The sequence below is a fragment of the Oryctolagus cuniculus genome, chromosome Y (assembly GCF_051225735.1).
Source record: "Oryctolagus cuniculus isolate XC-2025 breed Fujian yellow rabbit chromosome Y, ASM5122573v1, whole genome shotgun sequence".
NCBI lineage: Eukaryota > Metazoa > Chordata > Mammalia > Lagomorpha > Leporidae > Oryctolagus > Oryctolagus cuniculus.
Genome location: NC_142889.1, coordinates 29149163 through 29221251, shown reverse-complemented (window position 1 = coordinate 29221251; position 72089 = coordinate 29149163).

Sequence of the window (72089 nt, the reverse complement as noted above, 5' to 3'; positions counted from 1 at the left end):
GTCTTCATGAAAATATACAGTAAAGCACTTTCATATTTGATCTAATGATGTGAAATATTATATATATTTTGACAAAATGTCCAAATTCTTGAAAGAAAAGGGCAGATGTTAGAACACAGCAGGTTAAGCCATCATGTGGGATGCCTGCAACCCTTATCAGAATGCCAGATCATATTCAGCTATTCTGCTTCTGATCCAGTCCTTGGTAATGCACTCTGAAAGGCCACAGTTGATGAATTGTTTGAGCTCCTACTACCCCTATAGAAGACCTGGGTGGAATTTTAGGCTCCTTCTTTGGTCTGGCCCAATCCTGGTTATTTTTGGTTATTTACACATTGAGCTAGTGAGTGGGAGATTTCTACCTGGTCCTACATCTGTACCTCTCTGCCTTTTAAATAACAAAAAGAACATTTTATTGTGGTGTAACATAATTTTGAAATCAATTAATATGAGGATTCTTCAAAAAGTCCATGAAGTGCGTATTGAGAAAGGACTATTTATGACATAAAATTATATATATATACATATATATAATATTTTTAAAAGAGAAAGAGGGACAAATATCCCAGTTGCTTGTTCACTTCCCAAACACCACAACAGCTGGATTAAGCCTGGCTAAAAAAGAACTTGAATCATCACCTGTTGCTTCCAAGGGTGCACATGGTCAGGAATCTGACATTGGTATCCGAGACGAGATTTGAATGGAGGCATTTTGTTATGGGATGCAAATTTCCAAAATACTAGATTAAATTATTTCCCTTAAACTTGTATCTCATTTCTGTTTTTCATGGGGATTTTTATGTGCCATCATACTTCCTTTTATGGCCTCTAATACACATCTTAATACTAATCTTAAAATGCAAATCTAAAATGAGTTTTTTGACATTTACTTTATAGAGATAATAAAAGAAGTTGAAGCAACTGAATAAATGCATGAGAATGTCAAGATAACATATAATCAAAGGAGAGGATCATGGATAGGTGGAGTGTTTGGCTGTGCCAACATTGTTGTTGCCAAAGACACTATGAAAAAATGTTGGATTACTTTAAAGAGCCAGGAACTTTGAGATGTCAAAGACACTTGAAAAAATGATGATCCCAAAGATAATCATGGGTTTTCTTTTGGTTAAAGTAAGAAACCCATAAGAATATTTGACAGAATTATTTATTTAGAAATAACTTATATTTTAAGATTTGCTAATAAACAGACCCAGGGAAAAGTCACTGGTGATTATTTTAAATCAAAATATGAATGTATGAGGAAAAGTCAATTGACTAGAAACCAGCTATAATCCTGGACTGCCCTCTCTGAGGCAGATGCCTGGTGTGGAAGGGAGACTTATTAATGGTGATGTCATGCTCTCCATAACTGAGTATGTAATTTAAAGATACACAATCTAGGGTGAAGCACAGAGCCAGAGAAATTTATAAACCTAACAAAGGAATTTTCTCCCCACACAATCCAACCTGGACACATATTCCTAGTCTGGTGACTCCTCTCTTCCTTGCTTAGAGAAATTGGCTGCTTTGTTGAAAGCCAAAGATGAAGTGGATGGTAAATACCAGCTGGAATTAGGAGTTAAGAGACTCAATAAGGAGGCCATGCCAGGGACATACTCTAAATGGGATCCAAATAAAACCCAAGGAATAAGAAAAATTGGGACACTTTAGGGTCCTCTACCGGAAGGCAATGTCGCTGCTCACCCACCCACCCATCAACTGGCCTCAGCTGAGAGAGGTCCAGCTGCACCCTAGAGAATCTCCTCACCTTTTTACAGAGCCTGAAGGACCACCTCAGACCATATGCAGAGAAGGCATCTGAGGTCCAGGAAAGTGCAGTGGCTTTTTAAAGAGACTTATTTATTTATCTTAAAGGCAGAGTAACAGAGTTAGAGATCTTCCATATTCTGATCACTCTCCAGACAGCTGCAATAATCAAGGCTACAGCAGCCTGAAGCCAGGAATCTGGAACTGATCTAGGTCTCCTACATGGGTGCTTGGGGCAGATTCCGTTGATTCAGACACATTAGTAGGGATCTGGAAGAGAAGTGGAACAGCCAAGACTACCAAGTACTTCAATATGGGATGCTGGTGTAGTAAGTGATGGCTTTATCCATTGCACCACAGCACTGGCCACAATGTTTATATGTATTTTGTATCTCAGAGTATCCCACACATCTGGAGAAAGCCTCAATGATTGATGATAACCCCACTCAGTTGAGGTGCTCTTTAGTGTTTAGCAACTGAGGTGTGACTGAAGAAAAAGAAGGCAAAAAGATAATACAGAAGAATGCTGCCCTGTTATCTGTGGGCCCCATTCTATTGAAGATAACAGAGACAGAAGAGATGCCGGGGTGAGTGACCATGGCCTCCACCAAAGGATCACAAGGAAGGCTACTAAAAAGTTGAGAGATAATCAGGTGCTTATTGCAAACAAAGACAGTGGGAACTGAAATGCTCACCCAAATAGGTGAGGAATCAGGTAGGACTGAGTCATGCCAACTTCTTTTGAATGAAAAGAGATGTGACAGGGCTTTGGGACTCTCCAGTTGGCTCCAGACCACTAGATTCTCACCTTCTCTGAGGATCCGATGTAAATTTAGTGGGTAGCAAAGGTAAAGTTATGCTCAGTACTGGTGCCATGTTAGCAGTGTTAAATACCCTAAAGGAATATCTCTGTGATAAAACAAATAATATAAAAAGACTATCAGGAAAATGAGAGACTAACAGGTTTCTGGAGGTCTTTACCAGGGAAATAAGGGTAAAAACATGAATGCCATCCTTCTGCATACACCGGAAGCTCCTGCTCTGTTTAAGAAAGAGACATCATCTAAGTTAGGGGTCTCAATAAACTGGGACTAGGATAGCACTGAGATTCAAGTCCCTAAAACTTAAGGGTTTCAGTTCATGTCTATTTTGTGAATATACTGGTCTCTGAACAGGAAGAGATTCCTCCAAGCATCCTGAGCAGAATTAACTTGGAAGTATGAGCACAAGCTGTGTGACGAGTAGCCAGCTCCATTCCAGTAAGAGTAGAATTAAAAAAGATGGATTGGGAACGGCGCTGTGGTGTAGCCATTAAAACCACCTCTTGCAGTGCTGGAATCCCATATGGGTGCTGGTTGAGTCACATGTCTTCCACTTCCAATCCAGCTCTCTGCTATGTCCTGAGAAAGCAGTAAATGTACCCATGTGGGAGACCTGAAAGAAGCTCCTGGCTCCAGATTGGCCCAGCCCCAGCTGTTATGGCCACTTGGGGAGTGAACCAGCAGATGGAAGACTTCTCTCTCTGCCTTTCTGTAATTCCACCTTTCAAATAAATAATAAAATAAATCATTAAAAATAAAATAAAAATACAGGGGAGGCTTTTAGCATAGTGGTTAATAGGCTGCTTGGGGTACCTACAAGCTATATGGGAGTGTCTGGGTTCAAGTTCCAGCTTTGTTTCTAATTCCAGATTCCTGAGAGGCAGCAGGTAATAGCTCAAGTAGTCAGGTGCTTTCCACTCATATAGGAGACTAAGATGAGTTCCCAGCTCCTAGCTTTGCACTAGCCTAGACTGCACTATTGTATGGATTTGGAGAGTAAATCAGCAGATGGAAGATCTATCACAAATAAAAATTAATTTCAAAGGCTTTTTTAAATCCAAGAACTTGGCTGGCATTGCAGTACAGTGGGTTAAACTGCCACCTGCAATACTAGACCTCATTTAGGAGTGCTAGTTCAAGTCCCAGCTGTTCTACCTCTGATCCAGCTTCCTGCTAGTGTGCTTGGGAAAGCAGTGGTAGATGGCGCAAGTACTTGTATCCTTGCACCCATGTGAGAAGACCAAGATTGAATTCCTTACTCTTGGGTTTGGCCTGGGACAACCCCAAATGATCATGGCCAATGGGGGGAGGGGTGAAACAAAGGATGGAAGATCTCTTCCTTTCTCTGTCACTTTCTGTCTCAGATAAATAAAAAAATCTTTTAAAATAATCCATAAATTCAAGAAGAAAGATCTATCCAAGATCTTTGGAATTTCAGCAATATGGTCTTGACATACATCTTTTTGTACCTAATTCCTACACTTTTTTGGCAAATCTACCCAAGGATAGTGAGTTCTATACAATGTTGTATTTAACAAGAAAACTTTTGTTCATCCTTTTACATTCTGAATCCCAAAGGAAATTTGCTATAGAGTGGGAGGACCTAGACTCCCACCAGAAGCAATAGTACTGCTGGACTGTCTTACCCAAAGTGTTTGACAATTACTATCTTCAAAGAAATCCTAGGTTTTTCATTAAGAGAAGTAAAATACACAGAACTGGGGCTGATGCTGTGGAATAATGGGTAAAGCCACTGCCTGCAGTGCCGGCATCTCATATGGGCACCGGTTCGAGTCCCGGCTGCTCCTTTTCTGAACCAGCTCTCTGCTATGGCCTGGAAAAGAATAGAAGATGGCCCAGGTCCTTGGGCCCCTGCACCCATGTGGGAGACCCAGAAGAAGCTCTGAGCTCCCAGCCTCAAATCAGCACATTTCTGGACATTGCAGCCAATTGGGGAGTGAACCAGCAGATGGAAGATTTCTCTCTCTCTCTCTCTCCCTCTCCTTTTCTCTCTGTGTAACTCTTTCAAATAAATGAATAAATCTTTAAAAATACAAAGAACTACATTTCAGTATGTAGATAATATCCTGAAAGCCACTGATACTAAGGAAATTTCTGATGAGAACATTGCAATCATGTTAGGTTTCCTGAATTAAGTGCAAATTCATCACCAAAGTAAGTAATGAAAAAGATACCTTTTTTATATCTTCAAGCTGTCTCATATGTTGTGCTCTTTTTTTCTAATCTTATTATTAGTTTGTATATATACTTCTTTTTAAAGATTGTATTTATTTTTCTAATCTTATTATTAGTTTGTATATATACTTCTTTTTAAAGATTGTATTTATTTGAGAGGTAGAGTTACAGATAGTGAGAGGGACAGACAAAGAGAAAGGTCTTCCATCTGCTGGTTCACTCCTCAAATGGGCACAATGGCAGGTGCTGAGCCAATCCAAAGCCAGGAGCCAGGAGATTCTTCTGGGTCTCTCACACAGGTGCAGGGGCCCAAGTACTTGGGCCAACTTCTACTGCTTTCCAAGGTCATAGCAGAGAGCTGGATCAGAAGTGGAGCAACCGGGACTAGAACCTGTGCCCACATGGGATGCCAGCACCATAAGTGGAGGATTAACCTTCTGTGTCACAGCACCAGCCTCTGCCTTGTATATACATTTAAAAAATAGGTAGGAGAAAGGAAAGAAAAAGATGGTTAGTTAGGAGGCACCCATAAATATGACCTCAAGTGGGCATCATGGATGATAGACTACAGCAGCAGCAGACCTCTTCAGGGATTGAAAATGGAAGACATCATGTGCCTGCTCAGAGCACTAGATCTATGTCCTAGCATCTCCAATGTCATGATGATTCATCTTGTAATGTTGCCATTTTAGCTTCTTCCAGGCAGAAACTACAAAATAAGTGAATAAAGATAGTGAAGAAATCCCGAGTGCTATGTAAGTGAATTGAGTGCAGATTTAAAAAAAAAAAAAACTTGATGATTATCAGTTTGGCTTGGAGGCACTACATTCTGCCTGCAATGCAGTGTTCCTCAATGGAGGAGCTATTGAATAAGTGGGAGAATTCTTCCTCGCACATGTAACAGACAGTCCCCCCCAAAGATGTCCAAATCCCCCAAACCTGTTAATGTACATGGCAAAACAGAGTGCAGGGCCCATTGCTGTGGCACAGTGAGTTAACACTCTGGCCTGAAGCACTGGCATCCCATATGGGTGTCGGTTCAAGACCCAGAAGATCCAGCTCTCTGCTATAGCCTTGGAAAGCAGTACAAGATGGCCCCCAAGTCCTTGGGCCCCTGCACCCATGCGGGAGACCTTGAAGAAGCTCCTGGCTCAGTTCCGGCCATTGCAGCCAATTGGGGAGTGAACCATTGGATAGAAGAACTCTCTTGCACGCTCTCTCTCTCTCTGCCTCTCTTCTCTCTGTGTAACTCTTTCAAGTAAATAAATAAATCATAAAAAAAGAGTGCAAATGTGATTGCATGAAGTCCTTGGAGAAAGGAGGTTAGCCTGGATAAAGTAGGTGGACCAAATCCAATTATGGGTGTCATTAACGGCTTTCCCTTCTGTGACTACAGAAGGACAATGAAAGTTATCATTTTTCTACCTTCAAAAATGGTGGAGCTGTAGCAGGTAAAGCTGCTACCTGCAGTACCGGCATCCCATATGGGCACCAGTTCGAGTCCTGGCTGCTCCACTTCCAATCCAGCTCTCTGTTATGGCCTGGGAAAGCAGTAGAAAATGGCCCAAGTGCTTGGGCCCCTACATTTGTGTGGTAAGCCTAGAAGAAGCTCCTGGCTCCTGGCTTTGGATCAGTGTAATTCGGCCATTGTAGCCAATTGGGGAGTGAACCAGCAGATGGAAGGCCCCTCTCTCTCTCTGCCCCTGCCTCTCTATAAATCTGATTTTTAAGTAAACAAATAATATATTTAAAAAATAGATTAAATGCTCTCTAACAAGATAATATAGGAATCTTCTGGGAGCTGGGAAAAGCAAGGGAATAGATACTCCCCCTAGACACTCTCAGAAACTCTGAGAAGAAAGGTAGTCATGTGTGGTGGAATGAGAAGGCCATGCCAAGGTGGCCACTGGCAAGTGAGTGTCAGTTACTCAGGAATGGCTTTGAAACCCACCTGGCAATGGAGCCTGCCTGGCAACAGGCTGTGATTGGATGGCTTTGGAAACTGCCTGATAACAGGCTGTGATTGGATGAATTTGAAACTGCCTGGCAGCAGGCTGCAATTGGATGGCTTTTTAAACTGCCTGGCAACAGGCAGTGATTGGTTGGGACATAGACCACCCCTTGACCAGATTGGCTGGTCTGGGCTATATAAGATGTAGTTCCAACTGAAATAAACGAGACTGCGGGCTGCTCGCCTCAAGCCTGCTTTCACCTGACTCCCGGGGTCTGTGTGGTGACTCCATGCCTCTTGCCCCCACCACGCTGCTCCGCTCAGAAACGAATCCACTGCAACATTGTTCAGAAATCAACAGCAACAGTCATGCTCACATCGATGTTAAACACATGAGCTCTCTATTGGACTCCTACAGAACTGTAAGAAAATCAATGTGTTGCTTCAAGGTACTCAGTTTGCATAACTGGTGACAGCAGCAATGTCCTGAAACACTGCCTGATAATGAGAATCTAGTGCTGCCAGTTTCCTCAGTCACTGCCAGGTTTTCAGTATCCCTGAGGTATTGCAACACTCGCCCCTGCTGAGACTCACTACATTCATGAATAGTGACTTGTCAGAAAAATGGAGAACGGGGCCGGCTCACTAAGCTAATCCTCTGCCTGTGGTGCTGGCAACCCGGGTTCTAGTCCTGGTTGCTCCTCTTCCAGTCCAGCTCTCCGCTGTGGCCCGGGAGGGCAGTGGAGGATGGACTAAGTGCTTGGGCCCTGCACCTGCATGGGAGACCAGGAGGAAGCACCTGGCTCCTGGCTTCGGATCGGTGCAGTGCACTAGCTGTAGCAGCCATTTGGGGCATGAACCAATGGAAGGAAGACTTTTCTCTCTGTCTCTCTCTCACTGTCTAACTCTGCCTGTCCAAAAAAAAAATGGAGAATGGAATAATTAGATTCTAAGATAGAAATAACATATTTTGGTTAGCATTAATATCATCTTTGATACATTTGTAGGGCTTACTTTCTACCATAAATAAAATTGTCAGGCAAAATAAGTTCACACTATATTATTTATATCTTTCAAATGAAATCTATGTAGCAAGCAGTTTGATTTCTTTCTTTCTTTTTTTTTGACAGGCAGAGTGGACAGTGAGAGAGACAGAGAGAAAGGTCTTCCTTTGCCATTGGTTCACCCTCCAATGGCCACTGCAGCCGGCGTGCTGTGGCTGGCGCACCGCGCTGATCCGATGGCAGGAGCCAGGAGCCAGGTGCTTTTCCTGGTCTCCCATGGGGTGCAGGGCCCAAGGACTTGGGCCATCCTCCACTGCACTCCCTGGCCACAGCAGAGAGCTGGCCTGGAAGAGGGGCAACTGGGACTAGAACCCGGTGTGCCGGCGCCGCTAGGTGGAGGATTAGCCTAGTGAGCCGCGGCACCGGCCTGATTTCTAACTTTCTGAACAATATCAATTTATTTACCTGTATATCCATGCATGACTTATCACTAGCAGTAAATTTAATGGAATCTAAAAGGAAGGGATGTATATTTTTGATTCTAAAAGAATATAAAGGTAAAACATGTCACAGCAGGTAAAGCCACCACTTGGGAACACTGAATCCCATGTTGTAGTGCTGTCTTGAGTTTCAGCTGCTCTTTTTCTGATCCAGCTTTCTCATGATGCAGCTTAAGAGGCAGCAGATATGCCTAGGCCCTTGCCATCTGTGTCCAAAACCCAGATGGAATTCCAGGCTCCTACTTTTTACCTATCCCAGTCCTTAGAGTTTCAAAACATAACTCTCTCTCTGTTATTCTGCCTCTCAATTAGAGGATTTTTTTTATTTTTTAAAGATTCTTTTTATTTATTTGAAGGGCAGATTGAGGGAGAGAGAGAGAGATCGATCTTCCCTGGATCACTCCCCAAATGGCTCCAATATCCAGGGCTGGACCAGACCAAAGCCAGGAGCCAGGAGCTCCTTCCAGGTCTCCCAAGTACTTGGACCATCCTTCCTTGCTTTCCTAGGCATATTAACAAGAAGCTGGATCAGATGTGGAGCAGCTGGATCTCAAATCAGCACCCATATGGGATGCCAGAGCTGCAGACAACAGCTTTAACAACTATGCCATGTGGCCAGCCTCAAAGGAAATAATTTTTAAATGAAGTACAGATATTTATTTAAAATAACTTAATAAGAAATGTGGTACCGAAAGCTCAATTTTGTTATTGTGCAAATTCTTCATTTCATATATAAAACAAAAAATATTTATTGTATTGAATGAAACAAGGAATTACACTTTGGTAATATTAATAGTATAGGTAATATTTTTTTAGGATATGAGTCTTCAGGAACTTATTGGAAAAATGCATGTTTTCCATAAACTTACTGATGGAAATTTAATTTATGCCAGTATATTTGTATAATTTTCAAGTAGTGCAATCATATGTTAACTTACATTAATGTGATTTGAGTGGTTTTGCAAATACTCAGACTTTGAGGAGCTCTAAAGAGGCTAGAGGGGAAAGGACAGGAGGCAGGATGAACATTGCAGAACACTAGCAAAGAAAGACTCAACAACAACAACAACAAACCCAACATTTTGGGCCTTTGACTGATACTGCTGAGTGCTAGTTCTAGTTCTTTCAAGATTGTGGTTTCTTTAATTGTTCTTGTTACTGCAATACTATGCTAACTGAATGTGGAGGTAAAAAACAGCATGAGACAGAGGACCAGGACCTGAGTTCTCACCCCTGGCTACATGTTATATTTCAACTTGGAAGCCTTGGAAATATTCTGACCTGACTCCTCTGGCCAATATTGTAATTTAAATAGTCTGGGTGAAGGGCTGGCATTGTACAGTGCAGTGGATTATTTTGGCCACATAAGTAATTCTTTCCTTTTGCAATAACTGGTGTCTCTCACTTGAGATATAGAGAGAGTCAGGTGACGGATGCCCTGCATTCATCCAATAACATTGACTTTCACATTAAGTTCTTTATTTACAAGATGGATTTCTTGAGGCATTTTCTATTAAGCAATGTAATTTATGTTTTATTTTTAAAATTATAAAATGAATTAATTACACATCCTGGCAAAGTGACAGCTTTGCAAGAAGTTTCTTGATTTTATAAAAATGTTTATTTATTTATTATTTGAAAGGCGGAATTACAGAGGGACAGAGACAGAGAAAGAGGTCTTCTATCTGTTGATTTACTCTACAGATGGCCACAATGGTCAGAGCTGCACTGGTCCAAAGCCAGGGGCCAAGAGATTCTTCCAGGTCTCTCACTCAGGTGCAGTGGCCTAAGGACTTGGGCTGTCTTGTACTGCTTTCCTAGGCCATAGCAGAGAGCTGGATCAGAAGTAGAGCAGCTAGCTGGGTCTCCAACCAGTGCCAATATGGGATGCCAGCCCTGCAGGTGGTGGCTTTTCCTGCTATGCTACACTGCCAGCTTCCTTGATGTTAACATCTAATTTATTGAGATATTATGTAAGAAAATTCACAGATAGGCTGAAATGATTTCAGATGCTGATTTTTTTCTTCTGGAATCATATAGCTTTGAATATTTATTCTTTTTTTAAAAAATTTTATTTTATTTATTTGACAGGTAGAGTTACAGACAGTGAAAGAGAGAGAGAAAGGTCTTCCTTCCATTGGTTCACTCCCCAAATGGCCACAATGGCCGAAACAGCGCCGATCTGAAGCCAGGAGTTAGGAGCTTCTTCCTGGTCTCTCACACGGGTGCAGGGGCCCAAGCACTTGGGCCATCTTCTACTGCTTTCCCAGGCCACAGCAGAGAGCTGTATTGGAAGAGGAGCATCCAGGACTAGAACTGGAGCCCATATGGGATGCTGGTGTCACAGGTGGAGGATTAACCTACTGTGCCACAGCACCGGCCCTGAATATTTATTCTTAAATGCCTCAATTTGTTGCATTTGAATTAAAAGTTTTATGAATGAATGGATTAATGCTGAAAAAAACATTATATCAAAATGTCATGCTTGCATCTTTTTGGAAATAAAAATAAAATGTAATGAAAAATGATGCTGGCACTGGATGAAATCAGAAATTTTATACTTAACTGATTACCATGATAGTTCAGTAACTATATCAATAGCAAATTATCAAATTCCTAATGATTCTCCCTAAATCCTTGAAGTGTTTTGAACACATCAGGAATTATACACCTCATCCACTGTGGGAGGCAACTTTGCAATGCCTCCTCCAGCACAGAACCGTGGAGGACCTATGAGGACAGATCTGTGCTGTCTGCAGGACTGAGGGTAAAGGGGATCAGCATTTCCTGTAGGATGTTAACCCCTGATCATCCAAATGATCATCTGCTTCCATACGGTCAACTCATCCTGAACAACATGGTGGCTGAGACCAGGGTAGCAGTGAGGGCCCCAAACACCATCAAGGCCACCAGATTAGCCTCCCCTAGGCTGGCTTCTTGCCTTCAAACTACCTTCTTGACATATCTGTGGTAGAACAGCACCTGCATGGTGGGGGACTGACCTCATGATAGTTTTCCACCAGAGCTGAAGTGAGCCTTAGGTGTGTATCTACAGAGGTAGGGGGATTTGTTAAGGTAAGATAAGCTCACAACTCTTGCCACCATATATGCTGGGCAGAGATAGTCAAAAGCATGAACTTGGTCCCAACAGCAGGCCCCTCTGGAAAGAACAGCTGATTTTTTTTTCTATTATTATAGTGTTTTTCAACTTTTGCTTCTGAAACCAAGGCACTCACTATTTTACAAGTGGATTTGGTTCTAAAACAGTCTTATAAATGGTGGTGAGTAGTTGAGCTGCTTCATCATTTATGAAACCTATTTGATATATTCTGTACCTTAAGAGATTCAGCTTAAGAGAAAAATCCAGTCTGATGAAAAATTCATATGAGAGAACTTCAAAAATTTCCTAGAAAAATTTAAAAAAAGGTAAGCTTATTTTCGTGCAAAAATGTTTGAAATGCATGCATTTTTTTCATAATATGTATTTTCTGTGAATGCTCTGGAGACCTTATGTATTCAGGGCAGTCTTCCTTGCTTATTTATTAGGGCTGGACAGTTATGCAGAAGGTCATTTGGTCTTCACTCAACAAACATCCAACCAGCCCTGCTTGTTCACTAACCATCTTCTCACATCCTATATTGTCTCTTTTTTTATTTAGTTAATATAAATTTCCAAAATACAATTTATGGATTACAATGGCTTTCTCCTCCCCATAACTACCCTCCCACTCGCACCACTCCCATCTCCTGCTCCCTCTCCCATTCCATTCACATCAAGATTCATTTTCAATTATATTTATATACAGAAGATTGATTTAGTATATATTAAGTAAAGATTTCATCAGTTTGCACCCACACAGAAACACTAAGTGTAAAATCTGTTTGAGTACTAGTTATAGCATTACTTCACAATGGACAACACATTAAGGAAAGATCCCACTGAGAAGTAAGTACACAGTGACTCCTGTTGTTGACTTAACAATTTGACACTCTTGTTTATGGCGTCAGTAATCTCTCCAGGCTCTAGTCATGAGTTGCCAAGGCTATGGAAGCCTTTTGAGTTCACTGACTTTGATCTTTTTTCAACAGGGTCATAGTCAAAGTGGAAGTTCTCTCCTCCCTTCAGAGAAAGTACCTCCTTCTTTGATGACCTGATCTTGCTACTGGGATCTCACTCGCAGAGATCTTTCTTTCTTTCTTTCTTTTTTTTTTTTGCCAGAGTGTCTTGGCTTTCCATGCCTAAAATACTCTCATGAGCTCTTCAGCCAGATCCGCGTGCCTTAAGGACTGATTCTGAGGCCAGAGTGCTGTTTAGGACATCTGCCATTCTATGAGTCTGCTGTGTATCCCGCTTCCCATGATGGATCATTCTCTCCCTTTTTGATTCTATCAGTTAGTATTAGCAGACACTAGTCTTGTTTGTGTGATCCCTTTGAGTCTTAGATCTATCAGTGTGATCAATTGTGAACTGAAATTGATCACTTGGACTAGTGAGATGGCATTGGTACATGCCACCTTGATGGGATTGAATTGGAATCCCCTGGCATGTTTCTAACTCCACCATTTGGGGCAAGTCCGATTGAGCATGTTCCAAATTGTACATCTCCTCCCTCTCCTATTCCCACTCTTATATTTAACAGGGATCACTTTTCAGTTAAAATTTAAACACCTAAGAATAATTGTGTGTTAATTACAGAGTTCAACCAATAGTGCTAGAATAAAGAAAAATACTAAAATGGATACAGCATTACATTGTACATCAACAGTCGGGACAAGAGCTGATCAAGTCACTGTTTCTCATAGTGTCCATTTCACTTCAACAGGTTTCCCCTTTGGTGCTCAGTTAGTTGTCACTGATCAGGGAGAACATATGATATTTGTCCATCTGGGACTGGTTTAATTCACTCAGCATAATGTTTTCCAAATTCCTCCATCTTGTTGCAAATGACTGGATTTCATTTTTTTTTACTGCTGTATAGTATTCTATAGAGTACATGTCCCATAATTTCTTTATCCAGTTTACCGTTGATGGGCATTTGGGTTGGTTCCAGGTCTTAGCTATTGTGAATTGAGCTGCAATAAACATTAATGGGCAGACAGCTTGTGTGTTTGCCAATTGCATTTCCTTTGGGTAAATTCCAAGGAGTGGGATGGCTGGGTTGTATGGTAGGGTTATCTTCAGGTTTCTGAGGAATCTCCAGACTGACTTCCATAGTGGATTAACCAGTTTGCATTCCACCAACAGTGGGTTAGTGTCCCTTTTTCCCCCAAACCTTTCCAGTATCTATTTTTGGTAGATTTCTGAATGAGAGCCATTCTAACCAGGGTGAGGTGAAACCTCATTGTGGTTTTGATTTGCACTTCCCTGATTGCTAGTGATCTTGAACATTTTTTCATGTGTGTGTTGGCCATTTGGATTTCTATTTCTTTCTTTAAGGTTTTGTAATTTTCATTGTAGAGATCTTTAATGTCCTTGGTTAAGTTTATTGCAAGGTATTTGATAGTTTTCATAGCTATTGTGAGTGGGATTGATCTTAGAAGTTCTTCTTCAGCCATGGCATTGTCTGTGTATACAAAGGCTTTTGATTTTTGTGCATTGATTTTATATCCTGCTACTTTGCCAAACTCTTCTATGAGTTCCAATAGCCTCTTAGTAGAGTTCTTTTGATCCCCTAAATAAAGAATCATAACATCTGCAAAGAGGGATAGTTTGAGTTCTTCCTTCCCAATTTGTATCCTTTAATTTCTTTTTCTTGCCTAATAGCTCTGCCTAAAACTTCCAGAACTATATTGAATAGCAGTGGTGAGAGTGGGAATTGAACAGCTGATCTTAACTACTAGGCGAAAATGCCTGCTTCACATTATCTTCATTAGAAAGCAAATCATAGGTACACACATCTTGAAAGCTAAACTGTGAGTGGAAGTATAGGATCTAGCTATGTTCCTTCCACATATGGGGCTGAGAGTCTGCAAGACCCCAGCTCACCATTGATGCTGGGCCTGCCCACACCAGAGTTCCCTAGCCCAGGGTTGGGGACAAGTGGAGAGCAGTGGGCAAGGGCCAGGGTATTGCTGGATCAGGTGACTGTGGAAGTTCCCCTGGGCAAGGCTGATGGAACATGTGGCTTATTTATTTTTTAGGACTTATTTATTTATTTGAAAGGCAGAGTTACAGAGAAGCAGAGGCAGAGGGAGAAAGAGAGAGAGAGAGAGCAAGAGAGAGAGAGAAGTCTTTTATTCATTGGTTCACTCCCCAAGTGGCCACAACACCCAGAGCTGGGCCAATCTGAAGCCAGGAGCCTGGAGCTTCTTCCAGATCTCTCATGTGGGTGCAGGGACCCAAGGATTTGGGCCATCTTTTACTGCTTTCCCAGTCCATAGCTGAGAGCTGGGTAGGAAGTGGAGCAACAGGTCTTGAACCAGCACCCATATGGGATGCTGGCACTACAGGCAACAGCTTTAACTGCTAAGCCACAGGGCCAGCCCAGATATGTGACTCTTGAGTCTATGTACATGCTCCACTGATAACAGATTCCCATTGCCTAGTAGCTGAAGACCATGCATAGCTGCACCAACTCATTGGCCAGTACTTCACATACCTTTGACACTGGTTGGCTGGCCACAGGCTCTGCCTTCACCCACAGCACAGGACAGTGAAGCAGCTACCAGAATGAGAGAGCAGATGTCACTCAGTGTAGCTGTAGGTGGAATGGCAAACAATAACTCAGGAAGCACCTATGAAACCAGGCAGCCCACAGCCCAACAGGAAGTCAGCTCACCAGAAGTTACCAGGCAGCCAACCATGCTCAACTTTGGTGCTTCTCTCCAACAAGCAATGGAGGAAAGAATTTCTGAAAAGTCAGAAGAGAGTTTGTATTGCTGGAATGAAACTGCAGAGATAGTGCTTTTAGAGCACTTAATGACTTGCAACTGGGAGTCCTATTTTAAGAAATACCTTGAAAACAGTTCCCTATATAAGTATTTTATACATCAGAAGAGAGCCTGTTTCCCAGCTGATTTTCATCCCCACGTTTTGCTGCCTCCACATTACAGCCCCTCTGACTTTGTACCCTCTCAAATGTAAAGTTAATCATGCCCAAGCCATCTACTAAATACTAAAAATCATTCCAAGAGATATTCAAGCTTCTCACTTCTGCACCATTCAGAGGAAGAAAAGAGCCCAGTGTCTCACTCCAAATTCCAAAACATTCAAGCCATGTGTGCTGCATTGTACAGCTGATGTCTACTTTTGAACCACAGATCCTCCCCAGAAAAAGCAGCTAGCATCTCCAACACCAAGCTAACCTCTTTCAAAGAGTCCACCTGAATACTGAGACTGCAAGAAAAAATACCTGTGCAGCTGAGTCATCACACAGACTGAGATGTGAGCAAAACAGTGGCAGATGTTGATGAGAAAGTGGGTGCTGCCCTTCATAAGGTTTCTATGCCCGCCTCAGAGACAGGTGTCTGTAGGTCTCAGTCAGTCCATGTCCCCACAACAAGTCCATATTTCTATCTCTACATGCAGCTCTCAGGTGCTCAAAGAGGTTGTCATGGTTGGTGTAGCCCAGGGCATTATGTAGAGCCCAAAGCTGCCAATGATGAGAGCAAATGATACCAAGATCTCCTCCACTTTCCCTGCTCCTGTGTCTCCCCTTAAGTAGTCAAAGTCACTACTCAAATTCACTGATCCAGAATAAGAAGCCCCATATGTAGCCTCCCAGGATGTAGCAAGATCTACTTTATATCTCTACTATATATTTCTACTATATATCTCATATGATGGCCCCCATGAGAACACATAAAGGAGAAAAGCCTTTTTGATGTAGGTGGAAAGATTGTGAAAGATATTTTGTGTGTTCTGATGAACTGTCCAGACATGGTAAACCCACACAGGGGAGAAGAAATTTGCCTTCCCATGTGTGACCAGCAGTTCATAAGAAGTGACTGTTTGAACAAGCAGGCCTACCTCAATTTATCAAACAAAAAGCTGCCATACTGGCAAAATAAAATCAAGCAAGTTAAATGACATTATATGCCTCCAATCTCTGCTCCAGCATAGTGAGACAGAGGAAGCTGAAAAATTAGAACTAAATTTGGTCACAATCAGGAACCCTTTTTTATGTACTTTAATATAATTTTAGCTTATAAATAAGAATAATATTTCACGTTCTATATGAAGAACACTCATAGGGTATGCTCTTTGACTACCATGGTTGGTTGTCAATATTTTTAACTCAGTCAATATTTTAGTTCCAAAATTCTTTTGATAAACATTTTCATAACTCCATTGAATTAAATCACACTAGGAAAGAATCGGACAAATTAGAATTGACTTATCTGCCTAGCACTTAAATCTATCAAAAGAAATTGCAACCTCCCCACACAGCATGTGGCTCAAGTACACCTAGAAAGTGAGGTGGCATATAGATGAAATCCTTCCTGATTTGCTTGTTGAAAATGCAGTAGCCTTAATTAAACCAAGCAGCATTGTGGGTTGAGGAAGACAGCTCCTCTCTGCAACAGAATAAGGCAATACTCCCTAGTAAACATTGGGACCTGCCTATCCTCAAAAGGTTCTGTGCATGTGTAGTGAAACAATTTTGCTCTATTAGAAATTGATTTCTATGTTCCCAAAATTGTATTTATGAAGTGCATGAAGCTTGTATACCTTAATAAAATGCTTCTGGGAAAAATAAAACAACAGTCTTTATTAAAAGAAAAAGATATTAACTCCTGTGGGCAACACATATGAACTTATATTTAGTAAGCTTTTGCTTTAGAAGAATTTCAGACTCACAGTGCTAAAGAAAACAAAAAAAGCAAAAGATGATACAAATGTGAGCTTTTGTACAAATATCTATTTTTCTTAGATTGCATGTTTTATAAAACACAGAGATATACCGCTGACAAACACAAGTCAATTGGACTGTTGTTTTGTGATTTGAAGTCTAGGAAAACAATCCTTTATTTTTCCTACAGACATTATCAATTATGTTGTGATACCAAACTCATTCTAAGTTTAGATACCCCATGGGAAAGTTTTTTGCTCTAGTGGAAACAAAATGAATACAATCCCTAGGACCATTTGCCACAAACATCCCACTATCTATAAAATAGTATCTTTGCCATAAGTCATTATACAGAAAACATAGTTATGCTTAAAAATGTAAGCTCAGCTATTACAATTTTTTTTCAGCAAAACTATTAATTCAAAAAATTGTGCATGTTAATATTCTGAGTGAAATATTTTTCTCTACTTCCCAATAAAAATGTGATAGTTTATTATCTTGAGAATAAGAAGTGAGAGAGTGTATAAAGAAAAATACATCTTAAGAATGTATTTATAATCTACATTTTTGAGAAAAAAAACAAAGAAGAAATTTTCACTTCTTGGTTTGCCTTTTAAATTTATAGCATTATTGATTTTTAAGTATTTTCATTCATTCTCACTGGTTAACTGCAATTTACTACCTACCAGAATTAATGGCTCCCCAACCATGTATGATTTTTTTCTTCACTTCAAAGAAAAATATTTGATTGTGTTTCTTTTTTTTTTTTTTTTTTTGACAGGCAGAGTGGACAGTGAGAGAGACAGAGAGAAAGGTCTTCCTTTTCCATTGGTTCACCCTCCAATGGCTGCTTCTATAGTAAATTACAGAGGTGGTGGATTTACCAACATCTATATTTCTAATTAATATCCACATCTATAATTATATCTATGGATGATTTGACAGAAATTTGTGACCCTTGGGAATCTGATGATATAAACATACTTGGATTTGATGAGTTCAGACCAATTATCACACCTAATATTTTAATGCAAAAATCAAACAAAGATAATAAAATTGTAAAGCAGCCCTCCCTGCACAATCTTATAATAATTTTATTTATATAAGTGTGAGGTTTCAAATAAATTATTACTAATCAAAGATATTTTAAAGTACATATAATTCTATATAAAATAAATTAATAATATTAATGACTTTGAAACAAATTTTCTCTACACACAAACAATGTTCTCCAAATTGTTTTCAGCTTGCAAATTTTTTATGTAAAATAATTAATATAGGCAGGTAAATATTATGTAAGTTAAATATATATGTAAGCTTTTCAATAACTTAACTTTCAAATGTCTTCAATAAACTTTAAGCAAGGCATAGAAAAAATATAAGAAATTACTATATCTCAGCAATTTAGAATAGGAATTCAGTGTGTACTACTTGTGTATATTCAAACAGCTAGATGTTTTTTAAATTTTATTTGGGCAATGTGAATTGAAATAAAAGTGGATAATTGACTTTTAGCATCAGAATGAATTCAGTTTGTGTTAATTCACCCCATGTTTATCAATTATAAATGTGAAACAAGTAAATGAACTAAATCCTGAAGATCCCTGATCTAAAAGGACAGAGATAATAATTCCTTTATAAGGAAAATGTAAAAACATCACATTGATATTTATGACATAGTAATGTAATTAACTTGACAGCATTTATCATATACCTTACTTGGAGATTAAGCTATTTAGGTTCAAACATTATCTTATATTGCCTATTCTTGGGAATATAATTTAAATTTTCATTTTTCCTTTATTTTCTAAATGTGAGCAATAAACTATTATAATTTTTCTGACACTAGCATTTCTTTGAGAAAGCATGCTTGATTTAAAACCTAAATAAATTTTGAGTTGGAAAAGGTGAGTAGGTAAATACATTAAATTTATTTCCACATAAAAACTAGTTTGGGTTTTGTATAATTTCAGTTTGTTTTACATTTCATAGAATGCAGAACAATTCTTTGTGAACTTTTTCTATAATATAAAATTGAATACTTATGTGATCATTGAATCTGCTGCATTTCATAAAAACACATTTTGCTGTTTTTTTTTAAAGATTTTATTTATTTGAGAGGTAGAGCCACAGACAGAGGAAGAGACAGAGAGAAAGGTCTTCCATTTTCTGGTTCAATCCCCAAATAGTCACCATGGCTGATCCAAAGCCGAGGACTTCCTCTAAGTATCCCATGGGAGTGCAGGGGCCCAAGACCTTGCCATCTTCTACTGCTTTCTCTGGTCATAGGTTGGATCAAAAGAGGAGCAATTAGGACAAAAACCAGCATCCTATGAGATGCTGGCACTGCAAGTGGAGGCTTAGCCTAGTAGACCACAGTGCTGGCACCCATATATTGTTCTTAGTAAGTCTATTATAAACATTTTAGAATGAATAAATGAAAGCATTTTGAAATGGAAGGCATGGATTTGTGAATGAATGAAGAAAACAACAAAGGCACACTGAAGTAAAATATAAATTAAATGCTCTGTGTGCTCTTAAGATTATGTATTATGTCAATAGTGTAATAACTAGAATTTTAATTCATTTTGTAAATATAATATCAATGTTTTATCAGTTATTTTATGTTAAAGAAGTACAAGCATCTTTCAAGAAGGTTGTAGAAAGTGGAATTAGGGGATGAATATTTAGCTTCATGGTTAAGATGCCCAAGTCCCACATTAGAGTACCTAGGTTTCATTTCTTTCTTCAGCTCCTGAATATTGCTTCTGTTAATGCAGATGTTGGGAGACAGTTGTGATTATTCAAGTAATTGAGGCTCTGCCATCCATGTGGGAGACATGAATTAAGTTCCAAGCTCTCAGATTTAGCCCTTACAATACTAAGTCTATTGTGGGCATTTGAGAACCTAGCTTTCAGATGGAAGCTCTGCTCTGTTTCTAACTTTCAAATAAATGAATGAATAATTTATTTTGGTGAAAATAAATTCTGTTGTGGATGCAGCTTCATACTACTACCTCTATTATTTTTATGAATAACTTTCAGATAAGGACATATAATTCAATTCAAATAAGGAAATAAAATTTATAAATAATTCAAAACCTCACATATTTTGGAGTTTAAAAATACCATTTTGAATAAATGTATTATCAGCATAAATTAAGAGTTAATATACTATAGATGTTGGTATCAAAGTAATGCTGGCTTCATGGAAAGTGTTTGGCAGAGTTACATCCTGTTTGATATTTTGTAATAGTTTGCAGAGTATTGGAGTTACTTCCTCTTTGAATGTTTGGTAGAATGTAGTAGTGAAGCCATTCAGGACTTTTCTTTGTTAGAAAATTTTTGATTACTGCTACAACACCATTACTTGTTTTGGGTCTGTTTTAATTGTCTTTATCTTCTGGTTTTAATCTCAGTAGGTTATATGAATTCAGGAATGTATTCATCACATCAAGGTTTTCCAGTACATTAGCATATAGTTCTTCATAGTAGTTTCTTACGATCCTTTGTGTTTCAGCAGTGTTGGTTGCAATGTCTCCTCCTTCATCTTTAATTTTCTTTATTTGGTTTTCTTTTTTTCTTTGTTAGTCTGCCTAAGGTATTTCTATTTTGTTTATCCTCTATGTTTTATCAATCTTTTATATTATTTTCATAGTTTTAATTTCATTTATCTCTGCTCTGATTCTTATTGTTTTTCACCTCCTGATTTTAGTTTGTTTTCTTGTTTTTCTAAGTCTTCAAGATGCATCATTAGATCCTTAATTTGAAACATTTCCTTTTTTAAGCATTTAATGCTGCAAACTTCCCTCTTAATACTGCTTTTGCTGTATTCAACAGGTTTTGATATATAGTATTTTCATTTATTTCAAGAAGGTTTTTTATTTTCTTTTTAATTTTTTCAGCTACCTGTTGGTCATTCAATGGCATGTTGTTTGATTTCTAAGTAGTTATGAGTGTTCTATTGTTTTTATTATTGATTTCTAGTTTTATTCCTTTATAGTCTGAGAAGATACATGGTATGATTTCACTCTTTTTAAATTGGTTATATCAAAACAAAACACAATACATGAAATCTACAGACCTATACCCTTAATAAACCTAAATGCAAAAGATTCTCAACAAAATAAATCAAATAAAAAATCACATCAAAAGGATGATACATCATGATCAACTGGGATTTATCCCAGAAACACAAGGGTGGTTCAACATTCACAAAACAATAAACATTCTCACATCAATAGAATGAAGAACAAAAAGTGTATGGTCATCTCAATAGATGTAGATAAAGCATTTGGTAAGATTCAACACCTCTTCGTGATAAAGACCCTCCATAAATGATGCATAGAAGGAACGTTCCTTAATATTATAAAAGCAATGTATGGCAAATCAACAGCCAGTATCATACAGAATGGGGAAAACCTGAACCTATTCCCCCTCAGATCTATAATGAGACAAGGGTGTCCTCTTTCACTATTCTTTTTTAGCGTAGTACTGGAAGTTTTAGCAAGATCAGTTATGGAGTAGAAAGAAATAAAGTACATCAAAATGAGGAAAATGTGGTCAAATTTTCCATGTTTGAAGATGACATGATGTTGTAGATGGAAAAACCTAAACATTCCACCAAAGAACTGTTTGAATTGAGAAATCAAGTCAATAAAGTTACAGATTACTAAATAAACATTAAAAAAACCTCCATAGGTTTATTTTTGTATGCTAATGATGAACTCACAGAAAGGGAAATCAAGACAGAAGTCCCATTCACAACATCCACAAAAAATCGAATGTTTAGGAATAAATTTGAACAAAGAAGTGAAAGATCTTTATGATGAAAATTATCAAACATTAATGAAAAAATCATCAAGGACACAAAAAATGGAAAGATGTTCCTTGTTCATGGATCAGAAGAAACACTATCAAAATGTCTACGCTACCTAAGGCAATCAGCAAATTCAATTGAATCCCTATCAAAAAATCCAATGATATTAATTACAGAACTAGACAAAGCAATCAAAATTTATATGGAATCACAAAAGACCCAAAATAGCCAAAGCAAAGCTTAACAAGAAAAATCAAGCTGAAGGCATCACAATCTATGACTTCAAAGCATGCTACAGAGCTATAGTAGTTAAAACAGCATTGTGCTGGCATAAAAACTGATACATTGATCAATGGAACAGAATAGAGAGCCCAGCCCAGAAATTAATTCACATACATACAGACAACTGACTGTTGACAAAAGTGCTCAGACCATATGTTGGAGTAAGGATAATCCCTTGAAGAAATGATATTGGCAAAACTGGAGATATATGTAGAATAGTGATATTATATCCACTCCTCTCACTGCACACAAAAATCAATTCAACGTGGATCAAAGACCTAAATTCAAGACCTGAAACTAGGAAGTTGCTTGGAAAATGTAAGGTAAACCCTCCAAGACATTGGTGTAGGGTATAGTTTCTTGGCAAGATACCCAAAATACAGGCAAAAGAAGCAAAACTAAATAAATGGGATTATACTAAACTTAGAAGCTTTTGCACAGCAAGGGAAATGATCAAGACTGAAGAGACACCCAATATAATGGAAAAAATATTTGCAAACCCCTGTCCGACAAAGGATTAATATACTGAATATATCCACAACTTAAAAAATTAAACAACAGCAACAACAAAAAACAACCAAACCAGTTGTGAAATGAGCAAAGGACTTCAGCAGACAGTTCTCAAAAGAAGAAATGCACATGGCTAACAAATGTATGAAAAATGCGTAGTATCACTTGCCTTCAGGGAAATGGAAATCAAAAGCACCTCATCCATGTAGAAGGGCTAAAATCCAAAACAATGAGAGTACCAAATGCTGGTGAGGATGTGTACAAAGGAGAACACTTATACACTGTTGGTGGAAATGTAAATTAGTGAAGCCACTGTGGAAAACATTGTTGAGATTTCTTTATTTAGTGCATGTGTTTCCAAAGCAAGCACCACTGTGGAGATTTCTTAAAAACAAACAACAGCAAAAACTAGAAACAGACTTGCCATAAGATCCAACAATCTGATGACTGAGTATATACCTAAATTGTATTTTTTCATTGATACTACACATTTAGATGGAAAGATGAAAATACCATGTTATAGGCAAACATAATTTTGAGTCTAAGATAATGATATACTAAGAGAATAACTCTTTAAGTATAAAAGTACATATTTCTTTATAAATAATTTTTTACTTCAATGTATCACAAATAAGTAAAACAGTTTTCTAATTACCAAAGTGATTATATTCCAGTAACAAATCTCTGATACTTGACCTAAAGTTATAGTTTTGTGGTCTGGCATTGTGATGTGCTGAATTAACCTGGCTTGAGTTCTGGTTCCTTCATGTCCAATATGGATCCTTAGTAATGTGGTCCAGGCCCTTTGGTCTTTGCAATCCACATGGGAGACCAGAATGGAGTTCCTAGCTTCTTGCTTTTGTCTGGCCCAGACCTGGCTGATGCTCATGCCGCTATTTGTGTAGTGAACCCAGTGGGTGAAAAGTCTCTCTCTCTGTCTCTCTCTCTCTTTTTTCTCACTCTCCCCTTTTACCTCTGCATCTTCCTCTGTTTCTCTCTCTTTGAGAAGCAAATCTTTTTTGTTTTTTGTTTTTTTTTGTTTGTTTGTTTTTGGCAAAACCAATTTTAGAAATCACTTTCACAAAAAAAAACAAGAACAAATGTTTTGGCAAATAAAGCATATGGTTTCTGGTAAACAACTAAGTATATAAAAAGTTTTTAACATCATTAATAATCACAAAGACTCAAATTAAGTCCACAATGTGAAATTACTGTACATTTATTCAAATAGCTAAAGAAGAGGACAAGGAGGAAGAAGGAGAGGGAAGTATGCGAACAGTAAAAAGACCAATGATTCTCAATAGGTGAGGGTTGGAGGAATTAATAGGAAGAGAACAATTCGTAGGGCAGAGAAACTATTCTGTGTGATGATCAAATTGTGGGGCATGTCCACCCAAATGTGGACTATCCCAGTGCAGTCTATCAGTTATATCTAGTGTATCACATGGTACAGGATATGTGTCTGGAAGGAAGAGATATAAGGGAATAATTTTCTTTAGTTTTGTTATAAGCACAAAATTGCTCAAAAAATAAAGTCTGCTAAGTAAAATAGGAGAATATATTTGTAAATTATTTATTTGGTAATGGGCTTAAATGGAATTCATGATATAAAACAATTTAAAATGAACAAAGATTTGAATACTTTTTCAAAGAAGATATACACATGGCAAATAAATATATGAAAAGTTGCTCAACACATTAGCCACCAACAAATGAAGATCAAAACCAGAGTAAAGTACCACTTCATACACACACACACACACACACACACACACACACAAAGTGTTGGTGAGGAGGGATAGAAATTGGAGCCCTCATGCAGTACTGGTGGGACTGTAAAATGCTGTATACATTTTGGAAAACAGTCTGACAGTTCTCTAAAAGTTAAATATAGATTTAGCATATCCAGCAGTTCTATTCTTACATAAAAAACCAATAGACACTAAAATAAATCTACTCAGCTGCTTGCATTCAAATTTTTGTTAACCAGTGAATGAACAAAACTGATATCCATACAGTGGAGTATTTCAAGTCAAAAGAAATGAAGTACTGATATATGATATAACATGAGAATGTGGCAGATACAGTAAGTGAAAGAAACCATTCACAAAGAACTACATTATATGTGTCCATTTACATGAAGTGTCCAAAAGAAAACAATCCATATAGATATAATATAATTATATATTCTGTGGTAGGTGGTTCGGAGGAAATATATTTTTATTTGCAATGAGAGAGAGAGAGAATAAAAAAAAAACTTGGACTGGGCCAGTGCCGCAGCTCACTAGGCTAATCCTCTGCCTTGCGGCACTGGCACACCAGGTTCTAGTCCCGGTCGGGGCACCGGATTCTGTCCTGGTTGCCCCTCTTCCAGGCCAGCTCTCTGCTGTAGCCAGGGAGTGCAGTGGAGGATGGCCCAAGTGCTTGGGCCCTGAACCCCATGGGAGACCAGGATAAGCACCTGGCTCCTGCCATTGGATCAGCGTGGTGCGCCGGCTGCAGCACACCGGCCATAGTGTGCCTGCCACAGCGGCCATTGGAGGGTGAACCAACTGCAAAAGGAATACCTTTCTCTCTGTCTCTCTCACTGTCCACTCTGTCAAAAAAAATAAAAACAAAAAAAGCTTGGACTGCAGTCAAAGGGGTTCTAGAGGCATAAGAAAGACAATGGTTACAGTAAAGGGTATGGAAACACCTGAGGGAAGATGGAACCTCAAACAAAGGGCAGAGAAATACCCAAAGGCTCTCATGAACCAGAAACACCTGTAACCACATCACTCCAGGTAGCAACAAAATCACTCTGGACAAGGGATGCAGACACTTGAGAGGAGATCAGGCCTGGTGCAGAGGAGCTTCAGAATATGGAAATTGCCATGGGATGCAGGTACAAGGAAGACATTTAAAGAAAAATTTGGCAGAGACACAGGACTGGAGACTTACAAAGCTGGCACATGCTGCAGGTGCAAGGACTAGACATTGAAAGTTGACATGGATGACAGAGATTTTACAAACTACAACTTATGAGGGAAAACATGAAGACTGAAGTGGCTGCAGGAACATGTACATTTATTTCTCACCTATCTGTCAATATATGGGGCAGCCAGGGCCTGAAAATAAAGAGTTTGGAAATGCACAAGGGAATAAAGGGAATGAAGACAAATCAGTGCTTGGAGAGAATTTACACACTTAGGTTAAAATTTTATAATATTGAAGACAATCATTTTGGCTTCTTAAACATGAAAAAGCTGGAAGAAAACATAACAGCAGAAATCAATGAAATGCTGGTAGTAACAGGAGTGCCCCAGAAGGAAATAAAGAAGGATAAAATGGATGTTAAAACATGCAGCTTAATTCACAATAGCTAAGACCTGGAACCAACCCATAAAGAAATTATGGGATATGTACTCTATAGAATACTATACAGCAGTCAAAAACAATGAAATCCAGTCATTTGCAATAAGATGGAGGAATCTGGAAAACATCATGCTGAGTGAATTAAGCCAGTCCCAAAGGGACAAATATCATATGTTCTCCCTAATTGGTGACAACTAACTAAGCACCAAAGGGGAAACCTGTTGAAGTGAAATGGACACTATGAGAAACAGTGACTTGACCAGCTCTTGTCCTGACTGTTGATGTACAATGTAATACTGTATCCATTTTAGTAGTTTTTTGTTCTAGTACTATTGGTTGAACTCTGTAATTAACACACAATTATTCTTAGGTGTTTAAATTTTAACTGAAAAGTGATCCCTGTTAGGAATTTGGAAAACATTATGCTGAGTGAAATAAGCCAGTCCCAAAGGAACAAATATCATATGTTCTCCCTGATCTGTGACAACTAACCGAGCACCAAAAAGGAAACCTGTTAAAGTGAAATGAACACTATGAGAAACGGTGACTTGATCAGCCCTGGCCCTGACTGTTGATGAACAACTTAATACATTATCCCTCTTAGTATTTTTTTGTCTGTTCTACTTAATACTTTTGGTTGAATACTGTAATCAATACACAGTTATTCTTAAGTGTTGAAACTTAACTGAAAAGTGATTGCTGTCAAATATAAGAGCAGAATAAGAGAGGGAGGAGATGTGCAATTTGGGACATGCTCAAGCTGACTTGCCCCAAATGGTTGAGTTATAAACATACCAGGGGATTCGAATTCAATCCCATCAAGGTGGCATGTACCAATGCCATCTCACTAGTCCAAGTGATCAATTTCTGCTCACAATTGATCATAATGATAGGACTAAGAGCCAAAGGGATCACATAAACAAGAATAGTGTCTGCTAATACTAGCTGATAGAATCAAACAGGGAGAGAACAATCCAACATGGGAAGTGAGATACACAGCAGACCCATAGAATGGTAGATGTCCTAAACAGCACTCTGGCCTCAGAATCGGCCCTTAAGGCACGCGGATCTGGCTGAAAAGCCCATAAGAGTATTTTAGGCATGGAAAGCCAAAACACTCTGGAAAAAAAAATGACCTAAATGAAAGATCTCCGTAAGTGAGATCCCAGTGGCAAGAACAGGTCATCAAAGAAGGAGGTACCTTTCTCTGAAAGGAGGAGAGAACTTCCACTCTGACTATGACCTTGTCTAAATATGATCAGAGTTGGTGAACTCAAAAGGCTTCCATAGTCTTGGCAACTCATGACAAGAGCCTAGGGTGATTACTGATGCCATAAACAAGAATGTCAATTTGTTAAGTCAACAACAGGAGTCACTGTGCACTTACTCCTCATGTAGGATCTCTGTCCTTAATGTGCTGTACATTCTGATTTGATGCTATAACTAGTACTCAAAAACAGTATTTTTCACTTTGTGTTTCTATGTGGGTGCAAACTGTTGAAATCTTTACTTAATATATGCTAAGCTGATCTTCTGTATATAAATATAATTGAAAATGAATCTTGATGTGAATGGAAGGGGAGAGAGAGTGGGAAAGGGGAGCGTTGCAGGTGGGAGGAAAGTTATGTTTGGGGGGGGAGACATTGTACTCCATAAGCTGTACTTTGGAAATTTATATTCATTAAATAAAAGTTTTAAAAAAAGACAACTAATATTCCATTAGTAAAAGTGATTGAGGACAAGGGAAAGTAACACAAATTTCAAGAAATTGAAACAACCATTCTCTACAAAGCTTATAGACTTCTCCAGAGACCAAGAGGATTTTGTAGAATTCTTAGAAATAAAACTTGGCTACATAGATCAAAGTCCATCTCATTTTGAAAACTATTTTCTCCAAATACAAATACACCATAAAATAGAAAAAATAGGCAAATAATTTGAGCTAATTTTTGTAAAACCAAGCAAGCCAAAGAAGGAAACTCCACAAGGAAAATAAAATAAAAAAGGAAAATAAAAAAATAAAAAAGAATTGTTTCAAGTCCAATTTTAAAGTTCTCACACTCATTCCAAGTAGAAATCAAATGAATTTTAAAGTTCATTTTTGGAAGGCAGTATGACTGAGATTATGAAAATTGGAGCAGGATATTAAAAAAATTAAACTAAAAGAATCTGTCATAAACCTATAATTATTCTAAACAAAATACCTTTATATGAATTAAACCACATATAAAACCCTACTAGATCAGTGTGAACCAAGATACACTACAAATGTGGGTATTTTTTTTTTTTTTACAGGCAGAGTGGACAGCGAGAGAGACAGAGAGAAAGGTCTTCCTTTGCCGTTGGTTCACCCTCCAATGGCCACCGTGGCAGGCACGCTATGGCCGGTGTGCTGCAGCCGGCGTTCCATGCTGATCCGATGGCAGGATCCAGGTGCTTCTCCTGGTCTCCCATGGGGTTCAGGGCCCAAGCACTTGGGCCATCCTCCACTGCACTCCCGGGCCATAGCAGAAAGCTGGCCTGGAAGAGGGGCAACCGGGACAGAATCCGGCGCCCCAACCGGGACTAGAACTGGGTGTGCCAGCGCCGCTAGGCGGAGGATTAGCCTAGTGAGCCGCGGCACCGGCCAGGGTATTTTTAATATTCTCAAGCAAATCATATACATAAATGAAAAATGCAAGAAACTGTATGATAATTTACATAAAATGTAATAAAAATATTTAATAAAATGTAGGATCCAGCCATAATAAAATCAATTGTCAGAAAAATGATTAAAAATGATTTTCTTACATATATCAAAATTATCTGAAAACACCTACAAAAAACTACTTAATGCAGGATCACAGAAATATATTTCCCTGGAATCTCACACAGACAATGCTATCTCCTCTGATTTTCTCCTGGAGATGTGCCAGGGAAACAATTACAAATGTGTGAGTACCAAGTGTAAGCCTCAACTTCTAAGCAGTACATCTGTCAGCATATGTGGCTGACACTATTACATACAGAGATAATTCAGCATAATCAAAAAGCAAAAAACAAACTGATAAGTTAATTTAGTGAGGCCTCTGGGTAGAAGATAATTAACTGGATTTGACTGCTAATAAACAAACAGAAAATACTGATGTACCAAAGACAAAGAAAAACATATTTACAAGAGAAATGAATCAAAAATGATAAAATTACATAATATCTTAAACATTTTCCACATATTTTTAGAAAAGACCCAACAGAGAAATGTCCTGAGAATAACAAAGAAAAACGAAGGCCCAGGAGTCAATAAACAATCAGTAAATTAACTCACCAGAAGTGGGCTACCACAAGCTGTGGATCACAGGATCCCAGCAGGAACACGAAGGTGTCTGCCACCACTGCTGCTGGGAGAGCCAGGGCCATGGACCGTGAGCATTCAGACTCGAGCCCCAGCCAGGACTTTCAGTCTGTAAACTTGGTACAATCACAAGCGAGCACATCCCCTGCTATGGAGGATACCGATTGGCTACATCTGTGGGAGTTCACTGGCTTTGCAAACTGTCCAATCAGGCATGCTGGTGGCAAGATTGTGTAATCCCACAGGATCTTCACATCACAGTCATATCCAGGCTGCAGAGATGATCTGCTCAGATTATTCATCCTTTGCTGCTCTGGGACGAGGAAGCCAAACACCTGAGAAGCTGAAAAATGGTGAGTCTGTGGGGCTGGGTGTAGCAAGAAAGGGGAGATGGAGCTGGCTGAACTGCTGGACCTGGCTGTAGGGTGATGTGGACTTCCTCATGGTCAGCTCTGGAATTGGGGGACGCTTGTCTGATATTGGGGCAGCTCTCTTTTTGTCTCCTGCACCTGTTTGGTGAGATCTAGCCCCTGCCCCTCCTCCAGGCCTCCAGACAACCTGTCCTGCCCTGTATACAGCAACTTCAGCTTGGCCCTGGATCCCTCAGCAACTTTGTGTCCACTGCCGTCTAGCTGATTTTACTGCCTGGAGCACCAAGTACAATTTTGTTCAGAAACAGTGAGAGTATAGCCCATTGCCCTGTTTCTGATGTTAGCCTTCCATCTGGTGCTTACCCATAGTAGCAAGCATGGTGTTACCTACAGGGCCACATGTATGTAATTTATCATGGTGAGGAAGTTTCCTTCAATCCAAATTTTGTATCAGGAATGTTAGACTTTGTCAAATGTTTTTTTTTTTTCTGTATTCATTCATATGATTGTGAGTCTTTTGACTGTTACAGAATTTATTGATGTTCATTGGTTCTTTAGTGTAAGATAAACTTGCATTTCTGTGATAGCTTATGCAGTTATTCTCTGTTATTCATACAATTATGTTTATATGTTGTATTTGTTTTCTGTGGCTGCTGGAACAGAGTCTGATGGCTTATAATAGGAAATTTGTTCTTACAGTTCTAGAGGTCAAAAGTCCAAAATCAGTATCACTGTGAAAATCAAGGCTATCCAAGGTTCTAGTGCAGCCACCATTCTCTGGTGCTTCTGACTTCTGGTGGCGTCTGGCATTACTGGGCTCTTGGTCACAGCTCCACAACCTTCAGGGCCAAGATCTGCACAAATCTTTCTTCTCTGGATTCACAATCCTTTCTCTTCTGTTTTCATTGAGTCTACCTCTTGAGTTTACTCCATAGCAAACAATGGTGGGTTTTAGGGAACACATGAATCCAAGATGATCTGTACAGCCTACAGCCTTTTTTAAAATTTTATTTTTTAAGATTTATTTTATTTATTTGAAATTCAGAATTGCTAGAGAGAGAGAGAAAGAGAGAGAGAGAGAGAATCTCACATCTGCTAATTCACTCTCCAAATGGCCCACAATGGATGGGGCTGGGCAAGGCCAAAACCAAGAGCCAGGAGATTGTTCCCGGTCTCCCACATGGGTGCAGGGATCCAAGCATTTGGACTGTACTCCACTGACTTCCTAGACACATTAACAGGAGGCTGAATCAGAGGTGGAACAGCTGGAACTTGAACCATTGCCCATATGGGATGCTGGTGTCACAGGTGGTGGCTTTACCCACTTGCCATGATTCTGGCCCCTAAAACCTTTTATTTAATCACATATGCAGACATCTCTTTTCCTCAGTAATATAACATTTACAAACTGCAGGTATTAGGACCTGATAACTTTGCAGTCCATTGTAAGCATACACCTCATATGGTTGAATTTAGTTTGCCAGCATTATTTGAGGATTGTTTCCATATTCATGAGAGAAAGTTCTCTGTAGTTTTTTTCAAAGATTTATTTGTTTCAGAGTGATCGGAATGGAGGAAGGAAATCTTTTTAGTCACTCAACAAATGCCTGCAATAGCTGGTGTTGGGCCAGGCCAAAGCCAAGAGCCAGAAATTCCATCTGGATTTCCCATATGGAAGGCAGGAACACAAGCACTTGGGCTATCATCTACTGTCTCCCAGATGCATTAATCTGAAACTGGATCAGAAGTACAGAGTAGTCAGGGCTTTAACCAGGCACTCGAATACAGTATGTGGTCATACCAAGTGGGAGCTTAACTTAGTGCATCACCATATTTCCTGGAGCTGTAGCTTTCTTTTTCATGTATCTGTTTATAACTGTGGTATCTGTATGATATTGACCTCAAAAAATGAGTCCATAAATATTTTTTATACTTTGGGAGAGATTACAAGATATTGGTATTATTTTTTAAATGCTTGGTAGAATTCACTAAGGAAAATATATGGGTCTGGACTTTGAGTAATTTTTTAAATTATCGAAACAGTTTATTGTTATTTTATTGTTATTATTTTAGGATACTAACATTTTTAGTTTCTTAAGTAAGTGTGATAGTTTATACTTTTCTTTTTTTTTTTATTTTATTTATTTATTTTTTTTATTTTTTTTATTTTTTTTTATCTTTTATTTAATGAATATAAATTTCCAATGTACGTCTCATGGGTTACAATGGCTTTCCCCCCCATACCGTCCCTCCCACCCACCACCCTCCCCTTTCCCACTCCCTCTCCCCTTCCATTCACATCAAGATTCATTTTCGATTATCTTAGTATACAGAAGATCAGCTTAGTATACCTTAAGTAAGGATTTCAACAGTTTGTTCCCACACAGAAACATAAAGTGAAAAATAATAGATGATTTTTTTTTAAATGATGATGAAATCAGATCAGACCTATTGTCATGTTTAATCCCAGTGAGAGTCAAGTTGGGAATTGATAGTTTCTTTTCTTTTTTTTTTTTTTTAACAGAAGATCAGTTTAGTGTACATTAAGTAAAGATTTCAACAGTTTGCACCCCCATAGAAACACAAAGTGAAATATACTGTTTGAGTAATCGTTATAGCATTAAGCCTCAGTGTACAGCACATTAAGGACAGAGATCCTACATGAGGAGTAAGTGCACAGTGACTCCTGTTGTTGACTTTACAAATTGACACTCCTGTTTATGGCATCAGTAATCTCCCTATGCACCAGTCATGAGTTTCCAAGGCTATGGAAGCCCCTTGAGTTCTCCGACTCTTATCTTGTTTAGACAAGGTCATAGTCAAAGTGGAGGTTCTCTCCTCCCTTCAGAGAAAAGCACCTCCCTCTTTGAAGACCTGTTCTTTCCACTGGGATCTCACTCACAGAGATCTTTTTGCCAGAGTGTCTTGGCTTTCCATGCCTGAAATACTCTCATGGGCTTTTCAGCCAGATCCGAGTGCCTTTAGGGCTGATTCTGAGGCCAGAGTGCTATTTAGAACATCTGCCATTCTATGAGTCTGCTGAGTATCTCACTTCCCATGTTGGATCACTCTCCCCTTTATTTATTCTATCGGTTAGTGTTAGCAGATACTAGACTTGTTTATGTGCTCCCTTTGACTCTTAGTCCTTTCATTATGATCAATTGTGAACTGAAATTGATCACTTGGAATAGTGAGATGGCATTGGCACATGCCACCTTGATGGGATTGAATTAGAATCCCCTAGTATGTTTCCAACTCTACCAATTGGGGCAAGTCAGCCCGAGCATGCCCCAAATTATACATCTCTTCCCTCTCTTATTCCCACTTTTATGTTTAACAGGGATCACATTTCAGTTAATTTTCAACACTTAAGAATAACTGTGTGATAATTACAGAATTAAACCAGTCATATTAAGTAGAACAGACAAAAAAAAAATACTATGAGGGATAATGTATTAAGTTGTCCATTAGCAGTCAGGGCTATGCTGATCAAGTCACCATTTCTCATAGTGTCCATTTCACTTCAGGAGGTTTCCTTTTTGGTGTTCAGTCAGTTGTCACCGATCAGGGAGAACATATGGTATTTGTCCCTTTGGGACTGGCTTACTTCACTCAGCATGATGTGTTCCAGATTCCTCCATTTTGTTGCAAATGGCTGGATTTCGTTGTTTCTTACTGCGGTATAGTATTCTAAAGAATACATATCCCATAATTTCTTTATCCAGTCTACCATTGATGGGCATTTAGGTTGGTTCCAGGTCTTGGCTATTGTGAATTGTGCTGCAATAAACATTAGTGTGCAGACCGCTTTTTTCTTTATCAATTTAAACTCCTTTGGGTAAATTCCAAGGAGTGGGATGGCTGGGTCGAACGGTAGGGTTATATTCAGGTTTCTGAGGAATCTCCAGACTGATTTCCATAGTGGCTTAACCAGTTTGCATTCCCACCAACAGTGGGTTAGTGTCCCTTTTTCCCCACATCCTCGCCAGCATCTGTTGTTGGTAGATTTCTGTATGTGAGCCATTCTAACCGGGGTGAGGTGAAACCTCATTGTGCTTTTGATTTGCATTTCCCTGATTGCTAGTGACCTTGAACATTTTTTCATGTGCCTGTTGGCCATTTGGATTTCCTCTTTTGAAAAATGTCTATTGAAGTCCTTGGCCCATCTCTTAAGTGGGTTGTTGGTTTTGTTTTTGTGGAGTTTCTTGATCTCTTTGTAGATTCTGGTTATTAACCCTTTATCTGTTGCATAGTTTGCAAATATTTTTTCCCATTCTGTCGGTTGTCTCTTCACTCTCCTGACTGTTTCTTTTGCAGTAAAGAAACTTCTCAATTTGATGCAATCCCAATAGTTGATTTTGGCTTTGACTGTCTGTGCCTCCCGGGTCTTTTCCAGAAATTCTTTGCCTGTGCCAATATCTTGAAGGGTTTCTCCAATGTTCTCTAATAACTTAATGGTGTCAGGACGTAGATTTAGGTCTTTAATCCACGTTGAGTGGATTTTTGTGTAAGGTGTAAGGTAGGGGTCTTGCTTCATGCTTCTGCACGTGGAAATCCAGTTTTCCCAGCACCATTTATTGAATAGACTGTCCTTGCTCCAGGAATTAGTTTTAGATCCTTGATCAAATATAAGTTGGCTGTAGATGTTTGGGTTGATTTCTGGTGTTTCAATTCTGTTCCATTGGTCTATCCATCTGTTTCTGTACCAGTACCATGCTGTTTTGATTACAACTGCCCTGTAGTATGTCCTGAAGTCTGGTATTGTGATGCCTCCGGCTTTGTTTTTGTTGTACAAGATTGCTTTAGCTATTCGAGGTCTCTTGTGCCTCCATATGAATTTCAGCATCATTTTTTCTAGATCTGCGAAGAATGTCTTTGGTATCTTGATTGGGATTGCATTGAATCTATAAATTGCTTTTGGGAGAATGGACATTTTGATGATGTTGATTCTTCCAATCCATGAGCATGGAAGATTTTTCCATTTTTTGGTATCCTCTTCTATTTCTTTCTTTAAGGTTTTGTAATTTTCATCGTAGAGATCTTTAACGTCCTTGGTTAAGTTTATTCCAAGGTATTTGATTGTTTTTGTAGCTATTGTGAATGGGATTGATCTTAGCAGTTCTTTCTCAGTCATGGCATTACTTGTGTATACAAAGGCTGTTGATTTTTGTGCATTGATTTTATATCCTGCCACTTTGCCAAACTCCTCTATGAGTTCCAATAGTCTCTTAGTAGAGTTCTTTGGATCCTCTAAGTACAGAATCATATCGTCTGCAAAGAGGGATAGTTTGACTTCTTCCTTCTTGATTTGTATTCCTTTGATTTCTTTTTCTTGTCTGATGGCTCTGGCTAAAACTTCCAGAACTATGTTAAATAGCAGTGGTGAGAGTGGGCATCCCTGCCTGGTGCCAGATTTCAGTGGAAATGCTTCCAACTTTTCCCCATTCAATAGGATGCTGGCTGTGGGTTTTTTATAAATTGCTTTGATTATATTGAGGAATGTTCCTTCTATACCCAATTTGCTTAGAGTTTTCATCATGAAAGGGTGTTGAATTTTATCAAATGCTTTCTCTGCATCAATTGAGATAATCATATGGTTTTTCTTCTGCAGTCTGTTAATGTGGTGAATCACATTGATTGATTTGCGAATGTTGAACCATCCCTGCATACCAGGGATGAATCCCACTTGGTCTGGGTGGATGATTTTCCTGATGTGTTGTTGTATTCTGTTGGCCAGAATTTTATTGAGGATTTTTGCATCTATGTTCATCAGGGATATTGGTCTGTAATTTTCTTTCAGTGCTGCATCTTTCTCTGGCTTAGGGATTAAGGTGATGCTGGCTTCATAGAAAGAATTTGGGAGGATTCCCTCTTCTTCGATTGTTCTGAATAGTTTGAGAAGAAATGGGATTAGTTCTTCTTTAAATGTCTGGTAGAATTCAGCAGTGAATCCATCTGGTCCTGGGCTTTTCTTTGTTGGGAGGGCCTTTATTACTGTTTCAATTTCTGTTTCAGTTATGGGTCTATTTAGGTTTTCGATGTCTTCATGGTTCAATTTTGGTAGATTGCATGTGTCCAGGAATCTATCCATTTCTGATAGGTTTTCCTGTTTGCTGGCATACAGGTCCCTGTAGTAATTTCTGATGATTCTTTTTATTTCTGTGGTGTCTGTTGTTACGTTTCCTTTTTCATCTCTGATTTTATTGATTTGGGTCTTTTCTCTTCTTTTTTTAGTTAGTTGGGCCAATGGGGTGTCAATTTTGTTTATTTTTTCAAAAAACCAGCTTCTCGCTTGGCTGATTTTTTGTAATGTTTTTTTGGATTCAATCCTGTTAATTTCTTCTCTGGTTTTAATTATTTCTCTTCTCCTACTAGATTTGGGTTTGGTTTGCTGCAGTTTTTCTAGGTCCTTGAGGTGTGCTGAAAGCTCATTTATTTGGTACCTTTCCAATTTCTTGATATAGGCACCTATTGCTATAAATTTGCCTCTCAATACTGCTTTTGCTGTATCCCATAAGTTTTGATATGTTGTGTTGTTGTCTTCATTTACTTCCAGAAAGTTTTTGATTTCTCTTTTGATTTCTTGAATGACCCAGTGTTCATTCAGGAGCATGTTGTTCAGTCTCCATGTGTTTGCATACTTTCTGGGGTTTCCTGAGTTGCTAATTTCCAGCTTCATCCCGCTGTGGTCTGAGAAGCTGCATGGTATGATTCTAATTCTTTTAAATTTGCTGAGATTTGCTTTATGTCCTAGTATGTGATCAATCCTAGAGAAGGTTCCATGCGCTGCTGAGAAGAATGTGAAGTCTGTAGATGTAGGGTTGAAAGTTCTGTAGATATCTGTTAGATCCATTTGGGCAATAGTGTCAATTAAATCTGCTGTTTCCTTGTTGATCTTCTGTCCGGATGATCTGTCTATTTCTGAGAGTGGAGTATTGAAGTCCCCCAGTACTATTGTATTGGAATCTAAATCTCCCTTTAAGTCCCTTAACATATCTTTTAAATAGACCGGTGCCCTGTAATTAGGTGCATATACATTTATAATAGTTACATCTACCTGTTGAATTGAACCCTTAATCATTATATAGTGTCCCTCTTTGTCTCTCTTAACAGTTTTTGTATTAAAGTTTATTTTGTCTGATATTAATATGGCTACACCTGCTTTTTTTTGGTTTCTGTTGGCATGGAATATCTTTTTCCAACCTTTCACTTTCAGTCTGCATGCCTCTTTGTTAGAGAGATGTGTTTCTTGTAGGCAACAAATAGTTGGGTTGTGTTCTGTGAGCCAGTCAGCTAAACGGTGTCTTTTAACTGAAGAATTCAGACCATTAATGTTCAATGTGACAATTGATACGTAGTGACTTTGCCCTGCCATTTTCCCGGAAATATTTTCTAGTATATGCTTTGAGCTTCCCATGCTCTTTTACTGGTAGGTGTTCTTCCTTTCCCTTCTTTCATATTGATGGCCGTGTTTCTGTGTTTCTGAGTGTAGCACATCTTTAAGTATCTTTTGCAGGGCCGGACGAGTGGCCACAAAGTCTTTCAATTTCTGTTTGCTATGAAAGGTCTTTATTTCACCTTCATTCACAAATGAGAGCTTGGCAGGATATAATATTCTGGGCTGGCAATTTTTCTCTCTTAGCACCTGTGCTATGTCTTGCCATTCCCTCCTAGCTTGTAGGGTTTCTGATGAGAAGTCAGCTGTGAGTCTGATTGGAGATCCTCTGAGAGTAATCTGACGTTTCTCTCTTGCACATTTTAGGATCTTTTCTTTATGTTTCACTGTGGTAAGTTTAATTACCACGTGTCGTGGTGAGGATCTCTTTTGGTCATGTTTATTGGGGGTTCTATGAGCTTCCTGTACTAGGATATCTCTGTCCTTCTCCAAACCTGGAAAGTTCTCTGCTAGTATCTCACTAAAAAGGCCTTCCAATCCTTTCTCTCTCTCCATGCCTTCAGGAACTCCTAGAACTCGAATGTTGGTTTTTTTAATAGTATCCTGTAGATTCCCAACAATATTTTTCAGGTTTCTAATTTCCTCTTCTTTTCTTTGGTTTGACTGTATGTTTTCCTGTGCTCTATCTTCTAAGTCCGATATTCTCTCTTCTGCTTCACCCATTCTGTTTTTAAGGCTTTCTAATGTGTTTGTCATTTGATCTATTGAGCTCTTCATTTCATTTTGATTTCTCTTGACTATTACACTTTCCTGTTCTACTAGTTTCTGAGTTTCATTTTGACTCTTCCTTAAAATTTCATTTTCACGAGAAAGATTTTCAATCTTGTCCATTAAGGATTTCTGTAGTTCAAGGATTTGCTTTTGAAAACTTCTAAATGTTCTTATCATAAATTTTTTGAAATCCGTATCTTGCATTTCTTCTATCTCATCATCTTCATACTCTTGGCTTGGGGTGTTTTGCTTATTTGGAGGCATCATAGTGTCATCGTTGATCTTGCTCCCTCTATTTCTGTGTTTGTTACTCGGCATAGTTAATTCTTCTTGCGTCACTGTGCGCTTTTTTTTTTCTTTTTTTTTTTTTTTATACTGTGTCCGTGTTAAGTGGACTGCCTGCTGTTGGAGGAGCCTTGGAGGCTTGAGATGGGTGGGGCCTGAGAGCTCTGCCTGGTTCTTCCAGGTTAAGGGTGTGCAAAGGTGACACCCTCAGGTTATGCGTGGTAAATCTCTCTCTTTTTATTTATTTATTTATTTTATTTATTCAGGGGGTAAGTAACACTGCAGGGCAGGGCTGTGCAGAATTGATGGAATTTAGCTTCCAGTCTTTGGCTCCTCTGGACTCCCACTGGGTTGCCTAGGCTACTGAATTGTAGTGACTCAGTTCCTTAACTCTCCCCCACTGATATGTAAATCCAAAGAGGAGGCCTGCTCTTTGTCTCTTGGGAATTCTTCAAGTCTTGCAGGCTTGTAACCTTTGCAAGGTTAGGGGGAAGAGAAACCCCGAAGCTTTTTTTTTTCCTTCTTTCCGGTAGTGAGTTTGCTGCACTTTCCGGCCCCCCTCTAGATTCTGACCCCCGTTTCCCCACCAATGTCTCGGGTTATTGAGCTCACCTCCCCTTCCAGCGCCGATGTGTGGACTCGGAGCCCTGAGCGTCTCAAGTCTCCCCGCTGTTTTCTGTGTGGCGTGCACTGTCCTTGGAGCACTGTCGCGCAGACCCTGGGGCTTCTGCGGCTGGGTCCCGCGACTTTGCTTCCGTGCGGTGGGCGACCTTGTTCTCCCAGTAGGTCGTCCGATTCACGCCTGCTCCATTCAGAAGGGTTTCCCCTGCAATTTTTGTTTGGTTCTATTTTCTGCGGCTACCGTAACTCCCCTTTTATTAAACTAAATTTTCCCGGACTATCGGTGCGCGCCCTCACTATTCCGCCATCTTCAACATCTCTAGTTTATACTTTTCTAGCAATATATGTATTTCATCTAAATTGTCTAATCTGTTGACTTACAATGGTTCACAGTATTTGTTTATAATAAGTTTAACAAAAGATTTTATTTATTTATTTGAATGGCAGAGTTACAGAGAGAGAAAAGGAGAGAGAGAGAAAGAGACCCTCCATCTGCTGGTTCATTCCCCAAGTGGCTAGAATGACTAGGGCTGGGCACCAGGCCAAACCCTGGAGCCAGGAGCTTCTTCCAGGTTTCCCACATGGGAAACCTCTGCTGCTTTCCCTGGGGGCATTAGTAGGCAGCTGGATCAGAATTGGAACAGTTGGTGCCTCTATGGAATGCCAACAATGCAGATGGTGTCTTAATCTACTTACCACAGTGCTGGACCCTGTTTATAACTTTTTAAACTTCTGTAAGACTAGTGTAACATGCCCTTTACATTTCTTCATTAGTGATGTGTCTGTTTTTGTCTGCATTATTCTACCAAAAACCTTTCCATCTTATTGACCTTTACAAATAACCACCTTTTGATTTCTCTGCTTTTCTCTATTGTTTGGTACTTCGTATTTAAATAGGCTTTTGGCAAATTAAATTATTTCTGGATGGACAGCTATATCATATAACTAACTGTGAAAGGCAAAGAATGCCCAAGAAATGAAATTCAAGTCCCTGAAGGCTGTATCAAAAAAAAAAAAAAAAAGAAATGAGCAGATACTTCTAATGGGTGAGGGCATTGTGATAGAGCAGGCTAAGCTGTTGACTATGATGCCAGGTTCCAATATGGGTGCTGAATCAAGTCTCAGCTGCTCTGCTTCCAATTTAGCTACCTGCTAATGTATCTGGGATAGCTGTGGAAGATGGCCCAAGTATTTGAGAGCCCTGCTACCCATGTGGGAGACCTGGATATAGCTCCTGACTTTGGCCTGGCCTGAACTTGGCCATCTGTTAGTGAATCAGCAGATGGAAGATAACTCTCTTTCTCTCTCCCCCTCTCCCTTGCCCTCTCTCATTCCACTGCCTCCATCTTCTATAAACTGACTTTCAAATCAAATAAGTAAAACTTAGGAAATAGTAATGGGAACATGAATAATTTCAGTAAACTATTTTTACTGCATTTGTACATTAAAAAGTATAATGTTCTGTACTTTAATATATGTAGCTTATTGTGGGTACCTCAACTAACTCTTCAAAAATAGTGAAATCATGTCATTCACAGATTGGCAATAAATGCATTAATATATTTCTAAAATAAGAAATAGAAAAAAAAGGTGGCAGAACTGAAGGATTGTGGGCCCAGGAAAAGGGAATAGGAGGATGATAGAAACTGATAAGGCCATATTAGCCATTTTCTGCAAATTTATCTATCAGTTCAGGGCATGCAGCCCATTGATATGTTAAAATGATTTTGTATTTGAAAATAAATGTTCAAATTTCATAATTAAAAGTTTATATTGCTCTTTCATAGAACATGAATGTAAGTCCTGAGATTTACTAATATTTAATAAATTTTATCAGATTCACACCATTTCAGTTTGCTTAATGACAAATATCATTGAATTATAGATGACTGACAAGAATTACAAAGCCATATAAGTTCATAATTTTATAGAACAATAAAAGTTGAAATGAACTGAAACTGTCCATATCAGCTAACAGACAGGTTTTTATTTGTCTAATATCTGCATTCCAGAACATCTTCCCCCCTTTCCAGGGGGTGTGACAGTAGCCCAAGCTTCTCCTAGTAGGAGAGTAACAGGCTTTGTATTAAGATAATTTCTTATATTCACTCAGTCTCCTGCATCCCTTTACTAATGATGTCTGGATGGATCCTTGGTCACTTAAGGACTTTAGGTTATGAACCGATCCAAATTTTTCCTATACTGAATCTATTTAAAATGTCTCCCATGTTTTTCTTTCCTGAAAACATTCATTAGTCAGTTGATTCTGCCTTTTTCAATATTCACATAGGATAAACCTGGTGTTTCTACTATGTAAGTCACTAAAATTTCAAATCAATCATATTAGCTTCTATCCATGAAAATAAAAGAACAAATGTGCCATTGAAAAGGATCCTTTTACCTATAAGAATGTTCTTAATCTCCTCATTTTTTGTAAATGATGAATATGCAAGAAATGTGTAACTAATGTAGATGGGCATTCACAGGTGAATTATTTTCACAAAATAAGTTAAGATGAATAAAATCAGGAAGCAATTCAGGGTCTCCCATGTCAATGGCACTACTAAGCACTGTTTATGTGTAGGGGATGGGGATTGGAGAAGATTGGCCATTTATAATTCACACTTTATCTTATAAAACTGCAATGGATGAACTCCTTGAATGTTTTCATGAGCATGTTTACTCATAATCATGACAGAAGATAATTTTATATATATAAATTACTAAGCATATGTGCAAAATCTAGTGAAATCATCAGTAAGTATATCATTTACACAACAAAATTGTAAAATTATTTATTTATTTGAAGACAGAATTATGGAGACAGAGGAAGAGATAGAGAAATCTTTCATCCACGGATTCACTCCTCAAATGGCTTCAATGGCCAGGCTGGGGCTTACCTAATCTAGGAGTGTGGGACTCCATCTGGATCTCCCACTTGCATGAAAGTAGCCAACTACTTGAATCATCTTCTGCTGATTTCCCAGGTGCACTAGCAGTGAGCAGGATGGGAAGAGGAGCTAGCAGTGTCCATATGGGATGTTGGCATTGTTAACTCACTGCACCACAACACTGGCTCCCTGCAGAACTTTCATCGACAAACAGCATCAACAGAAGCATCCATTATTATTGTTTAAAAAAATCACTAAAATTTATTTTACACAATTGTTCCTGTCCATGTCTTTAATCTTATCATACAACAAATCTAAGCTGTATTTAAACATACTACAATGTTAAATTCAAATTTTGGTGTGTTCTTTTGAAAACATCTTACAGTGTGTCACTTTACTCAATGTTGAAATAAAGTTAGTTTTACCATACAGAATAAATATTTCTAAATGCAAAGTGCAAGATGCAAAAGATTTAGTGTTTGTCTCTGGGACAAATTACTCACCACTCCTTTAATTTAGAATAGACAATCTTTGTGGATTTTCATCAAAATAAAAATCATGATACGGGAGAAGATGGCGGAATAGGAAGGGAGTACACTGATAGTCCAGGGAGAGACAGTTTAATAAAAGTGGAGATACTGCAGATTCAAGGAAGAGTAGGGGAGGAAACAGCAGAAGAAACTCTTCCAGAATGCGTGATTCACAGTGGACCTGCCTGGAGAGCATGGGAGCCCACAGTTCGGGACACCAGCGGCAGACTCAACACACCAGCGCTGGAACGCAAGGTGAGCCAAACCTCAATAGCCCGAGACACCGGCAGGCAAGCGGAGAGAGGAGACTAGAGGGAACGACCCCAGGGGGGAAAATTCACCAGGCGAACTGGGAGAGAGAGAGAGAGAGAGAGAGAGAGAGAGAGAGAGAGAGAAAAGGTGACTGGTATGGACACGGGCTTCTCTCTCTCCGCTCACCTCTCAAGGGCGAACAAGACAAAAAGCAGGCTCCATCTTGGACATACATCATAAGCAGAGCGACCTCAGGTCTGCACCGGCCCTGAGCCTAGCAGAAAAACCTGACTCTGGCCGGGGCGAATTAACAGGAGATTAGGATCTAGTAAATTTGTGGTGCTACTGAACTGAGACTGTGAAAAAAGAGACGGTGGGGGAGAGAACTCACGGAATTCACGTGAGTACTCTCCAGAGACACTACAATTCTGTAACTTTGGCAACCCAGTGGGAGACTGAAGGAGAATCTGAGCCCACCCTGAGGGAAGAACAGATTCCCTGTGTGGTCCTTGGGAAAGAGCTTCCGATCTCTGGCTCCTGTGGGTATATCATTTGCCTGTTAACTACCTCCAACTTCATTCAGCTGTGTGGAATTACTTCCCTTTTGAATCAAAAAAAGAAAGAGAGAGAGAGAGGGAGATCTACCACGCCTAACCTGGGAGTGTCACCTTTGGCACACCAAACAGAGCTCTCAGGCCACACCCATCTCAAGCCTCTAAGGCTCCATCAAAAACAGTCCACTTAATCTAGAGTCTTAGTATAACAAGAAAAAGCACCACAGTGAAGAAACCAAATATCTCCAATATGCCAAATAACAAACGCAAAAACCGAGGTAATAAAAACAAGGAAGTCACCATGACGCCCTCAAATGAAAAAGACACCCCAATTCAAGATTATGAAGATGATGAGTTAGAAGAAATGCAAGAAACAGATCTCAAAAAATTGATAAGAACATTAAGAAGTTCTCAAAAACAAATTCTTGAACTACAGAAATCCTTAATGGACAAGATAGAAAATCTCTCTCATGAAAATGAAATATTAACGAGGAATCAAAATGAAATGAAACAACTAGTACAACAGGAAACTGTGATAGTGACGAGAAATCATAATGAAGTGAAGAATTCAATAGATCAAAAGAAAAACAAAATAGAGAGCCTTACAAACAGAATGGGTGAAGCAGAAGAGAGAATATCAGACTTAGAAGACAGAGAACAGGAAAGGATACAGTCAAACCAAAGAAAAGAAGAGGAAATTAGAAATCTAAAACATATTGTTGGGAATCTGCAGGATACTATTAAAAAAACCAACATTCAGGTTCTAGGAGTTCCTGAAGGCATGGAGAGGGAGAAAGGATTAGAAGGCCTTTTTAGTGAGATATTTGCAGAAAATTTCCCAGGTTTGGAGAAGGACAGAGAAATCCTAGTACAGGAAGCTCACAGAACCCCTAATAAACATGACAAAAAGAGATCCTCACCACGACACGTTGTAATTAAACTCTCCACTGTGAAACATAAAGAAAAGATCCTAAAAGGTGCAAGAGAGAAACGTCAGATTACTCTCAGAGGATCTCCAATCAGACTCACAGCTGACTTCTCATCAGAAACCCTACAAGCTAGGAGGGAATGGCGAGATATAGCCCAGGTACTAAGAGAGAACAACTGCCAGCCCAGAATATTATATCCTGCAAAGCTATCATTTGTGAATGAAGGTGAAATAAAGACTTTTCATAGCAAACAGAAATTGAAAGAATTTGTCGCCACTCATCCAGCCCTGCAAAAGATGCTTAAAGATGTGTTACACACAGAAACACAGAAACACGGTCATCAATATGAAAGAAGGTAAAGGAAGGAAACCTCACAGCAAAAGAACACAGGGAATTCAAAGCATATATTAGAACTTATCTTTGGCACATGGCAGGGCAAAGCTACTACTTATCATTAGTCACATTGAACGTGAATGGCCTGAACTGTCCAGTTAAAAGACACAGATTGGCTGATTAGGTTAAAGAACAAAACCCATCTATTTCCTGCTTACAAGAAACGCATCTTTCCAACAAAGATCCATACAGACTGAAAGTGAAAGGCTGGAAAAAGATATACCATGCCAACAGAAATGAAAAAAGAGCGGTGTAGCCATCTTAATATCAGACAACATAAACTTTACCACAAAAACTGTTAAGAGAGACAAAGAGGGACACTATATAATGATTAGGGATCAATACAACAAGAAGATATAACAATTCTCAAATATATGCACCTAACTACAGGGCACTGGTTTATCTCAAAGATTTGTTAATGGACTTAAAGGGAGACTTAGACCCCAATACAATAGTACTGGGGGACTTCAATACTCCACTCTCAGAAATAGACAGATCAACAGGACAGACGATCAACAAGGATACAGTAGATTTAAATGACACTATAGCCCTAATGGATCTAACAGATATCTACAGAACTTTCAATCCTACAGCTAAAGATTTTATATTCTTCTCAGCAGTACATGGAACCTTCTCTAGGATTGACCACATACTAGGCCATAAAGCAAGTCTCAGCAAATTCAAAAGAATTAGAATCATACCATGCAGCTTCTCAGACCATAAAGGAATGAAGTTGGAAATTAGTAACTCAGGAACCCCTAGAGCATACGCAAACACATGGAGATTGAACAACATGCTCCTGAATGAACAATGGATCATAGAAGAAATTAAACGAGAAATCAAAAATTTTCTGGAAGTAAATGAGGATAACAGCACAACATACCAAAACTTATGGGACGCAGCAGAAGCAGTGTTAAGAGGTAAGTTTATATCAATAGGTGCCTACATCAAGAAATTGGAAAGGCACCAAACAGATGAGCTTTCAATTCACCTCAAGGATCTAGAAAACCTACAGCAAACCAGACCCAAATCTAGTAGGAGAAGAGAAATCATTAAAATCAGAGAAGAAATCAAAAGGATTGAATCCAAAAAAAATTACAAAAAATCAGCCAAACGAGGAGCTGGTTTTTTGAAAAAATAAACAAAATTGACACCCCATTGGCCCAACTGACTAAAAAAAGAAAAGAACCAAATCAATAAAATCAGAAATGAAAAAGGAAACGTAACAACAGACACCACAGAAATAAAAAGAATCATCAGAAATTACTACAAGGACTTGTATGCCAACAAACAGGGAAACCTATCAGAAATGGATAGATTCCTGGACACATGCAATCTACCTAAATTGAACCAGGAAGACATCGAAAACCTAAACAGACCCATAACTGAGACAGAAATTGAAACAGTAATAAAGGCCCTCCCAACAAAGAAAAGCCCAGGACCAGATGGATCCACTCCTGAATTCTACCAGACATTTAAAGAAGAACTAACTCCAATTCTTCTCAAACTATTCAGAACAATCGAAGAAGAGGGAATCTTCCCAAATTCTCTCTGTGAAGCCAGCATCACCTTAATTCCTAAGCCGGGAAAAGATGCAGCACTGAAAGAGAATTACAGACCAATATCCCTGATGAACATAGAGGCAAAAATCCTCAATAAAATTCTTGCCAATAGAATGCAACAGCACTTCAGAAAGATCATCCACCCAGACCAACTGGGATTTATCCCTGGTATGCAGGGATGGTTTAATGTGTGCAAGACAATGAATGTGATACACCACATTAACAGACTGCAGAAGAAAAACCATATGATTATCTCAGTAGATGCCGAGAAAGCATTTGATAAAATACAACACCCGTTCATGATGAAAGCTCTAAGCAAACTTGGTTTGGAAGGAACATTCCTCAATACAATCAAAGCAATCTATGAAAAACCCACAGCCAACATCCTATTGAATGGGGAAAAGTTGGAAGCATTTCCACTGAGATCTGGTACCAGACAGGGATGCCCACCCTCACCACTGCTATTCAATATAGTTCTGGAAGTTCTAGCCAGAGCTATTAGGCAAGAAAAAGACATTAAAGGGATACAAATTGGGAAGGAAGAACTCAAACTATCCCTCTTTGCAGATGATATGATTCTTTATTTAGGGGACCCAAAGAACTCTACTAAGAGACTATTGGAACTCATAGAAGAGTTTGGCAAAGTAGCAGGGTATAAAATCAATGCACAAAAATCAACAGCCTTTGCATACACAGACAATGCCATGGCTGAGGAAGAACTTCTAAGATCAATCCCATTCACAATAGCTACAAAAACAATCAAATACCTTGGAATAAACTTAACCAAGGATGTTAAAGATCTCTACGATGAAAATTACAAAACCTTAAAGAAAGAAATAGAAGAGGATACTAAGAAATGGAAAAATCTTCCATGGTCATGGATTAGAAGAATCAATATCATCAAAATGTGTATTCTCCCAAAAGCAATTTATAGATTCAATGCGATACCAATCAAGATACCGTAGACCTTCTTCTCAGATCTAGAAAACATGATGCTGAAATTTATATGGTGGCAAAGGAGACCTCGAATAGTGAAAGCAATTTGGTACAACAAAAACGAAGCTGGAGGCATCACAATACCAGATTTCAGGACATACTACAGGGCAGTTGTAATCAAAACAGCATGGTACTGGTACAGAAACAGATGGATAGACCAATGGAACAGAATTGAAACACCAGAAATCAATCCAAACATCTACAGCCAACTCATATTTGATCAAGGGTCCAAAGCCAATCCCTGGAGCAAGGACAGTCTATTCAATAAATGGTGCTAGGAAAATTGGATTTCCACATGCAGAATCATGAAGCAAGACCTCTAACATTCACTTTACACAAAAATCCACTCAACATGGATTAAAGACTTAAATCTACAACCTGACACCATCAAATTATTAGAGAGCATTGGAAAAACCCTGCAAGATATAGGTACCGGCAATGACTTCTTGGAAAACACCCCAGAAGCACAGGCAGTCAAAGCCAAAATTAACATTTGGGATTGCATCAAATTGAGAAGTTTCTGTACTGCAAAAGAAACAGTCAGGAAAGTGAAGAGACAACCGACAGAATGGGAAAATATATTTGCAAACTATGCAACACATAAAGGGTTGATAACCAGATTCTACAAAGAAATCAAGAAACTCCACAAGACCAAAATAAACAACCCACTTAAGAGATGGGCCAAGGACCTCAATAGACATTTTTCAAAAGAGGAAATCCAAATGGCCAACAGACACATGAAAAAATATTCAAGATCACTAGCAATCAGGGAAATGCAAATCAAAACCACAATGAGGTTCCACCTCACCCCAGTTAGAATGGCTCACATTCAGAAATCCACCAACAATAGATGCTGGAGAGGATGTGGGGAAAAAGGAACACTAACCCACTGTTGGTGGGAATGCAAACTGGTTAACCCACTATGGAAGTCAGTCTGGAGATTCCTCCGAAACCTAAAGATAACCCTACCATTCAACCCAGCCATCACACTGCTTGGAATTTATCCAAAGGAAATGAAATTGGCAAACAAAAAAGCTGTCTGCACATTAATGTTTATTGTAGCTCAATTCACAATAGCTATGACCTGTAACCAACCCAAATGCCCATCAACGGTAGACTGGATAAAGAAATTATGGGCCGGCGCCATGGCTCACTAGGCTAATCCTCCGCCTAGTGGCGCCGGCACACCGGGTTCTAGTCCCGGTCAGGGCGCCGGATTCTGTCCCGGTTGCCCCTCTTCCAGGCCAGCCCTCTTCTGTGGCCAGGGAGTGCAGTGGAGGATGGCCCAGGTGCTTGGGCCCTGCACCCCATGGGGAGACCTTGAAAAGCACCTGGCTCCTATGCTCCTGCCATCGGATCAGCGCGGTGCGCCGGCCGCAGCGCGCCGGCCGCGGCGGCCATTGGAGGGTGAACCAACGGCAAAAGGAAGACCTTTCTCTCTGTCTCTCTCTCTCTCTCACTATCCACTCTGCCTGTCAAAAAAAATAAATAAATAAATAAAAAAAAAGAAATTATGGGACATGTACTCTATAGAATACTATACAGCAGTCAAAAACAACGAAACCCAGTCATTTGCAACAAGATGGAGGAATTTGGAAAACATCATGCTGAGTGAATTAAACCAGTCCCAGATGGACAAATATCATATGTTCTCCCTGATTGGCGACAACTAGCTGAGCACCAAAGGGGAAACTTCTTGAAGTGAAATGGACACTGTGAGAAACAGTGACTTGATCAGCTCTTGTCCTGACGGTTGATGTACAATGTAATACTTTATCCACTTTAGTATTTTTTTTTTGTTTTAGTACCTTTGGTTGAACTCTGTTATTAACACGCAATTATTCTTGGTGTTTAAATTTTAACTGAAAAGTGATCCCTGTTAGGAATTTGGAAAACATTATGTTGAGTGAAATAAGCCAATCCCAAAGGGACAAATACCACTTGTTCTCCTTGATAGGTGACAACTAACCGAGCACCAAAAAGGAAACCTGTTAAAGTGAAATGAACACTATGAGAAATGGTGACTTGATCAGCCCTCACCCTGACTGTTGATGAGCAGCTTAATATGTTATCCCTTTTAGTATTTTTTTTGTTTGTTCTACTTAATACTTTTGGTTGAATACTGTAATCAATACACAATTCTTCTTAAGTGCTGAAACTTAACTGAAAAGTGATTGCTGTTAAATATAAGAGTGGGAACAAGAGAGGGAAGAGATGTGCAATTCGGGACATGCTCAAGCTGACTTACCTCAAACAGTAGAGTTAGAAACATACCAGGGGATTTGAATTCAATCCCATTGAGGTGGCATGTACCAATGCCATCTCACTAGTCCAACTGATCAATTTCTGTTCACAATTGATCGTAATGATAGGACTGAGAACCAAAGGGATTACATAAACAAGAATAGTGTCTGCAAATACTAGCTGATAGAATCAAAAAGGGAGAGAATGGTCCAACATGGGAAGTGAGATACACAGCAGACCCATAGAATGGCAGATGTCCTAACAGCACTCTGACCTCATAATCAGCTCTTAAGGCATGCGGATCTGGCTGAAATGTCCATGAGAGTATTTCAGGCATGGAAAGCCAAGATACTCGGGGGAAAAAAAAAAACCTAAATGAAAGATCTCTGTGAGTGAGATCCCAGTGGAAAGAATGGGTCATCAAAGAAGGAGGTACCTTTCTCTGAAGGGAGGAGAGAACTTCCACTTTGACCATGGCCTTGTCTAAATATGATCAGAGTCAGTGAACTCAGGGGGCTTCCATAGCCTTGGCAGCTCATGACAAGAGCCTAGGGTGATTACTGAGGCCATAAACAAGAGTGTCAATTGGTTAAGTCAACAACAGGAGTCACTGTGCACTTACTCCTCATGTAGGATCTTTGTCCTTAGTGTGCTGTACATTGAGATTTAATGCTATAACTAGTACTCAAACAGTATTTTTCACTTTATGTTTCTGTGTGGGAGAAAACTGTAGAAATCTTTACTTAATGTATGCTAAACTGATCTTCTGTATATAAAGAGAATTGAAAATGAATCTTGACATGAATGAAAGGGGAGAGAGTGGATAAGGGGAGGGTTGCGGGTTGGAAGGACGTTATGGGGGGGAAGTCATTGTAATCAATATTCTGTACTTTGGAAATTTATATTCATTAAACAAAAGTTAAAAAAATCACAAAATAAAAATTGTTAGCTCTGATCTATCTTGAATTTATTATTTATTTTGTATTTATTATATAATCATTTTCTCTAGTATTACTTTTGTAAACATGTTTCAACAATGACCTTAATATAGTTTTATAAATACAATTCTAAAATAAAAATTATTTTTATATAATATCTTTTTTACAAAGTGACAGTAACATTGGTAAATGAGGAAATTCATAGATAATGATATTTTGCATTTTTTAGGCTATGATTCTTTTATATATAAAGAAAACTGAAAAGTACATTTCTCTCTGAACATAACGTATTGTCACTACCACACAGTAATGGAATTACCTCAGACAGACTTTAAATTTTAATTCTTGGATCACAAACATTAACTCAAATGTCTGTTGTTTCACTTTCTAAATGCTACAGAATTTGTGATCACCTTTATTATCTAACTTTGCTGTGCTTCTCACCAATAAATGGTCACTGTCTGGACAAGTACATGTCCTCACAAACCCTACAATGGAATAGAATTTTTAAGCCCAATCTTATTGAGGAAGCAGACACAAAATAAATAGGAAATGAATCTTTTTAAAATTTCATTTTAAGAGCTTTGGATATGAAAGATACAAGTTGAATATATAAATATGTTTTTTCCAGATATTGAAAAATACCTGAAATCATATACACTAGAATTCTGGACCCCTCAAGTAAGTCTGGGCAAAGATTTTCACCTATGTTATGTCATTCCCAACAGAGGCATTTGACAGGTCCACAGCATGAAGAGAGAAGCAAAAGAATACATTTTGATGCAATTTTTCCCATTGTGTTGTGATTCTTGTTTAAAATTGTTTCTCCCATCTGTTTTATTAATTGATCAAAACCAGAAGAGCCATAAAAATTTAATGATACACATTTGTTTTGAGCAATAGTTTATAAACATTTTCAAGCATTTTAGAGGATATCAGAAAATTACTTTTTGGTGGACAATTAGCGTATAGAAAATAAGTAGTAGAAGATAGAAAAATTTAGATACATGTATATTTAAGTCTGTCTGTCTGCCTGCCTGTCTGTCTATCTATCTATCTATCTATCTATCTATCTATCTATCTATCTTAGGAAAGGGATTTCACTCCCCAAATCTATCTGTCTGTCTGTCTATTTATCTATCTATCTATCTATCTTAGGAAAGGGATTTCACTCCCCAAATCCCTGCAATGGCCAGCTCTAGGCCAGTCCAAAACCAGGAGCTCAGACTTCACTCAGGGTTCCTGTGTAGGAGGGAGGGACTCAAGCACCTGTATCATCACTTGATGCCTCCTAGGTTGCCCATCACCAAGAAAATAGAATCAGGAGTGGACCTGGGACTCAAACCTACACACTCTGATGTGGGTGTTCCAAGAGGTGTCTTTTTTATTTTATTTATTTATTTATTTATTTATTTATTTATTTTTGACAGGCAGAGTGGACAGTGAGAGAGACAGAGAGAAAGGTCTTCCTTTGTCATTGGTCCACCCTCCAATGGCCGCCGGCGCCAGCGCACTGCAGCCGGCGCACCACGCTGATCCAATGGCAGGAGCCAGGTGCTTATCCTGGTCTCCCTTGGGGTGCAGGGCCCAAGCACTTGGGCCATCCTCCACTGCACTCCCTGGCCACAGCAGAGAGCTGGCCTGGAAGAGGGGCAACTGGGACAGAATCTGGTGCCCTGACCGGGACTAGAACCCAGTGTGCCGGCACCGCAAGGCGGAAGAATAGCCTAGTGAGCCACGGCACTGGCCCCAAGAGGTGTCTTAACCATTAGACCAAATTCTCACCCTATGCCTATTTTAAATATACCCGACTGAATAATTGACTAATTTTTATTATCTATGGCTAATTTTTTAGGATTTATACTATTAAATATATATGCTTTAATATTTAACATTTTGCCTGAAAACAAGCTACCTGTAATTAGCAATCCAGAATAACAGATAAATATTTTTTCTCATTTTCATAGAGCATTTCTAGAAAAAGATCCTGTTTGATAACAACACTTTAAAAATTTCATTCAGCTTTAACTATAGAATTAAAATTGCATGAACATCAAGCAAGAAATGTATTTTTAAAAATCATACTAAAAACATGATCAAACAGCCCCAACCAATTAGAAAAATAATTCTGTATAAATAAAAACCATGTAAAGATGAACAGCAAAAATAAAATTACATGCCTTTTTAAATAGCAAGAATCATCATTTCTGTTAAAATAAAGCTATGGAGTAGAATAGGCATTTGGCATAGGGGTTAAGATGCTGCTTGGGAACTTTGAGTCCCATATCAGAGTGCTTGTGGTTAGTCCCAGGTCCATTTCTGATTTTAGCTTCTTGGTAATGTAAGCTGCATGTGGTGGTCCAGTAGTTGAGTCACTGTGACCCTGAGGGAGATCTGGCTCCTAGCTTTGGCCCATGCTGGTCCTGGCTCTTAGAGTCTTTTGGGATCTGAACCAGCAGATAGGAGTCTCTCTCTCTCTCTCTCTCTCTCTCTCTCTCTCTCTCTCTCTCTCTCTCCTCTCACTGTCTCCTTTATCTCTTCTTCCCTGCCTTTCAAATAAATTTAAAAATAAATTTAAAGATATATTAACAAAGGAACCAGTAAATAAGCCAATAAAAACCTCAGTCAAAAATTTCAATATTAGAAAATAAGAGAATAAAACAAGAAAGAGAAAATAATGAGAAATGTCTTGTTAAAACAAGAACAAATGCATCCCAGGGCAGGCACTGTGGCATAGCAGGTAAAGCTGCCACCTGCAGTGCTGACATCCCATATAGGTGCCATTTCAAGTTCCAGCTGCTCCACTTCTGATCCCGCTCTCTGCTATGGCATGGGAATGCAGAAGATGGTCCAAGTTCTTGAGCCTCTGAAACCATGTGGGAGACCTGGAAGAAGTTCCTGGCTCCTGGCTTCAGATAGGCACAGCTCCAGCCATTGCAATCAATTGGGGAGTGGGCCATCAGGTGGAAGACCTCTCTCTCTCTCTCTCTCTCTCTCTCTCTCTCTCTCTCTCTCTCTCTCTCTCTCCTTCTCTCTCTGTGTAACTTTGACTTTCATTTACATAAATAAATAAATACACCCCTCATGCTCAGGAGGTGATATAGAAAGAAACAGAGAGGAACAAACCTTAAGTAAATCTAACTAAGGAAAGTACAAATTACTAAGTTAGCAATGGGAATATATTGGTAGATACTGAAATTTAAAATATATTAGTGGTGTATGTATGAAAAGACTCCAGTTTTACTAAAAAAATGAATGTGTGGGGCCAGAACAATGGCATAGCAGGAAAAGCCACTGCCTGTCATGCCAGCATTTCATATGGTTGCCAGTTTGAGTCCCCATGGCTATACTTCCAATTCAGCTCCTGCTAATGGTCTCAGAAAGCAGTGGAAGATGACCCCAACTGTCAGGTCCCTATCTTCATGTGGAAGATTCATATACAGGTTCTGGCTCCAAGCTTCAGAATGGCACACCTCCAGTCATTGTAGCTATTTGGAGAAGGGAACTAGTGAATGGAGGAGTCTCTCTCACTCTAACTCTGCATTTCAAATGAAAGCAGATATTTTTTTAAAGAAAAGCATGTACAGATGTAGGAATAATTCAAGAATGATTTTGTGATTTCTTTTTTTTTCTGTTTTCTGTTTTCCTAATAGTCATCATTAGAATGTTTATAGTGCAAATAATTGTTAAAGAAACAAAATATTAAAAGGAAAACATGAGCTGAAACAACTCAATAAAAAAAAACAAAATTATTAAAATGGGCAAAAAACCTGGAGAGACATTTTTCACAAGACAGAAATGTCCAGGTATATGAAAACATGTTCAACATCACAAATCATTAGGATCATTAGGAAAATACAAATTAAACTATAGGGAGAAATCTCAAGCCTACTAAAATAGTTAATTACAGAACACAAAAGATAATGTTGGTGAAGATGTGAAAAAGGGGTATCTTTTTATCTCCTTGGCAAAAATGTAAAAGTACATGTCTGTTATGAAAAATCCTCAAAAATATTAAAAAGAGATCAACCATATAATGCAACCAGAACATCCAAAGCACAAAATTGTTGAACTCTTTACTTAGTGTAGAGTTGGTCTTCTGTGTATAAAGTTAAGTGAAAATGAATCTTAGTGGAGAATGGAACAGGGAATGGGAGAGAGACAAGGAAGAGAGTTGGGAGAATGGGTGGAAGGGTGGGTATGGTGGGAAAAAAAAAGAATCACTATATTCCTATATTCCTAGAGCTGTATATGAAATGCATCAAGTTTGTATTCCTTAAATAAAAGGTTGTCAAAGTAGGAGAAGAGAAATAATTAAAATCAGAGAAGAAATCAACAGGATTGAATCAAAAAAAATTACAAACAATCAGCCAAATGAGGAGCTGGTTTTTTGAAAAAACAAACAAAATTGACACCCCACTGAGCCTACTAACTAAAAAAAGAAAAGGACCCCCCAAAAAATAAAATCAGAAATAGAAAAGGAAAAGTAACAACAGAAACCACAGAAATGAAAAGAATCATCAGAAATTAGTACAAGGACATGTATGCCAGCAAACAGGAAAATCTATCAGAAATGGATAGATTCCTGGACACATGCAACCTACCTAAATTGAACCAGGAAGACATAGAAAACCTAAACAGACCCATAACTGAGACAGAAATTGAAACAGTAATAAAGGCCCTCCCAACAAAGAAAAGCCCAGGACCAGATGGATCCACTCCTGAATTCTACCAGTCATTTAAAGAACTAATTCCAATTCTTCTCAAACTACTCAGAACAATTGAAAAAGAGGGAATCCTCCCAAATTCTTTCTATGAAGACAGTGTCACCTTAATTCCTAAGCCGGAAAAAGATGCAGCATTGAAAGAGAATTACAGACTAATATCCCTGATGAACATAGATGCAAAAATCCTCAATAAAATACTGGCCAATAGAATGCAACAGCACATCAGAAAAATCATCCACCCAGACCAACTGGGATTTATCCCTGGTATGCAGGGATGGTTTAATGTGTGCAAGACAATCAATGTGATACACCATATTAACAGACTGCAGAAGAAAAACCATATGATTATCTCAATAGACACTGAGAAAGCATTTGATAAAACACAATACCCTTTCATGATGAAAACTGTAAGCAAACTGGGTATGGAAGGAACATTCCTCAATACAATCAAAACAATCTATAAAAAACCCACGGCAACATCCTATTGAATGGGGAAAGTTGGAAGCATTTCCACTGAGATCTGGTACCAGACAGGGATGCCCACTCTCACCACTGCTATTCAATATAGTTCTGGAAGTTTTAGCCAGAGCCAACAGGCAAGAAAAAGAAATTAAAGGGATACAAATTGGGAAGGAAGAACTCAAACTATCCCTCTTTGCAGACGATATGATTCTTTAGGGGACCCAAAGAACTCTACTAAGAGACTATTGGAACTCATAGAAGAGTTTGGCAAAGTAGCAGGATATAAAATCAATGCACAAAAATCAACAGCCTTTGTATACACAGGCAATGCCACAGCTGAGAAGGAACTTCTAAGATCGATCCCATTCACAATAGCTACAAAAACAATCAAATCCCTTGGAATAAATTTAACCAAGGACGTTAAAGATCTCTACAATGAAAATTACAAAACCTTAAAGAAAGAAATAGAAGAGGATACCAAAAAATGGAAAAATCTTCCATGGTCATGTATTGGAAGAATCAATATCAAAATGTCCATTCTCCCAAAAGCAATTTTTAGATTCAATGTAATATCAACCTAAACCAAAGAAATTCTTCTCAGATCTGGAAAAAATGATGCTGAAATTCATATGGAGACATAAGAGACCTCGAATAGCTAAAGCAATCTTGTACAACAAAAACAAAGCCGGAAGCATCACAATACCAGATTTCAGGATACTACAGGGCAGTTGTAATCAAACAGCATGGTACTGGTACAGAAACAGATGGATAGACCAAGGGAACAGAATAGAAACACCAGAAATCAATCCAAACATCTACAGCCAACTTATATTTGATTAAGGATCCAAAACCAATCCCTGGAGTAAGGACAGTCTATTCAATAAATGGTGCTAGGAAAATTGGATTTCCACATGCAGAAGTATGAAGCAAGACCCCTAACTTTCACCTTACACAAAAATCCACTCAACATGGATTGAAGACCTAAATCTACAACCCGACACCATCAAATTATTAGAGAGCATTGGAAAAACCCTGCAAGATATGGGTACCAGCAAAGACTTCTTGGAAATGATCCTGGAAGCACAGGCAGTCAAAGCCAAAATTAACATTTGGGATTGCATCAAATTGAGAAGTTTCTGTACTGCAAAAGAAACAGTCAGGAAAGTGAAGAGACAACCGACAGAATGGACAAAAATATTTGCACTATGCAACAGATAGAGGATTAATAACCAGAATCTAAAAATAGATCAAGAAACTCCACAACATCAAAACAAACAACCCAATTAAGAGATGGGCCAAGGACCTCAATAGACATTTTTCAAAAGATGAAACTCAAATGGCCAACAGACACATGAAAAAATATTCAAGATCACTAGCAATCAGGGGAATGCAAATCAAAACCACAATGAGGTTTCACCTCACCCCGGTTAGAATGGCTCTCATTCAGAAATCTACCAACAATAGATGCTGGAGAGGATGTGGGGAAAAAGGGACACTAACCCACTGTTGGTGGGAATGCAAACTGGTCAAGCCACTATGGAAGTCAGTCTGGAGATTCCTCAGAAGCCTGAAGATAACCCTACCATTCAACCCAGCCATCACACTCCTTGGAATTTACCCAAAGGAAATGAAATTGGCAAACAAAAAAGCTGTCTGCACCTTAATGTTTATTGCAGCTTAATTCACAATAGCTATGACCTGGAACCAACCCAAATGCCCATCAACAGTAGACTGGATAAAGAAATTATGGGACATGTACTCTATAGAATACTATACAGCAGTCAAAAACAATAAAATCCAGTCATTTGCTACAAAATGGAAGAATCTGGAGCAATCATGCTGAGTGAAATAAGCCAGTCCCAGATGGTTAAATATCATATGTTCTCCCTGATCGGTGACAACTAACCAAGCACCAAAAAGGAAACCTGTTGAAATGAAATGGGCACTATGAGAAATAGTGATTTATTGGCCCTTGTGCCGACTATTGATGTTCAATTTAATACTTTATCACTTTTAGTATTTTTTGATCTACTTAATACTATTGATTGGATTCTGTAATTCACACACAATTATTCTTAGGTGTTTAAATTTAACTGAAAAGTGATCCCTGTTAAATATTAGAGTGGGAATTAGAGAGGGAGGAGCTATACAATTTGGGACATGCTCAAGCTGACTTGCCCCAAACAGTAGAGTTAGAAATGTGCCAGGGGATTCTAATTCAATCCCATCAAGGTGGCATGTACCAATGCCATCTCACTAGTCCCAGTGATCAATTTCTGTTCACAATTGATCACACTCACAGGTCTAAGAGTCAAAGGGATCACACAAACAAGACTAGTGTCTGTGAATACTAACTGATAGAATAAAAAAGGAGAGAACAATCCAATATGGGAAGCAGGATTCACAGCACTCATAGAATGGCAGATGTCCTCAACAGCACTCTGGCCTCAGAATCGGCCCTTAAGGCAATCAATTCTGGCTGAAGAACCCATGAGATTATTATAGGCATTGAAAGTCAAGACATTCTGGAAAAAAAAAAAAAACTAAATGAAAGATCTCTGCAAGTGTGATCCCAGTAGAAAGAATGGGCATCAAAGAAGGAGGTACCTTTCTATGAAGGGAGAAGTGAACCTCCATTTTGACTTTGAATTTGAGCTTGTCTAAATAAGAACAAAGTCAGCAAACTCAAAAGGCTTCCATAGCATTGGCAACTCATGACATGAGCCTAGGGAAATTACTGACGCCATAAACAAGAGTGTCAATTTGTTAAGTCAACAACAGGAGTCACTGTGCACTTACTCCCCATGTAGGATCTCTGCCCTTAATGTGTTGTTTAATGTGAATTAATGCTATAACTAGTACTCAAACAGATTTTACACTTTATGTTCTGTTTGAGTGCAAACTGTTGAAATCTTTACTTAATATATACTAAACTGATCTTCTTTATGTAAAGATAATTGAAAATGAATCTTGATGTGAACGGAATGGGATAGGGAGCAAGAATTGGGAGGGTTGTGGCTTGGAGGGAAGTTATGGGGGGAAAAGCCATTGCAATACATAAGCTGTACTTTGGAAATTTATATTTGCTAAATAAAAGTTAAAAAATACTTTTTCGGTATTATTAAGCCATAATGGCTGTACTGGCACTATAACACCAATTTTACCAAATTTTTTCAAGATTACATTTAATTAAGATGTCACAATGATGTGTTACTAATAGAACAATGTATTTTCTTTCAGATCATTTCAGCAATTCCTTCAGCAAAGGTAATGCCTTCTGTAAAATTCTAGAATCTCAAGGAGAAATCTAATGGGATTATAGATGAGACATTATTTGTTAACGTATTTTCAAAAAAGAGCCTTTTTTTAAAATGAAAAAAAATTACTGTGCAATTAGGATTTGTGGTGCCCCAGGTTAATCAGCTCTAAACATACTTTGGAAAATAGAAGTTGACTGTAAGTGAGGAGAACTGTGTTCCCACTGTGGTTACGTGTGGCTGGAAGAAGCACAGTGGCTGTTGATCAGCAGGAGGGAGTTGACAAGGCCAGCACCACAGTGCAGCAGGTTAAGCCACCAACCATGATGCTAATATCCAGTATAAGTGCTGGTTTGACTCCTAGATGCTCTACTTCTCATGCAGCTCCCTGCAAATATGCTTAAGAAAACAGCAGAAGATGGCCCAGTGCCTGGGCCCCTGACATTCGCATAGGAGACCCAGATGGATTTCAAGGCACTTGTCTACCACTTGGCCCAGCCCAAGCCATTGTAGCCATGTGGGCAATAAATCAATAAATGGAAGATATCTTTCTCTCTCTCTCTCATTCTGTTTCTCCTTTCCACACTCTCAGTAATCTCTGTAGCCCAGTCTTTCAAATAAGTAAATAATTCTTAAAAATAAAAAAGTTTCTGATTTCTACAATTTTGACTGAATTTAGTTGAGAAAATGAAATGGAGATTAATACATACCATTTTATCTTAATATTAAACTTAAAAGTAAAATAAAGGATGGCATCCTACATCTTTATCAGGATTTCCAGAAGGGCCCTCTGAACCACATGTGATAATACAACTCTAAAAATAAAAGTAGTAAAAAATTAATTTTGGCCAGCGCCATGGCCCAATAGGCTAATCCTCCGTCTTGCGGCACTGGCACACCAGGTTCTAGTCCTGGTCGGGATGCCAGATTCTGTCCCGGTTGCCCCTCTTCCAGGCCAGCTCTCTGCTGTGGCCCGGGAGTGCAGTGGAGGATGGCCCAAGTCCTTGGGCCCTGCACCCACATGGGAGACCAGGAGAAGCACTTGGCTCCTGCCTTCGGATCAGCGCTGTGCGCCTGCCGCAGCGCACCGGTGTGCAGTGGCCATTGGAAGGTGAACCAATGGCAAAAGGAAGACCTTTCTCTCTGTCTCTCTCTCTCACTGTCCACTCTGTCAAAATAATAATAATAATAATTTTACTCCTACCAACACAATGATACAGTTATAGACATAAATGAAACATATCAAAGAAAATTAAATCAGTAATGTTTGGAATATTATGTAGTATCTCTCAGATCATATGTTCAGCAGAAAATTTTAGCTGCACAAATACAGATATCTTAGAAGTATACACTGGGTACATTCTAAGCATTTAAATACAAATACTCTGCCAAAAAGAAGATATTCATAAGCCACAGTCCACAGGACAGAGGTCCCAAACAGGATTGTCATTTCTTGCTACATGAGGATGGGCCTACAAAAATAAGTTGTAATGGCTGAACCTTATATAAATGGGTTTCCATGTTTCCTTGATGTTGCTCATTGGTACACTGGTTACACCAGGTTCACAAGGAGGCCCTTTAGGTCTTACATCACCTTAAAATTGGGAAGAAATTGTATTCAAAAATCAGTGAAAACAAAAATACTAAAGCCTCAATTCTCTGGAATTATATTGTCTAGTTTTCATATGACTAGCTCATGCCTCCCAAGTCTGTGAGTTTGGGAAAGTTATTTAACCTTTTTCTTGTACAGTTTCTGTTTTTTAAAGGTTTATTTATTTATTTGAAAGTCAGAGTTACACAGAGGAGAGGCAGAGAGAGAGAGAGAGAGGTCTTCCATCCGATGATTCACTCTCCAGATGGCTGCAACAGCCAGAGCTGCATTGAGCCACAGCCAGGAGCCAGGAGCTTCCTCCAAGTCTCCCACATGGGTGCAGGGGCCCAAAGACTTGGGCTATCTTGTACTGCTTTCCCAGGGTATAGCAGAGAGCTGGATCAGAAGTGGAGCAGCCGGGTCTCGAACCACCATTCATATGGGATGCTGGCACTGCAGGCTAGTGCCTTAACCTTCTGCATCACAGCGCTGGCCCCTGCACAGTTTCTTAATCTGAAAAAAAAAGTTGAAATAATCATGGTGCTTACCTCACTAGCCCACTATGGTTGTGAAGATGATTAATGAATATGAAAAACCCCAAAGTGTTCTGGCACAGAGAAAATGCTCACCCAGTAGAGATCAGAATAATCACCATCAACTTGCTCTTCATCACTGACATCAAAAACTGCCTTTTTTATTCACTAATCTCTTGCAAACTCAACAAATATTATGATGACAGTGTGGTAACTTTTGTTAACCTAATTGCTTTTTATTTTTTGGAAATTATTTTCTAATGCTTATTAAATGACTACAAAAATAAAATAGTACTATGTCACTATTTTATTGGTATTCAATAATTTGCTAATTTATTAAAAAACTTTGTTATTCTCATTCAATATTTGGTAATTCATTCTATTCTGTTCTTTTAAAATATTTCATGGATGTATAACCTTTTATTTCTGATAATATCATGAGGTTATGATCTTCTATGAAACTATTTCTGAACTTCAAAGTTGGTATATAATCCATTATGAGAGTTTTCATCATGGCATGAAATAAAAATCTGCTATTTCAGGAAGCAATGGCACATAATTCATGGTATTGGAAGGCATTCTCATAAAGGAACCAAAGGATAACACTTTAGGCACTGAAGAAACTTCGAAAAATATTGCATGCATTTCTGTAAAAATTATTTAACACAGCTTATTCACATTGATATTGTTTATTTTCTTATTGCTACATAATGAAATTTAATTATAAAATCTTATTTGATCCCCATGTAAACCTTGAGGTCTCCTTACAAAAAAGGAATCTTTAAAACAAACAAGAATAAGAGCTACACACTGTTTATGACATCTCATTCTCATATTTCTTTTTTTTTTCTCCCAAAGAAAACTTTTATTTAGGGACTACAAACTTTATTCATTACATAAATACAACTTTAGGAATATAATGATGCTTCCCCTCGTACCCAACCTCCCACACTCCCACTATTCCCCCTCCTCCTCTTCCCATTCCCAGTCCCATTCTCCACTAAGATGCATTTTCAATTAATTTTATACACAGAAGACCAACTCTGTACTAAGTAAACAGTTCAACAATGTCACAAAAAACTGTTCCTCAACAGTGCAGACAAGGACTGTTCAAAGTCATTGCATCTTGTAGTTAATTTCACTTCTTTTTTTACAGAAACTTAATTAGCTTTAAAGAAGCATCCAAGAATGATACAACTTTTATGAGCACTTAAGCATAATTATAATACAACTATTTGAGGACAGAAGTCCTGCATGGGAAATTAGTGCAGAGTGAACCCTGTTGTTAATTTAACAATTAACACTCTTATGTATGATGTTAGTGATCACCAGAGGCTCTTGACCTGAGCTGCCTAGGCTATGTAAGCCTTTTGAATACACAAACTCCCATCAATATTTAGACAAGGTCATAAACAAAGTGGAAGTTCTCTCCTCCCTTCAAAGAAAAGTACATCCTTTGATGATCATTTCTTTTCACTGGGGTCTCACTCACTGAGGTCCTTCATGTAAGAATTTTTTTTTCCTGAGTGTCTAAATCTTTCCACATCTGAAATGCTCTTATGGGGTTTTCAGCCATAGCAGACTGCCTTACTGGCTGAATCTGAGGTCAGAGTGCTATTTAAATTGATTATCATTTTATGAGTCTGCTGTGTGGACTGCTTCCCATGTTGGAACAGTCACTGCTTTTGATTCTATCCGTTATTATTACCAGATACTTAATTCTATCCATATGATCACTTTAACACTTAAGGTGGTATTTTTACCACCCAGCGTAAGGGAATTTGGGGTTCCAAGGCAAGTTTTTAAACTGTACCCTTAGAAATAATTCCTTAGGAATGAGTTCAGAGCTATACAACTTTAGTTACAAACTTCATATACTTTATAAATACAACTTAGGAATATAATGATTTTTCCAACCATATACCCTTCCCCACCTGTACTCTCACCCTCATCCTTTTCCCTCTCTTATTTGCACTCATTTCTTTTTTCTTTTTTTTAACTTTTATTTAATAAATTTCCAAAGTACAGCTTTTGGATTATAGTGGCTTTTTCCCCCCATAACCTCCCTCCCACTCTCAACCAACCCATCTCCTGCTCCCTCTCCCATCCCATTCACATCAAGATTCATTTTCAATTATCTTTATATGCAGAAGACCAATTTAGCATATATTAAGTAAAGATTTCAACAGTTTTCACCCACACAGAAACACAAAGTGTAAAGTACTATTTGAGTGCTAGTTATACTGTTAATTCACATAGTACAACACATTAAGGACAGAGATCCTACATGAGGAGTAAGTGCACAGTGACTCCTGTTGCTGATTTAACAATTGACACTTTTGTTTATGGCATCAGTAATCACCCTAGGCTCTTGTCATGAGTTGACAAGGCTATGGAAGCCTTTTGAGTTCGCCAACTCTGATCTTATTTAGACAAGGCCATAGTCAAAGTGGAAGTTCTCTCCTCCTTTCAGAGAAAGGTGTCTCCTTCTTTGATGGACCATTCTTTCCGCTGGGATCTCCCTCACAGAGATCTTTCATTTAGGTCATTTTTTTGCCACAATGTCTTGCCTTTTCATGCCTGAAATACTCTCATGGGCATTTTAACTAGATCCGAATGCCTTAAGGGCTGATTCTGAGGCTAGACACACTCTTATTTCTTACTGAGCTCTACTTTCAATTGACTTAACACACATATGTTTAACTCTATATTAAGTAAAAGGTTCAAAAATAGTATGAAGAAAAACTGTTTCTCAACAATCAAGACAAGGGCTTCTCGAGACATTGCTTCTCAAATTGTCAATTTCACTTCTACAGATTTCTTTTTAGATGCTGTGTTAGTTATCACAGGTCAGGGAGAAATTATTGTATTTGTTCCTTTGGGATTGGCTTATTTTCTAAGTATGATGTTTTCCATATGCATCCATTTTGTTGCAGATGACTGGATTTCATGTTTTTTTTTACTGCTGAGTAGTATTCCATGGTGTACATATCTCATAATTTCTTTATCCAGTCTTCTGCTGACAGCATTTGTATTTATTCCATGTCTTAGCTATTGTGAATTGAGCTGCAATAAACATGGGAGTGCAGATAACTCTTTCATATGCTGATTTAATTTCTTTTTGGTAAATTTTCAAAAGTGAGATGGCTGGGGCATATGCTAGATCTATATTCAGATTGCTGAAAAATCTCCATACTGTCTTCCATAGTGGCTTTTCCAGTTTACATTTCTACCAACAGTGGATTAGTGTTGCTTTTGCCCCACGTCCTTTCCAGCATTTGCTTTTCATTGATTTCTGTATGAAATGGGGGTGAGGTGAAACTTCATTTTGGTTTTGACTTGCATTTCCCTGTTGGCTAGTAATCCTGAGCATTTGTTCATGTGTCTGTTGGCCATTTTGATTTCCTCTTTTGAAAAATGTCTGTTTAAGTCCTTTGCTCATTTCTTCACATCATTGTTTGCTTTGGTGTCTTTGAATTACTTGATCTCTATATATTCTGGTTATTAATCCTTTATCAATTGCATAGTTTGTTAATAGTTTCCCCCATTCTGTCAGTTCACTTTCACTTTCCTGAGTGTTTCTTTTGCAGTACAGAAGCTTTTTGAACGGATGTAATTCCATTTGTGAATTTTGGCTTTGATTGCCTTTGACTCTGGGATTTTTTCCAAGAACCCTTTGCCTGTGCTAATGTATTGCAGGTCTTCCTCAATGTTCTCTAATAATTTGATGATAACAGGTTGTAAATTTAGGTCTTTAATCCATGTTGAGTGGATTTTTGTGTAAGGTGTAATGTAGTGATCCTGTTTCATACTTCTGCATCTGGAAATCCATTTTCCTCAGCACCATTTGTTTAAGAGACTTTGTTCCAGGAATTGGTTTTAGCTTCTTTGTCAAATATGAGTTCCTTGTAGATGCTCAGGTTGATTTCTGGCATTTCTTTCTGTTCCATTGGCCTATCTTTCTGTTTTTGTGCCAGTACCATGTTTTTTTGGTTGTAACTGCCCTGGAGTATGTCTTGAAATCTGGTATTGTGATGCCTCTGGCTTTGATTTTGTTGTATAAGATTGTTTTCACTATTCAAGGTCTCCTGTGTTTCCAAATGAATTTCAGCACCATTTTTCCTATAGCTGAGAAGAATGTCCTTGGTATTCTGATTAGCATCACATTGAATCTGAGTTAGCTTTTTTTCTCTTAAGACTTGGAATATATCTCGCCATTCTCTCCTAGCCTGCAGGGTTTCTGGTGAGAAGTCTGATGTGAATCTAATAGAAAATCTTCTGAAAGTAATTTTGTGTTTCTCTTGTACACATTTTAGAATCTTTATGTTTTACTCTGGAGAGTTTGAGTACAGTGTCTTGGTGATATCTTTTCTGGTCACTTCTATTAGGAGTTCTATGTGTTTCCTGTGCTTGAATGTCCATTTCTTTCTCCAAGTTATGGAAGTTTTCTGTTATTATTTTACTAAACGGTTCTTCTAATCCTTTCTCTCTTTCCATGCCTTCGGGAACTCCTAGAATCCATAGGTTGCATCATTTGATTGTATCTTTAGATTCCCAACACTGTTTTTTAGTTTTCTAATTTCTTCTTCTTTTAATTGTGACCAAAAATTTGCTATGATTTGTCTTCTAATTCAGATATTCTTTCTTCTGCTACACCGATTCTTCTGTTAAGGCTTTCCACTTCATTTTTCATTTGTTCTATTGAACCTTTCATTTCTAAGATTTCATTTTGCTTTCTCTTTAAGATCTCAATTTCATGGGAGAAATTTTCTTTAGTGTAATATAAGGATTTCATTATTTTGTGCATTTGCTTCTGATTACTTCTAAATAGCCATCTGATCAATTTTTGAATTGCATTTCTGGCATTTCTTCTTTTATTTTTTCCAAAGAAACATTTTATTTAATAAGTACAAATTTCATAAGAATAACTTAGGAATATAATGATTTTTCCCACCATACTCACCCTCTCACACCCACTCCCACTCCACCTCTTTCATTCCCATTCAGAGTCCCATTCTCCATTATGATTCATTTTCAATTAACTTTATACACAGAAGACCAACTCTATACTAAGAAAAGATTTAAATAATTTGTACACACACACACACACACACTAAAAAACTATTTGAGAACAAGTTTTATAGTTAATTTTTATAACACAACTCATTGAGGAAAGAAGTCCTGCATGGGAAGTTAGTGCACAGTGACTCCTCTTGTTAATTTAACAATTAACATTCTTATGTATGACTTCAGTGATCACCTGAGACTATTGACACGAGCTTCCAAGGCTATGGAAGACTTTTCATTGCACAATCTTTGTTGGTATTTAGACAAGGCCCTAAACAAATTGGAAGTTCTCTCCTCTCTTCAGGGAAAGGTACCTCCTTCTTTGATGACCCCTTCTTTCCACTGGGGTCTCACAGAGACTCTTCATGCAGGAGTTTTTTTCTGGCATTTCTTCAATTTCTTCTTCATCTCCATAATCTAGTATTGAACTGTTGTATGATTTTGGGGACATCATGTTGTGTTCCTTATTCTTATTTTTAAATTTTTTTTTTGCTGTGACAGCCTTGTACTATGCCTCTGGATTAGTGAGTGTCTATTTTTCAGTGAATACCTAGAGATATAGGATTGGTGTGGCCAGGGAGCTCTGTTCAGTGCTCCAGGGTGGATGCAGTGTCTAAGGTGACACCCAGGTTGTGTGGTAAATATTTTTCTAATCAGAGGGGAAATTTATTCTGTTGGCATAGACCCAGCTTACCTCCACAAGGACTACATAAAGGATCTTTGCAGTCCTCGGTGTAAGCTCACTTCCCCAGCAATATTCCTCACCAGTGAACCAGGAAGCCCTGAGAGTGTGGAGCCTCCCATAGTGACTGCCCAAAGGTCCAGGCACATACTGAGCCTTTCCATGTAGTCTCTGTGTTTTCACAGTCCCAGAACACAAGCTTCCCACAGTCACAAGCTCCCAGCCCCCTGTCAGTTCTCCTTGCCAGACTCAGGAGTCTCCACTCAGCTGGTTGCTGGGCTCAGACATGAGCTGGCTCAGCTGTTACATATGTCCAAAATGACACCTGATCTCTATTGGTTTGTTACAGGATGCTGTTGCAGGGTGACCAGGGAGAGAGAGAAGTGCTCCCTCCTTTTTTTCTCCTCTAGTTTGGCAGGTACATTATCTCTCACAGATATCCAAGCCAGAATCCCTCCAGGCTCTACCTGCAGCTTTATTGCCAGTGGCTTGGGCTGCTACAGTCTGGTCTTGCCTCCCTCTCCAAAGCTGCTGTGGAGGCTCTTGACTGCTGGGGTCCTGAGTCATGTGTGTCCATGCCCTCCACGTTGGTCCATTGTGTTCCTCTAATTTGTGTGGAGTTTTCTCTGCTGTTTTCTCCTTAGATCTTCCCTGAGACTGCACTTTCTCCACTTAATTTTAAACTATCTTCTCCTGGACTAGAGAAGTAAGCTGCCTCACTACTCCATTATCTTAATTTCTCCCTCATTCTTACATTTCCAAAAACCTAACCTAGCTTTAGAATCTGGACAGTGAAGCTTTGACAGAGGGGTTGATGATATTCTCTGGCACTCACTTGGAGGACAGCTAATCCCAAGGCTAGGAATGTTCAGACAAAATTTGGGATTTGGTAATGCCATCTGTGTCATAAAGTAAAAGAAATAACATGCCTGGACACACCCAGTCTTTAGTACACTTGCATGTTTAAAAGATTATTAATGGCCTCAGCTTCGATGTCTCAGCCCAGTCTCTCATCAGCCCATGGCTGCCTCTCCTGAAGCCTTTGTCCCTGTTATGTTGCTGACAGACCAGAATTTCCTGAGGAACATCGTCAAGAGCTCTGGTCAATAAACACAGGAGCAGGAAAATATCAGACAATGAGCTTCAGCCAGTGGTGTCCAGTGGCACATGGACAACTTTTAACTCGGTTACTGTCAGGTAAATCATATCCATGTTTGACAGGGACTGACAATGGCATGGACTTCAGGGAGTTCAGTTGTGTGTGGAAGTGCATCACACCTGGCAGAATGTCTTCTGCATCTTAAACAGGGAAACTTCATGATGATCAACAACAACCAGAAGCAAACACTCCTAGCTTTGGGCTAATGGCTCTCTAACACATTTCATGATATCCTCACTTGAATTGTTAACAAAACATTACAAGGCAGATAGCACTGCTACTTCATCCAGAGGTGCATTTTCCTTCACTGGTTGATGGATATATTCTAATGCTTCTATATGGATCAGGAGGGGAGGAACCAGGTGTCTTATGGCCAGTACATTTTCATGGCCTTCAGAATTTGGTAACATCAGCCTTTCATGAATAGCAACACAATTACACAAGAAAGACTGAAATGCCAAGGATCTTGCCAGAGTGCAGATACTAGATATTATATAACTAATAACTGGAGACCTGTTTGTTAATATGTGGATAGGTGATTTTAAAATTACCATTATAATGCAAAAATCACAGTTATAAAGGAATCATGATAAAAGCATTGAGTTTGATAATTATTTAATTGTATCATTGCACATATTGCATTGGAAGTAGCATGTGAGTATCTGTACTCAGATAAAAACAAGAGAGCATAACAATAATAAATATATATTCACCCAACACATCAACAGCAGGGTGTGTATATATATATATATATATATATATATATATATATATATATATATACAGAGAGAGAGAGAGAGAGAGAGGGAGAGAGAGAGAACATATTATTAGAGAACATATTATTAGACCAGTACTACAATAGTGGGGGCTTCAATTCTGCACTCTCATCAATGGACAGATCATCTAGACAGAAAATCACTGAAGATACATCATAGTTGAGGCATACTATTGAGTAAATGGACCTAACAATTACAGAACATTTCATCTAATAGGTACAAAATACACTTTCTTCTCATCAGCACACAGAGGATTTCATATATTAGGCCTCAAATTGAGACTCTATAAACTTTAAAAGATTCTAGTAACCCCATGCAGCTTCTCAACCATAAAGGAATAAAACTAGAAATCAACAAGAACAATAGAACATTTACAAATACATGGAACTTAAACAACATGCTACTGAATAACTGGATTCATTGAATGAATTATGAAGAAAATTTAAAAAGTCCTTGAAATAAATGAAAATGAAAATACAACATATGAAAATCTGTGGATACAGCAATCACAATACTGAAATGAAAGTTCACAACATTAGTGCTTACATTAAAAATTAGAAAAATCGCACATGAATGACTTATACATGCATCTAAACTTAGGAATACAAATGCAAAATTAGCAGGAGGTGAGAAATGACAAAATCAGAGTAGAGATAAGTGATATTGAAACTGAAAAAAAAACTATGAAAGACTGACAAAATTGAAAGCTAGTTTTTACAAAGATAAACATAATAGACAAACTTTTAGACAAAGTAAAACAGGGAAAATTAAATTAAATAAAATTAGAAATGGAAAGGAGATAACTGTTTCCACACAAATACAGAGGATCATAGGAAAATACATGAAAAAGTGCATGCCAACATTTTTTAAATTTATATATTTTAGTGAAGTTACACAAGTTATATATTTCATATATTTTCTTTGTACTAGTTTAGGAACAGATTGGCACCTCCCACCCCTGCCCTCCCTACCACCTACACATCAACTCTTGCTCCCCCTTCTTCTTGGATTTCCATTGTTAATTTTTATCATGATCTTTTTTCAGTACACTTAATGATTAGATAGTTAGCCCTACCATAAGTAATAGAGCTAAACAACTAGTATAAAAGAGAAAACAAAACAAAACTCTGTTCCTCAATGAAAGAGATAAGGGCTATAAACAATCATTGTTTCTCAAGATGTCTATTTCACTCTGATATGTATTTTAGGTATTCTGTTACTTACCAACAAATTTTAAGATCTCAAAAAATAGATGAATTTCTGAATACATATATTATAGCAATGACAATTGATAGTTTGGTTTCTGAAAGTTTTTTTTTTAATTTATTTGAAAGAATGTCAGAGTGAGGAAGAGATAACAGAAAAGATCAATGATTTGCTGGTCCACTCCTCCAATGACCTCAATGGCACATGCTGAGCTTGGACAAATCCAGTAGACTGGAAATATTTGGGGTCCCCCACATGGGTGGCAGGGGCCCAACTACTTGGGCCATCATCCACTCACTTCCCAGGTGCATAATCAGAGAGCTGGATTGAAAGCAAAATAATCACAACTTGAACAGTCACTCAGATATGTAGCAACAGTGTCATAGGCAGTGCTTTAATCTGCTGTACCACAATCCTGGCCCCTATACTTCGATTTTAAGCAAGCAAGAAGCATCATCAGATTTAAATTTTTGAAAATATATCAGAGTAGTTGAAGGTATGACCAAGGTTTTGGGAAGAAGGATAGCAAGTAACACATTTCAAAGGTTACAGCAGGATTCCTGGTGGTATGTGATGGTAATCTGACCTTGGGTAAAAATGTAGGAAAAGGGGTAGGTGCTGAGGCATAGTGGGTAAAGCCTCTGCCTGCAGTGCCAGCATCCCATATGGGTACCAGTTCCAGTCCCAGCTGCTCCACTTCCTACCCAGCTCTCTGCTATGGCCTGAGAAAGCAGTAGAAGATGGCCCAAGACCTTGGGCCCCTGCACCTGTGTGGGAGACCCAGCAGAAGCTCCTGGCTCCTGCCTTTGGATCAACACAGCTCCAGCCATTGTGAACAACTGGGGAATGAACCAGCAGATGGAAGACCTCTCTCTCTCTGCCTCTCCTCTCTCTGTGTAACTCTGACTTTCAAGAAAAATAAATAAATCTTTTAAAAAAAAGTAGAAGCAGAATTAACAAAAAAGATCAGGAATGCCATTCGCTATTAGAACAATATCCTGTGACTTATATAAAATTTTTGGCTGAAAGTTGCATTACACAACAATCCTCATTCAACTTAAATATAAAGGATATTTCTGAGATAGACAACACTATATTATATCAGCTCTTGATATGCAGATATTACTAGAATTATAGGTTATGTAAAAAGGCCTGATAGTCATACAACAATCTTACTTTTACAATGCATTTTCAAGTTGTTCAACTAGCAGCATACGATTTTTAGAGTAAAATTGCTCATAATCTTATCAGGTTATTTCAGATGCCTACATGATATCATCATGGCCATTTTTAAAAATTATTTTGGTTTTGGCCTTTAAAAATTCTTGTACTGGAGCTGGCACTGTGGCATAGCATGCTAAGCCTCTGCCTGCACCACAAGCATCCCACATGGGTACCGGTTCATGTCCTGGATGTTCCTCTTCCAGTACAGCTCTCTACTATGGCCTGGGAAAGCATTAGAGGATGGCCCAAGTGCTTGGGCTCCTGCACCAAAGTGGGAGACTGGGAAGAAGCTCCTGAGCTTCAGATTAGCTCAGCTCTGGCCGTTGTGCACATTTGGGGAGTGAACCAGTGAATGGAAGACCTTTCTCTCTATCTCTGCCTCTCTCTGTCTGTAACCCTACCTCTCAAATAAATAAATAAAATCTTTTAAAAATAAAAATATGCTTGTACCATATACTAAACATATAGAAGAGTTAATCATTTTTATATGGACAAATAATTCTTAAGAAATAATTTCTTGTCAAATAATAATTTTTAATCACTCTTCAAAATAAATCCCTTTACAAGTCAAAAGATTATCTTTTATTTTACTTTTTATATTTTAAATTTGTATTTGGGGTTTAAAGATAGCTATTTGTTTATTTTCATCTATTTGGAAAGAAGAGCAAGACAGAGAAAAGTGATCCAGACACAGATAATCCATCTTCTGGTTCTTGCTCCAAATTATCAGGTTTCGATGAACTATCAGGTTTCGATGAAGCCACAGCCCAAGGGCTCAAGGTCCAGGAACTCCATCTGTGTCTCCTATGTGGGTGACAGAAGCCCAACAGTTGAGCCATCATCTGCTGCTTTCCAGGAAGCATTAATTGAAAGCTGGATAAGAAGTGGAGATGTCAGGACACAAGCCATCACTCAAATATCAATGTGGATAACCCAAGTGGTGGCTTAACCCATTTTACTACACTTTCCCCTAACTTATATTCTTGCAATATATCACTTTACCTTTATAAGTTATAGGTTGATTGAAGTAAATTGTCCTTCATTTGTAAGATACATGTTACTTAAGTCACAGAATTTTGTTGTGAGGATTAACAAGAATTTAACATTTTCTTACTGTTTATATTGCCTTTAGTAATTGCAAAGTAAGTCCTGAAAAATCTATGAAAATCATCATTTCCTGGGATTTTCTGCAAAGAAGAACTTAAATTGTATTTTACAAATAGGTCTCAGTACCCCTAAGCTTATTTTTATAGAAATGTCTTCAAGGGTGGGCATTTGGTTTAGTGGTTAAGACACCACTTGGTACAACTGTATCCCTCTGTCAGAGTGCCCAGGTTCAAATACT